This window comes from Amphiura filiformis, chromosome 7 (assembly GCF_039555335.1).
Source record: "Amphiura filiformis chromosome 7, Afil_fr2py, whole genome shotgun sequence".
NCBI lineage: Eukaryota > Metazoa > Echinodermata > Ophiuroidea > Amphilepidida > Amphiuridae > Amphiura > Amphiura filiformis.
In genome coordinates, this window is record NC_092634.1 from 52,384,912 (window position 1) to 52,457,000 (window position 72,089).

A 72,089-nucleotide genomic window follows, 5' to 3' on the forward strand; every position below is an offset into this window, starting at 1 on the left:
ATACCAACATATTGGAAACATAAAAATCAATTTAAAATGTATCTTTAAAGATGTGAAAACTTTTTCTCTTCAAACGCTATCCTAGAAAGGGACTTGTATCATTATAATTACATTTATAATTTTGATGATCAGAGAAGGCTCTCCCTTCCTCACACCCCATTTATATGCAGGGAACATAATATTCTTGAATTTTACATTTGAAGGCAGACTCTTTAAAGCACTATACATTGTAGTAACTGACTTTACCTGAATATCTAAATTTTGTTAATTGACACATAATAATATTATTACTGCTACACAATGATCCTGATTTATCTATTTTTTAACATGCCCAAAAGGGAGTGGTGGGTGGGAAACATTTGTAGTTATTGTCTTGTCCTATTTCAAACCAACAGTGAATTAAGCACCAAAGAATCACAACACGCGCCAATTCTCATTGGCTCACGGGTCAAGCACAACAACGCCAGCATAACAACGACCTCTTCCCCGGTAATCATACGAATTGGAATCGCCTATTTCTCAGCAAGAGCAAAATGAGTATAACTTGTTGCACATCGTTAAACTTTATTATGAGCTGTGTATAATTTGAGTGATTGGGCAACTGTACACGGAAAGTGATATTCGCATCAATAATGCACTCCTTAGATGCGGATCAAAGTGATCTCCTCTTTTGAACACTGGTGCGCGTAGACGCCATTGCGCCATGAGCGCCCTACGCACACGACATCGCGTCATTTTTGTCGAAACCTTCATCCAATCAGAATTTTTTTATATCAAACGAAAGCTAACACTTCCCCCTAATTTTTTTTCATTAGGTCAACAGATAACGCAATTCAGTGTTATTAAGTTATAGCAAGGCAAATGTGGTAAATCAAAATATAGGTTTTAAAAGTCAAAACCTCAAGTGTTCCTTACAACATTTTTCAAATTTATGTTATTAAATGAAAGAGCACACTTATATTGTCCATATACTAGCCTCATTTTAATGAGCAATTACCAATTCTCTTTAAATTGCAAATCTTATGCAAAAAGTTACTATTTTCGCCTGTTTTTACGGTGTCTGATCTCCGCCAAACTCCCCCTTTTATAATTCATCTCCCCAAATTTTCAGTTTTCCCCCTTTTTGCGAAATGCTTTCCCCCTTTTTCAAATATTTTCCCCTTTTAACTTCCCCCTTTTCAAATAGTTCCCCCTTTTCGACTTTCTCCCTTTTCAAATAGTTCCCCCTTTTCGACTTTCCCCCTTTTCAAATAGTTCCCCCTTTTCGAATTTCCCCCCTTTTCATATAGTTTCCCCCTTTTCGAATTTTCCCCTTTTCATATAGTTTCCCCCTTTTCGAATTTCCCCCTTTTCATGTTTCCCCTTTTCGAATTTCCCCTTTTCATATAGTTTCCCCTTTTCGAATTTCCCCCTTTTCATGTTTCCCCCTTTTCGAATTTCCCCTTTTCATATAGTTTCCCCCTTTTCGAATCAGTTTCCCCCTTTTTTAATTTCCCCCTTTTCATATAGTTTCCCCCCTTTTCGAATTTCCCCCTTTTCCCCTTTTCGAATCACCCCTTTTCAAATAGTTTCCCCCTTTTTTAATTTCCCCCTTTTCAAATAGTTTCCCCGTTTTCGAATTACCCCCTTTACAAATAATACCCCTTTTTATTTTCACCCATTTTGTAAATAGTTCCCCCTTTTTACAAATAATCCCTTTTAACTTTCCTCCGCTTTTCACAAATAGGTTCCCATTTTAAATAGTTTCTCCTTTTTAAAATAATACTCCCTTTTGTTTTAATACTCCCTTTTGTTTGGGTACTCCCCGTTTTCCGTGCGTAGGCTTTACCAGTAAGCCTGGACCCTGGAGAGTACCGTGCACTCACTAGAGCTCATTCCGCTACATCCATTATTGGAAAGGCGTTCTACATGAATTTGGATACCAACGTAGGTAGATTTATAGCCTGTTGTGCAAGCGCCCGCTAAATTCAATGGGTTAGGGATCCGTCAACTTTTATGTACGTTTATAGAGGGGCTGTACAAAGAGCAAATCCGATATGATTGATAAACCAAATGATGTTCAGAATAAACGGGTGAAATGGCATGCATAAATATTTATGCTGGTCAAATTCATAGCAATGATGTTTGAAAGTATGTGAAGAACTTGTCTATAAACAGGGATATGTCAGAGACAACAAACAACTGGCTGCCATTGTTACAGAAGCCTAGATAGGCCTAATAAGAATTGTTTGTGCTATATATTCAAAAGGTTTTTTTTTTTTTTTTCACCAAAGTTTAAAACAAGCGGTCTTAACAGTGAAATGACAATAAAAGCATACATTTATAAAACGGGCCTGGACAAAATGGGCATTGCATATTTATGACAAGTGTGGCTGTGTGATTTTATGCAACTTTATTTTTAAGCCAGTTCCGAGTAATTTTCGCTATTCAGTATCGAAGTTACGTAATGTTACTATGTCAACGGGATCACGCGCTAGAGTAATGAACCACGATCGAAATGATCACCACATAAAGTATATGGCACTCGAAGGCATACCAAAGTAGCGTGATCCGGTAACCAAGAGAATTACGTAACCACTTCGATGCTGAATTCTTTGTTTGTCAACAATCTCGTTAACAATAAAAATGTGCTTTCTAATCAAAGGCTCCATGGCATATATTCAATTGACCAGACAAATGAACCAGGGACTTCGGTCAGTGGTGCACGCCTCGAAAGCCTAGTCTTTTTTAAAAGTCGAGACAAGTCCAAAATAATAACGATTAATAAGGCAATCTAATTGATTCGAATTCCAATCTCCTGGCCTTTTCCTGGGTCTATATTTAGTTGCATGATATAATTCAGATTATGATTTTTCTTAAATGTAGATCTATATCCTATAGAATTAGAATTCATAAATTACATAATAAGTATCATTTTATTCATTTTATTTAGCTCAAGAATTTGTATCAGACAATCACGTGCTTTCAACGTGTAGGCTGGACCTATTTCAATATCGAAGTACATGTATGCACGATCGAAGCACACCACTCCACGCCATACATAAATTCTCCCAGTCACATTTCCCCAATATGAAATTTAAAAAGTAAAATTTAAATTCTGCTTCTTTTAAAATTTGGCAGAGGCGGGGTTCGAACTCACGGCGCCGCTTATAATACTCTATGAGCCTAGCGCCTTAGACCACTCGACCACTTGTCTTCATGGAATTCATTTGAAACTTATTTGAAGATATAATCGCAACTTCAATATAGGCATACCACGTGACAAGCAAAAGCAGAAAACGTACCATATTTTGGAATTTTATTTGCCTAAATACATTAATGTGTATTAATAGCGCTCAATTGTTGTTAATCCGACCATAAACATGATAAATGCGCGTCTATATGGACAATACATGATATCGATTTTGACACGTGCTCTCACGGTGTCAGTACATTTCCATGGTCAGTAAAATACTATAGAGGAACCTACCATTTTTCTTGTATACACGTTCGATGTTTTATCAATTACATAAAAATTCCATTTTAGACCCCAAATGTTTTTTTCGGGAAATAAAAGATTAGATTACCATAAAAACGAAACAGTAATCTTTTGCCGGGTCTAATGTAATATTCACATAGGATTTTCAACGTTTTTTCTATCCTTATTCTTGCTCAATTAAAAAATTTTTTGGCGTATATAAAATTGAAATAAAATTCTCTGCCTCTTAAACGGCATCAAATGCGCCATAATTGGGTATCACGAATCGTTATATATGATGTGCAGTTAATATTCATATTTTATTTTATACAGAGGATGCTTCAGTTTTGACAGGAAAAATATTTTCTTGAAAACCCTCTCACTCGGTTATTTTAAAAAGGTAACCACGCTTCCCTAGAATGTGCAATAAATTAGCATTAAAATTTTTCTTATTCTAACAGCAAGCGTTTCTAGAATGTATTTTGGCGAAATGTGGTGTGCGATCGAAGCATGAAGGCTGGCACTATAGATGGTCGGTGCCTACTGGTAAACCCTACGCATCGTCAAACGGGGAATAAAAAAAGGAGTAAAAATTTAAGAAGGAGAAACTATTTTAATGGGGGATATCTGTTTTTAAAATGGTATTATGTAAAAGGTGAAAAGAAAATTCGAAAAGGGGGAAACTATATGAAAAGGGGGAAATTCGAAAAGGGGGATACTATATGAAAAGGGGGAAATTCGAAAAGGGGGAAACTATATGAAAAGAGGGAAATTCGAAAAGGGGAAACATGAAAAGGGGGAAACTATATGAAATGGGGGAAATTCGAAAAGGGGGAAACTATATGAAAAGGGGGAAATTCGAAAAGGGGGAAACTATATGAAAAGGGGGAAATTCGAAAAGGGGGAAACTATATGAAAAGAGGGAAATTGAAAAGGGGAAACTATATGAAAAGGGGAAATTGAAAAGGGGAAACTATATGAAAAGGGGGAAATTGAAAAGGGGAAACTATATGAAAAGGGGGAAATTCGAAAAGGAAACTATATGAAAAGGGGAATTCGAAAAGGAAAACTATATGAAAAGGGGGAAATTCGAAAAGGGGAAACTATATGAAAAGGGGGAAATTCGAAAAGGGGGAAACTATATGAAAAGGGGGAAATTCGAAAAGGGGAAACTATATGAAAAGGGGGAAATTCGAAAAGGGGAAACTATATGAAAAGGGGAAATTCGAAAAGGGAAACTATATGAAAAGGGGAAATTCGAAAAGGGGAAACTATATGAAAAGGGGGAAATTCGAAAAGGGGGAACTATTTGAAAAGGGGGAAAGTCGAAAGGGGAACTATATGAAAAGGGGGAAAGGGGGAAAGTTAAAAGGGGAAAATATTTGAAAAAAGGGGGAAAGCATTTCGCAAAAAGGGGGAAAACTGAAAATTTGGGGAGATGAATTATAAAAGGGGGAGTTTGGCGGAGATCAGACACCGTATGTTTTGTCATACGGTTGTAAATTCAATGAACTATGACTTTGCTAAAGAGCGCTTACAAATTGATATGAAATTAGCATCTTGCAATAACCTGAATAATGTAACAAGACGTGACACCGATAGAAATACTCTTCAAGTTTATTCCTACTATTTCCATGTTCCTAAGGGTAAGGCCAAGTAAAAATAAAAATATGTTTCTCGTCCGGGTTTTTAAAAATTAGGAGGATGAGGGGCTTTTTATTTTCTATTTTTTATTGGAAAACGACACTAAATACCTGTATTTGGCACCATATTTTGGGTATTCGACATACAGATTGATATCTAAGAAAAAGGAGGAGGCCCTTTTTATTTTATTGTTTTGAGAGGTAGGCCCCTCTAGCATGCCTAGTGATCACAAAACTCTTCTTAAATGATGTATTATGCATTTACAAAGCCGTTAAATAAGTTTCAACTTCTGAAACATCTTTTTCAACAAGTTATAACTGAAAGTTTACAAAATAAAAAGAAATTTGAAAAATCTTCAAAAAGGAGTAGGGCGCGGACGAGAAACATGTATTTTTTTTTTACTCGGCCTAACCATTTAAAGAATATCTTAATAATTTGACAATCTTGATTCATACATTTTGAATGACTTCTTATCGTTTCTTCTTGCATATACATGGCAAATAATGAGTATAGTATACTGCGCCAAAAAGTATCCTTACACTTATAAATAATCAAAATTTCAAAACTGAACCATATTGGGGTAAATTTGTCTTTTTTTTTAAATAGATGTACTATCTAATCCGGTACATTATGACATCCCATTGAATCCAATGTGACTTCAAGAAGCAAAGTTACAAGCATTTGATTAGACGAAGGTCCAGTTTTAAAAGTGACAATCTGGCCTATTCAAAACTCCACGGACTAGACATCTGGTTTGAGAGTGGTGAATGGCTAATTTGTGCGTGCCTTTAATTTAAAACAGAAGGAACAAAAGAAAACTGGAACAAAAGAGCTGACAAATAAAATTAAAGTTATGAAAAATACAGAGAAGTAAAAACTGAAATAAAAAATGCTTCAAATAAAGCTTCATTGAAGAAACTGTGTTGTCTCTTTGTTGCGCTTGTTGGAATCTTTTCGCGCCTTGTATAGACCAGTTTGTCACTTTTAAAACTGGACCTTCGACTATTCAATTGCTTGTCAATTTACTTCTTGAGGTCACATTGGATTCAATGTGGTGTCATAATGTGCATGATTAGATGATTAGATTGCATCTATTACAAAAATTCAAATTTACCCCAATAAGGTTCAGTTTTGAAATTGTGATTATTTTTCCAAGTGTAAGAATACCTTTTTGGTGCAGTATATTTATGCCTCTTGTACTTGTTGGCATTACTATAAAACATTGAGGCAGCAAGTTACCTCACATAAGTAACACCAACAAATTATGTTCTGATCGTATAGCAAACGTACAGCACTCGCAAGTATTTTTAACACCACTATATGCTGTGAGCTTGAAATGTCCTTGTGAAGCATAAACAAAAGTATTAGAAATTAGGAACATCGGATAGTAGCTTTACATTTTTTTTTAATTGGATAAAGAATTTCCCCTGTCTTGACCCAAACGCAGTTATTGCAAACAGCAAAATTGTTCATATCGTTATGATCTTTGCAGAATAACGAAAAACTATTCCTCTATGTGTTAATTTCATTTTACAATTATCTTGAGTTGGAGGACATGGACAAAGCGGCACGACACTGCACTGTCAACTAACAATGTATGCCGCCCTCTTAACCACACGCCGAATAAATCAATTTTACCGTTAATGCTTATGATATGTTTTTTAGCTTAGCTTAAACATAAAATGCTTAGAGCACCATTAGGACCCAAGATTTTCTCTTCAGGGAGTGCCCGTTCAAAACAAACGTGTAACAAAGACGATATTTCTTTTACTTCTGAATGCAAATTTTAATTTATCAATAACATTTCATAAACAAAGTGGCAAGACACACACTATAATGTGCATAGCACAATTGTTGTTGTATAATATAAATACGACAATACATTATATTTCAAACTATGACTCGTATGTGAGACATTACAACTACGTTGATGAAAATATATTGTCAGACATCTGTCTGATTGTGGATTGCTTAATATCGAATTATTAGAAAAGTTATGGTACTGTTAATATGAGGTATTTCTTCCCGGGTATTTCTTCATAAATTGTGATGTGCCCTGAGTAATTTAATTTGATCATTTATCATTGTTTACAGTTTAAGCTACTTCATGAAAGTTGGGAATCCCCTTTGCCATGTCACAGTAAACAAAGTCAGAACTATTTATGGATTGGGAATTCCCTGGAATGTAAAGTGGATATGACATCATTTTGGAAATCTCCCCTGGAAGTGTTGTAATGTGAAAGGTTAATGTTTACAGTTAGCTTGGGAATTTCCAGATTGTATCCTATTATTGTGAAAGTGTGAATGAAGTAATGAGCTATTAATATAATGGGACATTTTGGTGTTTAGTATAATTATAAGAAAATGTAAGCATGATTTTTGGGAGATATTATTACAGTGATATTGTGCGTAATACTTAATGTACTTACAGTCCATGTGCCTTCAAAGAAAAGTACTTGCGAACCAGACATAATCTATGTACTACTACTATCCAGTAATGGAGAAGATCTAGAATACGTCAAAGTGCGTACATCTTCCAAGAAAGGAATAGAATTATTATAAACAGTGTATTTTATTAATTCATCATTGATTTTGTAATAAACCCTGAAGAAAATACACTTCGTACCTAACATTGGCTAAAGTATACTGTTTCCTGTCATGCTGAAGAAATAAATTTCACCATTAAAGAGGAAGCTACGCCAGAGAGGTTCTTCTGGGGTGAATCAAACCTGCCTGGTTATCAAATTAATCAATGACACGGTTATCTCTGAATTTGACAGGTGCTAATTGATGCAATAATATTAAAACATCAATAAGCGCCTGTCAAATTCAGATATAATCTTGTCACTGATTAATTAGATAACCAGGCAGGTTTGCTTCACCCCAGAAGAACTGCCCTGGTGAGGCTTTCTCTTTAAATAACTCATATACTGCTTTCTGACTCTCTCTGTACCTCTGATTTTACTGTCCTCTAATTGTAAGATAATTCTTGCGTAACATGGATTTATCTAAAAAACGAATCACTATACGACATTCTGTCAAATTCATAACGATTTGATTTGTTGAAAGTAGCATTCTTTTCCTTGTTCTTTATCTTCAATTATGGCTAGCATGCTAATAATATGCTTTTTACCCTGGCTTGAACATTATATGCTTGAGCCCCATCAAACACAAACAAACAAACAAGCAAACAAACACGATATTTCTTTTACTTTTAAATGCATATTTTAATTTATCAATAACATTTCATAAACAAAGTGGCAAGACACACACTATAATGTGCATAGCACAATTGTTGTTGTATAATATAAATACGACAATACATTATATTTCAAACTATGACTCGTATGTGAGACATGTACAACTACGTTGATGAAAATATATTATCAGGCATCTGTCTGATTGTGGATTGCTTAATATCGAATTACTAGAAAAGTTATGGTACTGTATTATGAGGTATGCGTAAAATCATTAAGGAAATGTGAATAAATTCGTTCTGAAGAGATGATTTTGTAATTGTGATAATTTCATCATAGATCAAATAAGTGAAACACTTTTTCCCAATACCCCGAGTCACCAAGTTTTCGCCATTTACTGCTATTCCTTTTCTCCTATCGGCACCAGATAAATTGCCCTTCGTTGTACGCGCTATTAGCCAATCAAGGATCGTAGAGAGTTTGATTGACAGTGACGTCAGACGCAAACTAGTCTTTTTATCTCTGTCTTCCAGTATAGCAACACCCATCCCTGTGTAATTGAATGACCAATCAAAATTCATTCTTATTCACCATCATTCAGAACAATTATTCAACTTTCCTTAATTAAATGCTTACATTGTCACAGAACATTAATTTAATTTCAAATCCACACTCGTCCAGCGAGAAGAATACAAAGATGTAATTGCTTCATTTGCCTATATTTCCCCACTTGTTTTAATAGAGAATAATTCAATCAAAATATAATACTATGGTATTGAATTTATATCGTATAGTCATTAAGCTTGCCAATTTGCATAAAATAGAAAGGCACACAATAAACTGTTCATCTTGCCTACATTGTTCACAGATAGTTTCATATCATATTTTTCCTGAATTTTTTCTATCGAATACATAGCACATGCCCACTCGTATGTATTTGATATTAGTACACGCAATTAGCTTTACTACATTCAAAGGCGGATCCAGGTTTTGGAAGGAAAAGGGGCCCGCTCATCAAATATATTTCACAGCATAATGCGAATCTATTGGCCATTCTTGGAGTCCCCAAGGGGGCATTCCCCACTCCCGGAGTAAAAACTTTTCCCAAAAAGGGAGGTCACAATCGCCACAAAAAAAAAATCATTTAAAATGTTTGGTTTTTTTCCTTGTTTCCTTTTTTTAAATATTGAGGCGGGCCCCAGGTCCACATTCCCTGGATCAACCCTTGACTATATGTATCCAATATCATAAATTCATCAGTATAAGTACGCAGTATTATTTACGGAATGCCTCTTTGTATAGTAATGTTATAATGCCCTAAAATTTAAGGAAGGGGTATGAACGTTTGGACAGTATTTATTGTGGGACATTAGAGCACATCAGACATATCGAATTGCATTCTGAATACGAAGAATGTCCTTCTGATATCAAATAATTTTGATTTTTGAAATTCGCAATGTAATACACATTTTATAGCAAATCATTAAAAATTGATATTTTTGATATTTAACAGTACTCGAAGTAAATGTTATAAATCTGATGATTTATACTTAAAGTGTATGTAGGTGGGATGAAAAGCCGACAATCAATTGAAAATGTTGACCTTTTTTATTGAAGATATGGATTTTTTTCCCAAAACACCAAAAAAATATCAAATTTTAATAATTTGTCATAAAATTTGTATTATATCGTGAATTTCAAAAATGAAAATTAATTGATATCAGAAGCACATTCTTCGTATTCAGAATACAATTCGATATGTGTGATGTGCTCTCATGTCCCACAAAAAATACTGTCGAAACGCTCAAAACGCTCATTCCAGATCCCTTAATCTAACTTAATCTAACGCATTTTGAATAGTACATTTAGTCGTCTTAATCATATGCAGCATTGTCATTCGAGTTACATTTAGCACATTGTTTCTATTGAATTAAAATATGAGAATAATTATTCTGTTTAGTGCTGATAAATCTTTACCAACTCTGGTAATTCTTGATTTCTATACATATATAACTTCAGATTAATACATTTATTTTCGATCTTGAATACGCATCATTTAAGCTCAAAGAATGTTTTTGTTGCTAATAATATAATCTTGAATATTTCATAATAACAATTTTATTCACATCTACTATATCAGCTATTTCTTTAAAGATGTCCCACATGCAACTTGCACGGCAAAAAAGTGAACATATGAACGAATCATAATTATATAAATAATATTTACTACTAGTCGCTACTATGGAATAAAAATTATATTTTTATCTCACCGCACCACCACTTGCCTTTCACCATGTTCACTAAAGTGAATGAATGAATTTCTTGATAAACATAAATAAGAATATTGCTGTGAAAACAAAAACAACGAATACAGACAAAATATGCACATTCGCAATAAATAAGCAACATATAATAGTATAACAAGACATGATATTGATAGGAATACTCTTCGAGTTTATTCCTAAGCACAAGTGCAAATCATTGAAAGAATATCTTTATAATTTTAAAACCTTTTGCATAAATATCTTGTCATTCCTTCTTGCATATACGTGGCAAATAGTATTTTTGCCTTTCAAGGTAGCATACATTAGCTATTATCGTATCTAAACTCACATGACTCACCCTCCATATCCTTCATTTTACAATCGTTAATTTCTAATTACATATTTCAGTATTGATTTGCAATCCTAAATACCTCAATACAATAATCCATCTAACATTATAGAAATAATTTTACAGCTCTATGACCATCGTATGGTATATTAAATTCCACGCAATAAATGCAGTCTTACATTAAATTCCACACAATAAATGCAGTCAGCATGGTCAGGCGCGTTATTATTAATTTGTAATACCAAATATACCTTATCTGAAATTGTTTAATGCTACTCGTATGAGCTGCAAACTAATTCTCTTAAAATGTGAAAATAAACCTTAAGCATAACTGCTTTAATAAATAAGACCAAAATTCTATCTCTAATTTTCAATCACTACCCCCATCTCACCATCCTAACAATACTCTAGTGCCACAAGTTGGCAATTCCAGTTCCCCTATAAAACTGCTCAATTTCAGATTCATACAACTCCCGATCTTCGAATACATGCATCACATTTGTTAACCATCTGATCAAAAATATGTGGATACCACAAATAAATAGTCTCAGATGTTGGGCCAAGTGCAATCCGTCACGTGATAGTCATTCGACGTTGAAGCGTCGCTGGTCTTTCTGGAATGTCTTTGTCATAGAACACATTGTTATTGTCATTGTTATTCATCTTCAGTTTCCTGTACTCATCCTGGAGATTCTTCAGTTCTCCCGGTTGGTTAGAAAAACTAGTCCGCCTTCGTAAAGGTGGATTCTTCAACCTAAATGTGGGCCTCTTCTCATCACTGAAGCTAAACAAGCGAGGTAGTCTTCCAACAGGACCGTCGTCTTTCTCTTCATCCGTACTTTCTCCGCTTTCTCTTTCTTCCGACAACCGTTCAAGTACTGATGGCATAAGTGGAGCTGAAGTGGAGTGCATTGCTGAGTATTTATTGTCCATGAAGGCACCGAACATGGCGACGTTTTTAGTCGGGCTTCTTCGAAGTACCTTGTCTGTGTATTTGAGAACGACATCCCAGGAGTACTTGATGTCATCATCTACGGCGTTCTGGTGGCATACAGCGAATCTGATGACGTATTTACCGTTTAGATTAGCAGGTACCATGTGGAGTTTGCCAGAATCATTGATTCTTTTGAGAAGGCTTTCTGTCAAGGAATTCTGACCCTGAAGACATAAAAGGAAAATATGAATATACAATTATGAAAAGTGTTGCTAAGAGTAGGTTCTAAAATGGAGCAAGTATTAAAAGTACCAGAGTCAGATGTCGGGAATATTAATTTTGAGATATTTATCAAATAATATATAGTATTTAACTTCCTTTGTATTTTATTGTTCTGAGCAGCACTAAAATGCCTATATCACTGGAACCTTAAGTCTGATAATGATGGGATTTTCAGCAACATAAATCTCTCAGAATGGCTCAGTAATGCAATTGAAAACTGACATCAGACTCATTTGGCTTAATCTTATCTTATTTTAATGATGATATCTTAGATTTCTATTGCATTAAAATTGCCTCAAGTGAAATTCAAAGTCTATGTATCTTTTTGTACTATTACACTATTTTGAAAAATCTTAAAAAGCTTACCTTTAGTCTGAAGCAGACCAATCCAAGAGTGACATCACCAAGAATCTCATACCGATCATCAGCTCTCACCAAAGATTCGAAAAGCTTCGCTAGTTTTACATGCTGTATTAAATAACAAAACAGATTGAGAAATATTATTTTGTCATCCTATGTTTGCTTCTCTTGTGCTGATATACCGTTAGTCCAAATGAAAACATAGCAGGTATGTATAGCAGATCATTCAAGTGGACATGTAATTTTTACAGCATTCCGTGTTTAGCAATATGCGAGAGTACTTCCTGAATACGTAGATTTTGGGTCGACCCCACTTAGATTCTCTACTGAACGTCAGTTTGACCAACATTCCTTCTCACATGGTAATAGGCGTATCGCACAACAATAGATACAGCTGTGAGGTTAATCCATCTCCATTGGTTGTTATGCAATACGCATACAGCTCGGAACTGAATCCATCTCCTTTGCTATATACAATACGCATATATCAAAAGGATGCACTTGTCGGCTGCTACATGTGTTTTATTTCACACAATAACTGGCAACAAATACCAGACTCATTTCAAGTGGAGGTCACTTCAAATCATCCCCAAGTCACATGGCTTATTAATACAGAGAACATTCCATAACCATGTCACTTGGGGATGATCTGAAGTGACCTCCACTTGAGATGAGTCTGGTATTTATTCCTAGTTATTATGTGAAATGAGGCACATGTAGCAGCCGACAAGTGCGTCGTTTTGATATGGATGTAGGGAAGGAATTTCGGTCAAACTGACTTTCGGTATACATGGTGTAGAGAAACCCAGAATTCACGTATTCTCTCTACTCCAGAGCCAGCATACCATGTCTATCATGCATATTTTTATGTGCTGCTATCCCCAGATCAAGTGCCAAAGTATAGCAAGATTCTTAGTGTGACTACTATTACGTTTTAATTCAGATTGTTTGTTTAAGAAAAATAAGTCTCTGATTAAGTTTCAAATAATTCTTTAGAAGTGAAAAGGTCTACTTACGTTTCTGATATATTTTCGTAGCCCCTCTACACCGAATGTTCTGATGACAAACCAGAGTTTCAATGATCTGAAGCGTCTGCTTAATGGAATGGTCCAGTGCTGGAAAATTAAGAAAAAATTATAAAGAAACCATTAAGGATTTGGTCAACATTCTCTAAATACATTACTGAATTCACGGCTTATTACTTCGATTTAATCATATTAGGTTATTAATGTTACCATATTAGATATTATGCTATTCAAAGACATGTACACCATTTTGTGAAACACTTAGGAAGTCATTTGCGTTTTAACAACAATTTGATCAGCCTTAATGAATAATTTTGTTGGAATTTACATTGGACTGTGTTGCAGAAACTGAAAGTAAAACAAATATGGCATTCTGGTGGTCTACATAGGAAATAATAATAAAATTTAATAAGGTTAAGAAATATATACTTACTCTGTAATCAATAGCCTCATCTGATGGTGACATGAAATAAAAAAAAACCAGATAAAATGGCAATATTAATACGCAGTTTAAGATTTTGCATCAACAAAATAAAATGTTTATAGTTTTGATATTTTTAAAACTCGATCAATGCATACACCCAATGATTATAACATGCAAATACGCATTTGAGAAACAGGTGGGATTTCTTTGGCGAAACAATTAGGAAGTACGTGTTGTGAATATGACACAATGTACTGTTGAGTGCAGAATAATCCCATTGTGTATTACCATGTGATATCATACCTATAGTAGGGGAAAATAATGTGTTCTTATTTTTAAAGTGATTTTTTATCAATTTTAAGGACATCTTACCTTCATTTTCGTGTTGTAAGTAAAGAGGGTTCACACTGAATGCATTGGTCAACACACGCTTGTCTCGTACCCTATGTAAAATAGACATAGAAATCATAAAATGGGTTAGATGTCAGTCAGTTTCAGAAATAAAATGACACAATAAAAACTGTACGTTGATTACATTTGTAATCCTTTGTAATTGTTATGGAGTGTGAAATGTTATGTGAGATAATAACTATGGATGTATGACAATGTTTGTATCTTTTTCATTGTTGTTGTATGTAATTTTCCTCTTCTCGTTTATTCTTTTGAATGAAATGTATGTTTGTAAAGTAATCAAATCCATAATTATAAGCATAACATCTTCAAATCTTGAATACTTACCACATTACTGAGCAGTCAAAATTGACCAACATCCACTTGTTGGGGTTGAAGTTGAAGGAATGTACGTGCTGTAAAGTGGGAAAATGAAATAGAATAAAATACTTAGTCGGAGTCGGGAAAAAATCATATCTTTAAATAAATTTTCTATGGTATTTCGAGAAGTTGTAAACTACTAGCTGTGCACTTTTTTGAAGAGGTTCTGCGGTGAAATATGCCAATTAACAGTATATTTATTATTATGTTGTGGACAAATTTCGTTTAAATCTGGTAGTGGTAGGAGCGAATTTCAACAGTTTTGAGGCATTATTGTAGACATCATATCACTATTACTTAAAGTGTACCAGTCTATGATTATTTTGTATCATTTAATCGAGGTATTTGGTTTCACGAGTCCGCCTTCCAAGATAGTATACTATGATAAAGTATTAAATAACGACATACCTCAAAACCTTTAAGTAGATATCTGAATTCTGGGCAGATGAGTGCATTGCCACCATACGCTCCATCTACATGAAGCCAGATGTTTTTCTCTCCACAGATTTCGCCTATTTCTTCTATGTTGTCGAATGCGCAACTTCCTGTAGTGCCTAGTGTAGCTCCTACAAAGAATGGTACTAAACCCTTCTCCTCGTCGTTCTGTTATGAAATGAACAACAAAGAACATGATTAATTGATAGGATTAACAACAATGCAGTACTCCGCGCGGCCCTGTGATTCGTTAGCATACTACTGTAAGCGCGCAGTTTGATTGACAATGACGTCAGACGCGATGAATAAGATTCAATCATCCGGTGCATAATCGGATCCCTTCCTAGAAACCATGCGAGGAAACAAGAACGACAGTTCGTAGGTGCATTGGTGGTGATATGGACACGGATGTAGACTAACCTTGCAATATTGTACATTATCAATACATGTACTGTATATTAATATTATAGTGTTTTAAATGAAGTAACAAAGAATGCCATGTATTATATCTTACCCTGATTGCTTCAGCAAGTTCAGCTCCTCTCATTGAATACTTCTCGTCTGTTTGTACTTGCCTCATCTTTACAAAAGCTATAATACCGGCTTTCTCCATTGAGGAATGTGACTACAGGAAAGGAGAAAATACACAATATTATTGAAATTTGTCGATAAAACAAAGCTTAACAATACAATTTACAAGGCAGTTGCGTGTATAGGATGGGCTGCGATTGGGTCTATGGGTGAGACGGGTGGGGTGTATTAATGTTGAGTGTTGGAATTGGTGTATGGGTTACATTAGGGTGTGCTTGCGGGGTTTGGTGTGAGGGTAAGGATGTGAAAGGGAGGATGGGTGAGCGTATGGGGTGGAGTAGGTGCGGAGTGAGGTGAGGAGGATTAGGGTGGGGTGTGTGATGGCGAGAGAGAGAGAGGAGGAAGGGAGAGAGACAGTCTTATTCTCACCTGTTTAGAACAATATGCTACAAGTTTGGATAGTAGAACACCATCTTCTTCATCCGGGTATTTTTCTTTGAGTTTCCTAAGAGCAGCAGCCCTAGCGGCAAGTAAAGATACCAAAGTGCATTCACTGGCTGAACCCTGAAATATACAAACAAAATGAAAGTATAATGAACGTAACATATTTACAAACTATTTCTCTTAGTTTGATTTGTATTTCACCTTTATCACTAGTAGAGTAGTGTGATGTAGAGTAGAGTAGAGTAGAGTAGAGTAGGGTAGGGTAAGGTAAGGTAGAGTAGAGTAGAGCAGAGCAGAGTAGAGTAGAGTAGAGTAGAGTAGAGTAGAGCAGAGCAGAGCAGAGCAGAGTAGAGTAGAGTAGAGTAGAGTAGAGTAGAGTAGAGTAGGGTAGGGTAGGGTAAGGTAAGGTAGAGTAGAGTAGAGCAGAGCAGAGTAGAGTAGAGCAGAGCAGAGCAGAGTAGAGTAGAGCAGAGCAGAGCAGAGTAGAGTAGCATAGAGTTGAGTTGAGTAGAGTAGAGTAGAGTAGAGTAGAATAGGGTTGCATAGAGTAGAGCAGAGAAGAACAGAACTGAGTACTGCACGAACCTAAACGCAATAGGCCTACCTATCGAAACGTTACATAACAAACGACTTAGTGTCACCAGATTGGTCATGTTGGTGTGGTGTACGTGTAATTTCACTATACTCATTTTAATACCTGGCAAATCACATCGATAACATAAGATATATCGTGTGATTTTACCTTTGCTTAATAACTGGGCCAATAACCCTATGAAGCACTTCCAACATATTTTAAACAGTTAACATTCTTTCATGTAACAAAAACCTGCGTGAAAGTTCGTTAGTGTTGATAAGACTGAGCCAGCTTTATTGCGCTCGGATGACAAGATTAACCTATTACAGATAGGTATAACCCTATTGTTCTAAGCTTTTTACAGTGACTTGATATTGTTTAACAGCAGGTAATAAATCAACGATATTAACTAGATAACCGATTTACCGCATCTTGTCACTTAGGAGGTTCAGTGGTTGCTTTAAGGAAGCTCGCACGCCGCGCCCCCCCTCAGTGTTTCAGGTACGTGACTCGGTTAGATACTTTATACAATCATGTTTAATGATGACTCTCTATTTCACCTTTCAATGTGAATGCAGGAATGTACATATAAATAAAGAATCTTTTCTAGTCAAGAAGGAATAAATTGATCATGTTCACATCATTTTATCAAACAACAAAAGCGTAACACGGTGGTCAAATAGCAGCCAATAATGGAGTACCTATGTACATGTACAAACTTAATTTATGGGGAAATATCTAACCAAGCTAGAATACTTCGGATTCTAGCAGGATCTATTACTCCACAGGTTAGTTTTGTGGATAAGCAGTTTCCAACAGCTCGCTTTTAACTATAGAATAGAATAGAATAGAATAGAATAGAATAGAATAGAATAGAATAGAATAGAATAGAATAGAATAGAATAGAAAAGAAAAGAATCTACTTACTGAATATCTATATTAGTTTGTTTTCTCGTATATATATTTACATACTGTGAGAAAAATACTTAGTGGAAACGAGTCAAGTTCTTGCAGGTATGGAGAAGCGCCAAAAACACATACCACCCTTCCTTCCTGCACTCCAGGCACTCTCGCGTAAGATATGCCCCGGGAATACAGGTGTACAAGGGTCAAATAAATATTTCCTGAAGAAGACAACATCCATGGTAACCCTTACATGATATGTTTGACATCTTGGCATATTGTCAAAACAATTGCGGTGATTTAGAGATAAGTTGAGATAACTTAAATGGTCTAACTTTTGATCTATCATGTGTTATACGATGGCTACTTGATACCTTTAATGATAACATCTTCGCAGGTATTTAGGGTATTCCAAATGACTGACAATACATTACACGTGAACTGTAGTACAAGTGACCTGATCGAGACGTTATATTTATGTTTAGTATTATTTACAATGTATAAACGTTATTACTGACAACATATAAAAAAGGTTTGAAACCTGGTGGTAAATACTCTTTCAACAGTTTTGGTAATGTGATTTGCTGTATCCTCTTTAAGCTAGTCGTGTCTGGTTTGATATTGTTACAAACGATTCTACCATGACCGCTGTCATTCCCATAGCATTTTATTTTATTCTGATACCCGACGGTCTTTATCACCCACAGATATTGTACTTTATGGTGTTTTGCATATACCAATCGCTAATTCAATGCTCTGCGTGCTAGTCACGCGCTTGATCAACGGAAAAAGTTCAAGTTTTGAAATATTTTCTCAAAATATCAAGAGCTATCTTAAGAATTACTGAACCAATACTAGGCTTGTTTGTACTCATTTTAATGCAATTTTCATGCTGATTCCAAATATGGTTATGAAAATCTACATTTCTGAAATTTTTGAATTTTGATTTTTTTTTTAAATATGTCGTCTGCAGTCGACACCCGCGTGAAGAGAGTTAAAGGTAGTTTGTAATTTCTGTAATTTATTTCGCTTCTGCTATTGAGATTCTATTGGTGAGCCCGAATGTGATTGCTAGCATATATGAAAATCGGAATAAGTTACACCTAGGCATAAACTATTTAGTATCTCCTATTCATAAATTCTAAGTGTGATTAACAGCTTCTATTGATTAGCCTGAACTTGATTGACAGCCCTATTGTGAAAGACGTTACTACTGCGAACATCTGGTCAAGTTAATCCGATCGATTATTCTGTAGTGTCTATGATTAAATTAGCTAATTCACCGTAGTGATGTCACAGGGTTAATAACCATACCGACCGGTCCAAACTATTTTCGAATGTTTTACCCTGCATTAGACGTTACACTGTTCCTCTACATTGCACCATAGATTATAGATTATCACTTGCTCCTGTAAGATTAGTGTCTTGCAAAACAGCGGTGTACTACAACATATGATGAGTGGAGCCTGCTTGTAGTGCAGGGCAATACATTGAAAAATAGTATGGACCGGTCAATATGGTAATTAATCCTGTTACATCTCTACTTCTATGGGGAATACAAAACATTCTGTCGAGTCTTGAATTTATTGCATACGTAAGGCCGTTCTTTTAATCGTCATTCTTTAATGATATACGATTTAAAAAGTCGATTTCTTAACTATGTCAATTATATTTATTGGCCGTGTAAGATTTGCAGATACTATGCAAAAATCGGTGATTAGTTGTTTGGTTATCAAAACTTCCTTCACCCAATGGAATTTGGGGAGCTGCACAGATAATTGGTGGATGTTACAATCTAAATGCGGATAGGTGTGCGCCGTTCGGCAGCAACCTAGTTGATGCGATCTGATTGTGATGATTCACCATTGCAGCGAAATTACAGCGCTTTGAGTCCTCTAAGATCTGGAGAAAGGCGCTTTATAAATCCAAAATTTATTTATTTATTTATTTATGCCCCTCAAATGGCATCCTAGTAGTTCTACTTACTTGTATTACCCCTCCTCCTTTGCCTCCCTCTGTAAATGGTAGTAGTTGCTTGGGTAGATGCATCATTCGTCCTAACCAATCTACCATTACTGTTTCTAACTCTGTACACGCTGGGCTGGCCGCCTGAGAAGAAAGAAACAATTTATTATATAAAGGATCATTGATGTACGTTTGGAAACAGTTTCCTCCATTCCAAATAGATGGATGACGTAATGGTACGTTACATCAGGAATATCGTATCTCATTGAATGGTAAGTGCATTATCATTTTTACAAGTTTTAGCAAATCATTTACCACTTAGATGCAATTCATCTGTTTGCATAATTTATCTCTGTCCAGACATTAATGCAAATAGGATGGCTTATTATGTAAGATACTAATCCTATACGTACAATTTACACCTACGATTGGCGTGGATGAAACTACTCAAACCACTCTTTGAATAGTTTCATACACGCCAATCGTAAGTGTAAATTATACGTATAGGATTAGTATCTTACACAATAAGCCACCAGATTTGAATTACTGTCTGGACAGGGATACATTTTGCAACACTTACGCATCTAATGGCACAACTATTTACTATTTCTGAAAATGTTGTTATTTTCTTTAATGTTGTTATTTTCTTTATAAGCTACTTCCAAATATCTTGAAAAAGCATGCGAATAACTTGATGCTCTAGCTCATGCCCTGAATTTCGTAGAATAAGAAACTTTGGGCATTAACTAAATACAAAGAAATTATCTTACCAAATCATCTTTAATATAATGATTCAACAGATTTAAAGGAAAGATATTAAGAACCAGCAGACAATTCAAACAGACGAGACAGAACTAATACTCGTCATCCACCGGCTACCTATGGTCACCGCAATTTAAATAGTTTCTAAAAATAGTGGCGACATGGATGCGTAATTAATGGTCAATGGTTAAAAGCTAACGGAGAAAATTAATCAGACATACGGGGGCGAGATGCAAAGCTGTTTCAATACCATTCTTAAACGCGTTCTATCCAAACGCATCTTAGTACGTCAAGTGCTGAACAAATTTTCAATTTTATAGATGAATTTGATATGATCACTTTTTATTATTATTTGATTTATGCATCGTTCTAAGAAATGACCAATATTGAGCAAATAAAGTATATTGATTGTTCAATTAAAGGATGTACCCACCAGGTGCCGAGACGCCTGAGGTGCCTTACTTCTTACATAGACAGCGAAGGTGTGCTATTTCGGTTTGTTTGCGCAATTCTCATTTGTGAAAGATATAGATGCTTCTATTTGAGTCAGTTGAATGTCATAAAAGGTCAAGATTCCTAGTTTTATATTCGGCCTTGAAGTAACTCTGCATTCTGAGAAATACATCTACTAAGATTGCCTATTTAACCATGCTAAGATCGGAATGGATTACTGATTTAGCAAATTCTTGCAGGATATCTTTACACACTTACCCATGAAAATCCTATACAGCCTATGGCGTCTGATAACATATCGGCAAGAATTGAAGGGTATGAATTCCCTGCTGGGAAATAGGCATGGAAACGTGGGTGTTGCCAGTGAGTCACCTGAAAATACATAGAAATACATAAAATATAATATGAATAACAAATGCAAGAATGACCATTTTTGTTCATGTACTTTGATTTCAGGAAATTACCTCTAGGGCTTAAAGCTCAATGTAAATTTGATATTGTGTGATTCATTCTTGATTAAGTTCATCAGGACTGCATGTACAAGTCCAAATGAAACGCTTACTGTATGGGACATTTCAAGAGCTAAGGTCTTCTCTTTTCATCAGCCAGATGATGCACTGGTCTGCTTGAGTTGATGGCACATTCAAATCAAGCCACCTTTATGATGTATTGATATCTGGAGATGAGTGTGTTACTTCAACCAATACCAACAGGAAGTTTATGTCAACTAGCAAGAATTCAAGCAGATCAGTGCATCATCTGGCTGATGAAAAGAGCAGACCTTAGCTCTTGAAACGTCCCATACAAGAGTGTTTCGATTGGACTTGTACAGAAGAAATGCTTGATTAATATGTGATTCATTTTCAATGAAGCGTATTGTTTCTCTCTTTTTTGTTTATGTTTCACATAATTTTAGAGCATTATGCAGATTTATTTTATTTTCTATTATTTAACTCTTCATGATACATATTCATAAATATGTGAATAACTTTAATTTTATCTTTATTTTTATTTTTATTTTTATTTTTAATGACTACATAAATCATTGTTCAAAATATAAAATAAACATGATTAAACGTGGGTGAGCAGGTTGTATGAAATATTATATCATAATTTCTTTCATCTGTCGCATAGAATTTCAATACACGTAGGAGAAAATAATCAATTCGTAGTATTCGATATCATCGAACCCAAAGAAGCTCCTTGAAAGTAAAACAGTTTATTGCCCTCCATAATTGTCTGCATTATGGCTACATATGTTTGTTATCGTAGTAGCGATGAACTGTACTTGAACATTCAATATGTTTTTGAATGTTTGCTGACGTAACCATGGTAACTCTAGTTAAAATGAGTAAATGTGCATCTATTCACTTTCTCGAATTACTTGATACTTCAGACCTTTCTATTAAATGCCATCTTTACTATAACTTATAGCTTAAAGAAGCATATACTAACTGTATTTACTCCCTCGCTTTTCTAGATACTTCAGATTTTCCATTTTAAGTTGTGTCTTATGGAATCTGATTTCTTCGACCTGTTTACGTGTTTAGGCTCTCAGTATCCATTAGCAACTCTAAACCATTACACATTAGATAACATTTTCCAGGTAGGATGGAATGCCGAACATTCCAGCTTTGATTAACAAGGACATTCAGTTGCTATTTGCATAAGGGGTATACCGGAGGTTTGCTTACACGTCATCCTTTCTTAAACATCCCATATCGTGTAAATTATACGGATTTTAACTGCTTAATCAAAGATATCAAACAGATCAGACGAGTCAATAGAGAGAGTATGTGTACAAGTGCTTAATATCAAATACACGTCGTGTGCCGATTTCAGCACAGCCTTTGTATGTGATGCAATAGCACGTACTCGGCTATCATAAAATTAACATAATTAAAATACCAACGATAGCTTGATTAAACCACTAAAGTTTGCTTATCTTTGAATGGTCTTCGATATATCAATGTTATGGCATGCATTCCTTAGCAACCTCTTAAACAACATGATCAATCTTGTGTGTAAATGAGAATGGTTCACCTTTTAAAGTGTGTCTCATATTTATTCATATATGTCGTAAAAAGCTTTTCATTACTGATGTACGTATTCATATTAATAATTAGTGCAAACAATATTTGAATACCAAAGACCAAGATAATTATCTTTTGAGAAAATTCACATATGGTGAAAGTGGATGTAGCTATGCAAACATATCTTGGAATTCTTGAGATGGATTTAATTGATAAGTGTCGGCATTTCAATAGTACGATGACATTGCTAATTAGACTTATTCTCATACACAATGCTATGGTAATCCCACTTCCGCTGGAACGTTACAATTTTTGTTGACCCCTTTGAAAATTATTTTTAATATTAATAACTATTGATTCATTCTTGAATGTTGTCGGTGTTGTCCAACAACTTCGTTACCCATTGTCAATTGTTAAATTATTATAGTTTTAAAAGTCTTTTTTTAGAAATATTATTATATATTCTTAAATGGCATTTTCAAAAAACATTGTAGTGCAACAATTATAGACAAAAGACTTCAATTAACAAAACGACAAAAATTTTAAAGATCAAGGGTAAAAAACTACTTTGTCCCCAATTTAAAATTTATATTATTTTGCACATGTTGACTGCTTGGTCTTCACGTAACGCATCACTTTCATTGTCATGCACTCACCCCCATTGCTACCGAAAGTTTGGTGATGCTCATGAGTGCTTCTGTGAGTTTTGAGCTTAATTATCATTAGTACCAAATTAATTCCTTATCCTTGTATGTTACAAATAGTCAACAACAGGCATTCACCATATGAAATAAAATCAATTTAACCACTCACAAATTTGCTAAAGTTCCTGTAGTACTTTTATATTAAATTAGGTATAATTAACATAACAGAAACAGGTGTTAATTACAATTGAAATTTCATATTGCAATTTATATTTGTTTAAAAATACATATTGTATCTGGACATTCCTTTAATTTTTATTTTATCTATCAACGCGATTTTTGTAAGAGGGTTGGCATATGATAAGACATCTTGATGTGACATTAGGAGTGACATTAAAACTTTGAATTTATGACACAGCATCCTTGTCATGAATGTGGTACTTGACTTTAATAACATTACACTCTCGCAATTCCAGATATTAAAAATTGGATTAAATAATATACTAATCTATTAGATTGAGTATTATTCAATATATCTTAGACAGTAGTACCAATAGTAACAACATAATAATATAAACTATCCGGTTTTATAACACAAGATTAAGGAGACGCGATTTTTTGTTGGTCAAAAAAAAAAAAAAAAAAATCGATTTTCATTGTCTAAATCAATATATTATTAAAAATAACACTTTGCAAAAAGTTTATTCTACAAATCATATACTTTGAATACTTGCTTGATTCGTTGTTGTTAATGCACGTTTTACAAAAGTGTTGTTGTTTCAGTCCTCTTTTAAATACAACATAACTCAAGTACCACAGGACCCACAAAAGTAAATCTGTGATATTTGAATTTTTCTACACACTCACAATTATGAAATGATCAATGCAAGTTTTGCCAAAGCTCACTACCAGTTGCAAGATTCTGTAAACTACCAAATCGCGACAGTTTAGAATAGTTGCTAACATTAAAGGCAAATGAAGAAAACTCATAATTATTTTAAATATAACCCCAAGAAAAATATTGGGCCGAAGATATGTTTCCTTTAGTTGGTGTGAACACAAACAGTGGAAGCATCCCCGAGTAGCATCGTCACCCCATGGTCATAATTGTGGTGTACCACTCTATGCGATTTTGAGACTGCCAATCACACTGAAACCATTTTCAGCCTTAATCTGCTATTTTCAATGTTACTCTGTGTATTTATTGTCTGCTTGTAATGAGCAATGGTCCATTTCCATAAAAAATAGTAATGGTCTAATATATTTCAGTGTGGTTAGCACTATTTCAGTGGGATAATAAATGACCACAATATTATCAGAAGTGTTTTAGTCCACTTTTTAGTGTGATTGGTTAATGACCTGAATAACAATTTTCTAACTATTCTCTATTCTACATAACTATTTTCAGTGCTATTCCGGTGGTATCATCTATTGTATAATATTTCAGTACTACTCTAGAATTTAAGTGTGATTTTCAGTCTCAATATGCACAGTAACTGTTCTATATGGGCCATTGTCTTTGCTCTTATATCAATATAACCAATGGAGTAATTTCACTCAAAACGTTTGTTCTAGAATAAACCTCCATGCAGGGTAAAAAACACCATATGAATGGAATTAGATATTAGCTTACCCCTGGCATAATTTTCGTTTCTACGTCCTCCATAATGCTCTCCCATTTTTCTCCGCTCTCTGGAGCCTCCTCTGGAAGAAGTTTGCGAAGATATCCTGGTTCTACATCAGGTAAGACTCGTCTTTCTTTGATGTTCTGTGCAAAAAGCAAGTATGTATGACGTAATGGTAAATGAATGATAGTTTACAACATTTGTTCGACCTCAGCAGGTACTTGCAACAATTGATAAAGCATTTAATTACTTTTTGTCACTAAATGATTCTGTTAGCTCTGTGCGAGTAGTTCGTCAGCTCATAGTGCCCTCATTAGTAACTTGTTAAATGTACATTGCTTGAAAAGTAACAAACGAACACACACATTTAAAGGTGAACAATTATGGTCACTGTTTACGCTGTACATAGATCTGCCTTTATTAAATACTAACCTTGTATATGAACGAAAACACAAACTTCGACTAAACCAGTCGTATGTTGTGATTTTTTTTCCCGCTAGTTAGCTTTAGCTCTAAAGCAATATACAGCATACCCGCATGCACACCACCTGTTTATACAGGTGAATACCTATCAGCGAATTATATATAGAAAGCGCTGTGATCCACCCTCTCCCCTGCCTCGTGTACGTCTGATTTGGTAAAGTATTTTAAAGTATTTTTTCTGTAAATTTGGTAAATAACCTGAACTTACCTGTAGGTACTCGGTTATGTAATCCGTCATCTCTCTTGACCTCTGTTTAAAATCAGTACTGTCCATGATTTGATGTGGTAATAATCTTTGGTTTCCTAGGTGACTTAATGTACTTGTTGGTTCTTCTTGCACCTCGATGTCTTTGGTTGTATCACTAGCTGTAATATCTTCTTCCTGCTCTTGAGTCTCAGCTGGCAGTAATGTACTGCTTGATAGATCTTCTGAGAGAGACAAAACATAAAATAAATGTTGCATGAAATTAAAAATGTTCAAGCCAAAAAATAAAAATAATAAATGAAAATATAATAAGAAAATCAAAATAAACATTTTTCAAACACTGGAGTCAGCTACAAATGTGTACTTATTTAATCAAAATTCAACACCAAATTCAATCGCATGAAGTGCACATGAAGTTATCTTTTATCTTACTTTTTTTTTCCAGTCCTTTAAGAATAGCAGCAACCCGTAGGCAGATATTTCGCATAAATATTCAAATCACATGTATTGTATTTCTTCCGTTGGCCCCTTATTGTCCAAAATCGAGTATTCTTATTGCGTTCACATACATAAAGTAATTGTCCATCTTCCTAGCCTGGTAGTGAGTTAATATAGCTGGACGATATGTAAATTACCTATTAATGTAAACATGACGTCATCACACCCGTGCCAATCGCAACGTTTCAAACCGAAGTCTCATCACTACAAGGTGATACACAGGATATACCAATATTTAACTCTGTACAGATATGTGATTCAAATACCGGTAGTCCGGAATATGCTATATAGGACAATAACTTCATATTAGAACGTTTTGTTTTACCTAACCTTGAAACTGCGCAATGTTTGCTATTCCGTTTATCAAGATCATTAGAGATGTAAATGTACATTGTACATCTCTGATCTCAAGATGTTATCCAGGGACTTTTAAGTTACATCATTTGGGTTTCTTTAAATGTTATACCAAGAAAATAAGAACACTATGATGCAACGGCTAGACTCTTACAAAACACTAATGTTTTGATACACATCCTAAAAATTAGTAATTGAAAATTCACTAGATCTACGGTATGAGAAAGATGTTCTTTTCTTGTTGTTATCCCAATATAAAGTCAATATAAACACATAAGATTCGTGTAAGTTACAATATGCCATTATATGTTATTCTCGTTTTAATAATAAGCCACACTAACCCCGGAAAGTGAAAGAATTCTAATAACTGCGCCGCAAACGTTTTTTTTTTTTTTTTTTTTTGGGTTTTTTTGACATTATTCGCCAAAGTTTAGACGAGATTGCCAGAAACTTTTAAATGTCGGGTTTATATAAAGGGCATAAGGCTATAAAACACTTTCATAACATTCAAAAACAATTTTTCGAAAAACTTCCTGCAAAATGTTCTTACATAGTCATGATAGTGCTAACAACATATTTGACACAAAATGTTTCCAACAAATATTTTACAATAACATTTTGACAACATTTTAAAAATGTTGTTATGTTGTGTCATGGATGAAAAATAGATTAACCTTGCTATTTGTAAGATTGAAATGATGTATTGGTGTTTTGTTTTGGAAAATTTGGAGCGCTTTTTGAAAAGTTCAGCTAAAAGTTCATTCGTTTTCTGACAACAGAAGTAACCATCATGATGATGCTCAGCCGCTTCTTTCCCGTCATGGTCAGTAGGTTCAATGGTCAAGTTTGATTTTCTCGTGGGCGTATTAGCACGTAAGTAAAACTAAAAAGCAAATATTAACAGCTGGGTTCATACGCTTGCGAAAAATGTAAGAAGCATCTATGAAATTCTTTACGGTGTTATCCTGTTCAATTAAAAGTGTCTATGGTATAATGAATAATAAACAATTGACCACATTGGATGGTGTTGATGGTTGGTTGATTTTTTTTATTTTAACCTTTGTGGGCTTTCTTGTATGAAAACGATGTGCAACATTTACTTATCTATGTTTATACATAGTGAACCTTAATAGATTTTAGTTCACTAATCTAAGGTTTGAATCACGTATACCAAATTGACGTCGCGTGGAGCACATTATTTAGAGCAGGACAAAACCAATTGAAACAGAAAAGTAGGTAAAAGGTCACAAAAGGCAAACGACGTTTCGAGTAGATAAACAGTCCTTCCCCGTGGTCAAACAAGAAAATTCTATAATAGGAAATAATACAAGCTAATAGTAGCAATTGAAATTTAAGACTGACAAGTAGACATGGTAGACATGGTAGAGTGCCAAAGGAAGTTATACTAATACTTCCACGAAAAGATACCTAATATAACTTGCTACACAAGTGGCAAAAAAGGTAAAGTGAACATTATATAAGCTGTTCTGGCTGGTTCTGGTTGGTACTAATAGCTTCCTGAGTGTGAATAGCTACCGTCGCTATATACTGTATTATTTTCATCTCCTTACTTTCAGACTGCGTGAATGATGCAGTTTGTTCAAAACCTTTTTCACATGAATATTTTTAACCATGACCATAGTTTGTTAAGTTTATAATTAGCGAAACAAATGTATATCGCATATTGATAAACATCTACTAAAAACTAATTACCCCCTTTAATGAATAACCACTATCCCAAAACGGTTGATCATATGTCAAATTTGGGATATGCATTCGAAGCAGAATTTCTTTCGTGTAAATTCACATAGCGCGCGCCTATCTGCTTTACACAACGCGCAGTGTGCATAACACAACGCCTAACTAGCATACGTGCTGCGTCCAACTGCGTGCACGCCATTATAAACATCTACCAAACAGTGACTACCCTTCTTTAATGAATGACCATTATTCCAGAACGGCTAATCGAATTTATTTCTGCGCATTAAGACACCTCATTTGTTGCGATTGCCCCAATATTGATGTCACAGCGTACATGAAAATGAAAGTAACCCAAGATTTGAAAGTTGCCACAAAATCCTATTGCCTTGTATTGAAAAAAAAAGGATAATCCAATGAGAGCTGAACAGATTTCCTTCAATGGATACTGAATACAAGGCAACAGGATTTTACTGCAACGTTCATATCTTGAGTTACATTCATATTTAAACATGTTGAATGTACGCTGCGACATCAATATTGGGACCGTTGCAAAAAAATTAAGGTGTCATAATGCGCAGAAATAAATTCTGCTTCGAAAGCATATCACCAATTTGGTATACAATCAGCCGTTCTGGAATAATGGTCATTCATTAAAGAAGGGTAATTACTTTTTGGTAGATGTTTACAATGGCGTGCACGCAGTTGGACGCAGTACTTACGCTAGTTAGGCGTTGTGTTATGCAGATTGCGAGTTGTGTAATGCAGATTGGCGCGTGCTTTGTGAATTTATGCGTGTGTATGTTGTAAATTTATTGACGCGCGAACAAAAATTGAAGGGATTCATATGCACCAAAAATTCACCGATATCCCAAAAGATGTCAACGGCATTGTGATTTCTGGCTCTGTATATATATCAATTTAACTGACCGCGAAATTCTTGGACGTTTACGATTACATCATATAGCAATACTGGACGTGCAAGATAATATCTTGGACGTTTAAGACTGAATATTTGACATCAAAGGTTATAAACCATTTACTCTTAGGCTTGTTTTGAGCCCCTTGACCATTCATACTTCCACACGCAAACAATGAATATTATCCGTAATTCAACAGATGAGAGATGGTGGTTTTATTACGCCATTATATTACATTATATTAATTTAGATGTTGGATTTAAAATAGGTGCTAACGTGCACATTCTTATAATAATCTTGGTATTTATAAAATTGTAAAATCATAAAAACCTGATAATTTGATATGATTGATATTCCAAAAAAAAAAATCCAAAAAAAGGTAACGACTTATCAACAGAATTTAATGTATTGTAAATGAATTTTAAAATTCGAGATCGAGCACGTAAATTTTTGACGAGTACCTAAGGCCCAAATGGTCCTTGAAATATTATTGTTGGCTAATTTCAAACGCTGACGTACGTTTCTACCCATGTATTTTGTTTGCAATTACTAGCACGTTCTACAAGCAAACGATGCATGTTCTCCGTAATTCAATATTTCAGATATTGTGATTTTCTATTTATAGGGGTACTACACCCCTGTGGTAAATTTAGATTATTTTTGCATTTTCTCAAAAATAATAACACACTGGTAACAAAAGTTATGTATATTATTGGGGCAAGGAATCCAATTACTACACTGAAAGTTCAGTGATTCAAGACAAGCGATTCAGTATATATGTTAGGAAAATGAGGTACATCCTTGCGGTACCTTATTTCTTATCATAAATAACGAACCGATTGTCTTGAATCACTGAAATTCCAGTGTAGTAATTGGATTCCTTGCCCCTATAATATACATAACTTTTGTTACCACTGTGTTATTAGTTTTTGAGAAAAATGCAAAAAATAGACACACATTTATCGAGGGGTGTAGTACCCCTTAAATGTATGTACTATATAGTATACTTGTCGAGAGTAAAATTACCTATAACTCAAGAACTATTTTTTTCAGGTTATATTTCAGAAATATTTATTAAAACACTCAAATGGCAGCCAAAAAGGCTGAATTACTTGGTGAATTACAATCAAATTAATAAAGATAGCCAAAAAGATCAAATATAAATATACTAAAATATCATTAATGAATTCTTGCACGATACATGATATCAAAAGTACAATAAAAAAAATACAAAGGTAAAATTGAATATGGTTGTAGCTCATACTCAACCGTACTCAACTCAACACCATATCTCAACACACCCCTGCACACCCCACATGCCCCCTCCCATACCCTTACACCCACCCCCATCCACTGATGCACTCCCACAATATCATTGCACCAAACTCAACCTATTAAAATATCAATGTGACAACATAAAAAAAGATGACAATACGACAGGAGAGAAGTCACATAATGGCCTTCCATTGATTCTGGTACATGGGGATTAAGGACATGAATCGATTTTGTTTATTATCACCTGAGTCGCCCCTTTTGTAATGTCGAATGCAAATATTTCGATGGTCTATATTTTTTCACAGCTAATATAGCCATAGCTTATTGGATTTTTCTAAAGCACGTTTTTCAATGTAGACTGACATGCCCCAGTTCTCTCCTCGTGAATATTGCACTGCGAAATTTAAACATTTCGTTTGTATACTTAGATCAGGTAACTTCCAAACCAAGTGAATTTCTTCTTCATACCATTTAAGAAACTGAAATGAAAACCGAATCTCCTTGATACAAATTTCAAGTTTTTAACAAAAGGTAGAAACAAAGATATCAATAATCGTTTGAGTCAAATGGGGCATTGAATATACACTCTTAAGGGTAGACGCGGTATTGTTGGTCGAAACAGCCAAAAGATCGATTTTCCATATCTAAATCAATATATTATTGAAAAATAACACTTTGATGTTTTGCAAAAGTTCATTCTACAAATCATACACTTCGAAAACTTGCTTGATTTATTGTTGTTAATGAGTTATGTACGTTTTACAAAAGTGTTATTGTTCCAGCCCTCTTTACAACATAACTCAAGAATCACAAGACCTATAAAATTATATCCGTGATATTTGAATTCTTCTACACACTCGCTATGAAATGAGCAATGCAATTTTTGTCAAAGCTCATTACCATTCGCAAGATAATGTGAACTACCAAATCGCAACAGTTTAAAATATAATCTTATGGATATTGATTGGCAACATTTTACAAGATGTCAGAGCTCAAATCGGACACTATAGAACAATCAATGCGCTGATTTCCCACATACACAGACGTGACAGGTGATGAGTGTAAGTGCATGCACTCAGACCGCTATTCACCATCCTCTATTGTTATGCATAGTAGTGCTAAAAGTCGACCGATACATGTTGAAATTAGCATAATTCAGAGATACACCTTTTTGCTTTGAAATTAATTTTCTCGGTCTCGGCTTGCAAAATCATCCATTCCTGGGTACATTCGCGAGTTGATTTTGACAAAATTGGTAGTCGGAATTGAAAAATGGTGCAATCAAAATCGAAATTCTGACAAAACCATGACATATAGCCCTATATGATGTGCTTTAGAAAGTTCGGAAATATCTTTCATTGGCGAATTATGTTACTTTGAAAAGCAAAAACGTTGACCCAAAAATAATAGTTCAAGTGACTTCTACTATAATATCTGAAACACGCGAATAATTCGAAACCCGTTTACCATAAACCCATCCTCTTAAGGGTACAGACTATAGGAATAAAGACCAATCGAACATATTCTTGTTTATGCCATAATATTATAGTCTTTCAACCCTTTCATAACTTCAGCTGTGTAACTTACGAAAATTCCCGCTAAAAAGTGGTTCTTTTAATTTTTGAAAATCTGGATTTTTCGTACTGATCATACTATAATGATCACCAGACAATAATGTTCTAATCACACTATAGACTGTGTTGACATGAGACGTCAATTGCCAGGCAATTTCGGTCATATGCCCACGGATATGTTATGTTCAGTACGGTGTACCATGAGGAACATGCTAACTTAAAATAATTTTTGCAAACTTTGATAATTTTGCAAACTCAAATGATTTTTTACAAACTCAAATAATTATTACAAACTATTTTTTTTGCAAACTTTAATATAATGTATTGTGCATGTAGAGGCCCATTTATTGTCGGATTTCTGTATTTAGATCACGCAGGGGACGCACCATTAGATTCTCAGGGGTGCATGGGAGTTTGGGTCAGGCAGAATTATTTTTTTTTTTTTTTTTGGCGGCAAATTTTGTATTTTTTTATCGCCTCCAAAGGGAGGATTTATTTTCCATCTCACTAGTGGGCGAAGTTGTTTTTTCGTCTCACTAGTGGGCGAAGTTTTTTTCAAAAACTCCCATGCCCCCTGAAATCAAATGGTGCGCCTCTTAACAACAATTGAGCGCTATTAATACACATTAATGTTTTTAAGCAAATAAAATTCCAAAATATGGTACGTTTTGAGGTTGCGATTATATGTACAAAAAAATTCAAGATGGATACCAACAAGTCGTGTGGCCGAGCGGTCTAAGACCCTTCTTTTAAAAAAAAAAAATCATATTATCGCATCGCGCATGGACTCAATCTCGATAGCCTGAGTCTCGCTGGGAGTCTTGCTCTCTCGTGAAAGTCGAAAGTTTGCAAAAAATATTTCAAGTTTGTAAAAAATTATTTGAGTTTGTAAAAAACTATTTGAGTTGTAGAAAATCATTTCAGTTTGTAAAAAAATATTTGAGTTTGTGAAAAATTATTTTAAGTTTGCATGTCCCTCATGGTACACCGTAGTTCAGGGACCGTGCTTTTAAAAACCCGCCAGATCGCAATCAGGCCATTGACCTGTGTAGTGGTCATACGTTGCTCGCTCAACCATAACAGCATGACTGTCCCTAATAGCTACTCATTAATAATGCGTTGCATCAGGTCATGGACTCTATTCAATAATTTTAATCCTTTCTTTGAGGTCAGAAAGATGAAAGGGAGACCTTGAAAAACAGATGCGTGGTTCTAGATAATATTTTATCATCCAAGCTGGTTATCTAGGATATTTCTAGGAGGCGACACTTATTAATTCATAACGCTCACATCTTTCTTCATCCAATGGACTTTGGAGAACTGCTGAGATAATAAGTGGATGTTACAATCTAATCGGCTACAATCGGCATAGTTGATGATATCTGATTCTGATAATTCACTAGTAGCAGCAAATTTACAGCGCTTTGTATCCTCTGGTGCGCTATATAAATCTTATATGGATTAAAGGGCATTTCGTGATCCACAGCCTCATCCCCCACTTTTCTCAAAAAAAGTTGAGATTTTTATATCACTGGAAACCTCTGGCTACATAATGTTTATGTACAAAATATTTCTTGCAGATTAATTCGTTTAGCAAAGATATCGTGAATTTGAATTTCGTTCTGGTGCACCAGAACGAAATTACAACGTATTGTCTATGGAGCAGTGTAATACACATAATCATGCATAACTCGCAAACGCAATATCGGAATCAACTGAAATTTTGGGAATATGCTTTTTTCGTGGATATGTACTGAAAAATGTCATAAAAAGAGGATACTAGGATCACGAAATACTCCTTTAATGTTATTTATTTATTTTATAAATATTTCTTTTAAACACAATCTAATGTGATGCTCACTACATGTAGAAGGCCTGGTCTGCAAACGTTCATTTCATAAATCTAGTAAAGATAAAGCTTCATGTTTAGTGTAATCAAATGAAATACCAAAGCTGGATATTATACAATCGTGATGCATTCCTTCTTGTTATGGACGACAAGTATTAACTTTGATATTATTATGGCAATATCCATTCCCTTCTCAATTGATTATGCTTTCTTTTCGAAAAATAAACCATGAGGCCTAGAGGCCATGATATAAACCTATATTCGGTATGCGGAAACCTTCCACGGTTAGGGCGGCGCTTGCACTCGCATATTCACTAAACTGCCGCCTCCTTCATTTGCCAACCTTTATCGAGGGGCGAGTTTGAGGTTTTATAGTCATACATGTAGGCCTACCATTTTTCACCCTTATGGCAGTCAACGTCAGCGCGTTGAAGCAGCTGTTTCGCTCGCGCATCTATGTGGCGTCGTGAGCGTGTGCATGTACACCAGCGCGCTGCAGCGCTTTGACCGAACGCTAGTAATTATTTGGCTGTGCCCAATTAAATGCTCACTGTACTGACATCACTACCACATCAGGATGAAAAATCGCATATCGCAAACCAGCCAAATTTGTCATAGGTTTGAATGCTAGTAGGAAAACCGTGAATATAGGGTCTCAAACTCTGAAACATCTGAGCAGAAACGTGTCCTTTTTACTGGTTTAAAGTGAGTCTGTAGCTGTCGCCATCTTTGGAATATAATACAACATTCTCTGGCCAAACATCGGGTTAAATGTAAGTAAATAGTTAAAATCGTCTAAATTCAATAATATCAAACAGCCACGGACATTAAGTCAAGGCTACATGAGAAGTTTGGTGTAGGTCACGCATTTCCTTGGTATATAAAACAGCCAAAAGGATGTCCAAAATTCCCTCTTTTTATCACAACGCGATTTATTACGAAACAGCATTTTCATAGGGCCTACGCTGGTTCTGTCAATTCTAGTTTAAAATCTGTTCGTCACATGCAGTCTGATTTGGTATCTATGTTATCATCAAAGTCTTGGGAACTAATGTGGACAGTTGTTTTGTTGATACTGTTTAAAATATCAGTATTTACGCGAGCGACATTTTGAGTGTGTAAAATGCATTGAAAATTGTCGGCTAAAGAGTGCATAAATTAAAATCGCGAACAGTAATAGCAACAATAACTATCTACATTCCAAGCGGAAACGCTTTTCATAAGCATACCCCACTTTTTTCAGCAATCGCCGAAACCTAAATATGCAATTCCAGGCGATTTGTAAAAAATAGCGTCAGCATATTTTACTATGAATTTGGGACACCGAAACAAATGCTTGCATTGGTGCCAGACCTATTATAATGATACGATAATTAGGCCCCCAATAATGGCTTTCATTTTAACCGTTATTTATTAAACTGAGATTTTTACTTTTTGAGAAATTAATGAATTTATCGAAAAACTTTTCGGAGAACGCTACTTTAATGAACCCATGCCTTAAAATACAGAAAGCCAAAGAATTAAGGTACCAATTACGTTTACCACTGTATATCTAAACAAAGATAAATATGTCAAAATTAAAACCAGCAGCCAATACCTGTACCCTTTATTTTAGCTCTGATTTAAGACTCCACTTGTTGAAATTAGTTTAAAATTAAAGAACCGGAGCTCTAAAACCCAAGGAAGTAACAAAATTTGAAGTTGCAATTTCATGTTCTTATCAATGTCCTAATGTCCTAATCAATGGAAAGCACGGCGCTTGTTCTCTTGTTCGAGAATGCTTTGTGTACAAATCAATAGGGCATGTAATGGAGCAAAACTGCAACCTTTGAATTGGCAGCTTCCTTGGGATTTGGATCATTGTGGTTTTATTTCTTGACAGTTTTTAACGACTGTGGTATTAAATCCGAGCTAAAAGATGCAGCTATTGGCTTCTGGTGCTTATTATGACATTTATGCCTTTGTGTAGGATATACAGGGGTAAAATAACAAATACCTTGATTGTTTTGCAGAATGTATGTGGAGTGCGTGTACAAGTTGATGTACACTAATTATATGTCAGTTGTGCCCTTTTGGCGCGGTTCTGGCCTTAGTTTGAACGGAAGCAATGAAGAAATGATCATTAACAATCGGACACCTTTAAGGGTAGACGATGTATTGTTGGTCGAAGCAACCTAAAAATCGATTTTCATCATCTAGATCAATATATTATTGAAAATTAACACCTTGATGTTTTGCAAAAGTTCATTCTACAAATCGTATACTCTGCAAACTTGCTTAATTAATTTTTGTTAATTAGTTATGTACGTTTTACAAATTCGTTGTTGTTTGTAACTCAAGAACCGCAGCACCTATAAAAGTATATCTGTGATATTTTAATTCTTCTACACGCTCGCTATGAATTGAGCAATGCAATTTTGTTTAAAGCTCACTACCATTCGTAAGATGCTGTGAACTACCAAATCACAACAGTTTAAAATAATTAATAACCTTAAGGCTATACACAATCTTGAACTGTTGTGATTTGGTAGTTCACAGCATCTTGCGAATGGTAGTGAGCTTTGGCAAAAATTGCATTGCTCAATTCTTAGCGAGTGTGTAGAAGAATTCAAATATCACAGATATACTTTTGTAGGTCCTGTGGTTCTTGAGTTATGTTGTAAAGAGGGCTGAAACAACAACACTTTTGTAAAACGTACATAACTAATTAACAACAATAAATTAAGCAAGTTTGCAAACGGTATATGATTTGCAGAATGAACTTTTGCAAAACATCAAGGTGTTAATGTTCAATAATATATTGATTTAGACAATGAAAATCGATTTTTTTTTTTTTTTTGGCTGCTTCGACCAACAAAACCGCATCTACCCATAACCGGCTGGTAATCCGGTAAGCATACAGTGTCATGGTTAGCAATAACGCTACAATATGCGTGATATAAGCATAACAAATGACCTTGTAAAATTGGAATCATATCCTACAGATTTCATTTAGCAAGTAATGAAAATCAACATTTTTGTGGAAATTGTCGGCGGTTTGTTGTTGTTGTTGTTGTTGTTTTCGGTGTTATTTTTTCTGGCTTACGGAGCTTTCGGACATTTCAGGCGCTTCTGAAGTGTAGTGTGAGTCCCCGGTGTGAGTCATTCGATTTTAATATAGTGGTTTGGGAATATTGCCACAGAGTTCCCTTCTAAAGTATCTGTCCCTTTTAAAAGTACCTGTGTTATGTCCTATCAGGGATATATCCCTGGTCCAAAATTATGTAATAAGCTGGTGCTTACACTGCGATAACACTGAGCTATCTAACGACAGCAAGAGAGAAATAGCGGAAAGATAACAGAGAACGCAAAAACAGTATAGAACAAATAAGCGAGAATGAAAGCATGTCACAAACGACTTTTTTATGACGAAACATCAAAATCAATGCAATGGTAAACCGCGAAAAGACGATACACTGCACCAGAGACCTATACCAAAATATGCGCATTTGAATTTGATGATGATACTCAGAAAAAGGGCCCTAACTTGCCCAAACACTACTGTACATAACGAATTTTAATGAAAATCGATCCTTATTTTCTCTGTTACCCATTTATGCTACTATCCAATCAAAACTGATATGCAAATGAGCAACTTAAATTATGCACATTTGATGACGACACATCATCCTTGCCCCCAACCTACATATCAAGTTGCATGAAAATCGCTCATTGGTTTGTAGTTATTCAAAACGTTTGAAAAATGAAACTAATTTTTAACGTTTGCTAAAAACAGGGGGAGGGCATGATGATGTCATGAGTTGTTAATCGCAGCTATAATGTAGGAAATAATTCTAAAATAGACAACTAGCTACACTGTAGCAGACATCGAAACCGTCGATGATGCTTAGTTGATTTATACGCAAATAATCGGATGCAAATTAGTGTTTTAAATTTCTTGAATATATTCTATTTTACCTAAAGCCCAAAGAACGAGCCCTGGATTTCAGAGGTCAGTTTTCTCTAGTGGGTTGACAGTTTATTTATAGTAGGCCTAAAGGTAGTATCAGTGTCTACCGACAGAAGCGGTATTAGTTCATCTACATGTCACCGAGACACACAAAAAAGCCAGGTGTAGCAAAGAGCTGCAAAGTAGCACGTATAAAACTAGGTCTAGTCAGTCTTAACACGGATCAACGCATACTATCCATACACTTATTTGTGGTTGAACAGGAACTGTACAAAATTTTTGTTGAAGTGTCAGTGACATCGTCAAAACGGAAAGGAATCAATCATCAATTGTTCAGTTGTTACGGTTAAAAGAGTTGGTGTCAATAGGCAAATGAAAGTTTGAAATATAGGCAGAATAAGAAATGAGGCTTCCATTATTTTCACCCAGGTCATTCTCATGATGACCAAGTATTTCCATTTTAAAATTAGGCATCTACCAGCCAAGACTCACTGCGACTCTTTTGCACAACTTCAAATACGCGGCATTAAAACAAAAATCAACAAAACAAGCAAACGCTGCCTTTTGGCGCTTTGCTGCGACTTTTGATTCTCCGATGCGATAGAAGCGGATTAGTATTATTTGGTGTTTATGGTTAAATACCACTAATTAGAGCTGGGCAGTGCGTGAAAAAAAAGAGGGACTATTTTCTTGTGTGGCATCTGAAAAGGGTGCTTAAAAATCAATTATTGCCAATCTGTTTAGTCCAAAATGTGCAAATTTCATATTAGCATGCAGAAATGACATGTTTTCTATCATAGGTCCCAAAAACGAGGGCGCACTGTAAATTTGGGGTCTTTACCTGGTCTTTTACACTTCAATGGTTTAAAACAAAAAAGTCTCAAATCATGAAATTTTGGTCATTTTGGGTGTCAACCTCCTACACTTAAATGATTTTAATCTTTTCGCAGTGAGAGTTCCAGTGTAGAGTGTAAGAAATATGAGAAAATCGTGCTTGAAATGACATTCCATTGAAAACTATGTTATAGAGAATTGGTGGTATTGAACCTTATTCTTGTTCTACGTTTTGTCCAAACATGCGACAAATCTGTCGAAACGGAAAACACGCATATAGCTATATGGCCCAAGACTATTTGTTTGAACAATGACCTACGATGAAAGCAGTCATCAGCCGTCATCCAACGACAAGTCATCAGCCGTCATCCAACGACAAATTGAAGACCTCAGTCCAAAAGCTGCACATGTCAAGTGTGGACGTTTTGAAATATTTACATTAAAAATAATTATTCTTAGCGCAAAAATAAAATCAGGTTTGAAAAAGAAAACAATTTCTTATTCCCATTATATGATCGTACATTATGGCTTTAACATTGGGGAAAGTTCAAAGTCAAAAGCATTTATTTGTGCTGAAATAGACTCCAATGGAGATTAGTCATCAATATATCAAGACACATCCAATGTAGCATGAAAATAAAAATAGCAGGGCGACGTGAAGATTGTCATGTATGTATTATATAAAAATAACTTGTGGGCTTCTAGGTCACAGGCTAACTTGTCCTACATATTGGATGGTTTTTGCTGTCCCGAGTTAAAAGATAATAACATAAGCTACATATCGGAATCTTGCAATCCTGATTTGCATTATTAATTAATGTTCTAATGCTCACGGTGCTGATAACCATGCAGTGTGTTATTTTGCTCCGTGAAGAGACATATTATTATGTTTTGATGAATCCAAGTGTGTGAAAATATTGGATCCAATACATAATAATGATAAAATTGCTTTACGCCCAATATTTATTGGTCTCGCTATGAGTTTTAAAATATAGGACGAGATGATATTGAATACTCATAAGGCTAAAAACATTATGCCGTAAAAATTCGTTAATAAACATGTGCATATTGACGAGTTGCTCGGACAAAAACGATTTTTTTAAGGGTATTTTGTTAAATTTTTCATTTTTCTTTTAATTTACGAATAGCTGTATAACACGTGTTTGTAAATGTAGAAAGAAAAAGAGAAACATATTTAAATTCGGAGAAAAAGATCAAGGCAACGACAGCTACTCCTATCATCAAATCAAGTGACACAATTTTACTGTCAGCCTGAGGTCAACAGAAAGGAAACTATTAATCCAATCTCAATGTCACTGAGGCTTGGCTGAATAAAATGACACTCGCGTATTATAATAATAAAGAATATAATAATTGTTTAAATATTTTTTTTAAATACACAAAGTTTTTTCTCTCAAAAGAATGCACGCGCTGTCCTAGGTGTTTTAAAGTCGCGGTGTTTACATGTCTTCACGCTTCAATGGTTTAAAACAATAAAAGTGTCAGATCATCATAATACCTGGTCATTTTACACTTTATTGATAATAATCTTTTCGCTGTGAGAGTTCCATATAAGAAATATGAGAAAATCGTACCTGAAATGACATGATTATTTCATTGAAAACTATTCTTGTTCAAACGGAAAAAAACGCATATTACTATATGGCCCAAGACTGTTTGTTTGAACAATGACCTGCGATGAAAGCAGTCATCAGCCGTCATCCCACGACAAATTGAAGACCTCATTCCAAAAGCTTTGGAAAACCTCAGTCCAAAAGTTTTTTCTCGCAAAAAGAATGCAGGGGCTGACCCAGGTGTTTTAAAGGAAAGGGAGCTTATTCATTCGGGTAAGTGCGTTAGTATTGGTCATTCTGGGGATAGAAATCAATGCCACTGAGGCTTGACTGAATAAATTGACACTCATCGGATTTAAAATGTTAATGCTTTTTTTGAAAAATGAATAATGATAAGCCTATAATAATTGTTTATATTAAAAAAAATACACAAAGTCTTTTCTCGCAAACAGAATGCACAGGCTCACAGCTGTGGCACGGGCTGATCCAGGTGTTGGAGAGGATACTCATTCGGGCAAGTGCGTTTCTATTGGCCATTCTGGGGATAGAAACCCCTCGAAGTAGAAACAATGTTGTTTTCTTCGAAACCACTTAAAAAATTGTCCCGGTTTTTGTTTCTAACGAATGTCCGCCATTGGCCCGATGAATTCACTTGTTACATAATAGCCATTCCCCGCACTGTGTTACGGATGTAAGAATGTGTGCGGAGTTTCCGTACGATGAACTTTGCAATGGAAAGTTCTCGTGCGCGCTGCATGGGTGTCCCGACCGCCAATTCACCCAGAAACGTCAAATTATAGGTAATTCTACACGTGTATATGATACATCCTAAAGATAAATATCTCAATCATTACAGTTCACTCAGTCTCATCTCTTTTCAACTTTAACTTGACTTCACTTAAACTATATACACAGGAAAAGCGTTCTAAATTCACGTCCCTAGATAAATAAAAGGCCCTTATTAAGTATGTGGGTGTTTTAGAAAATATTTATGATTAATATTACCATGATCACGAATTCACGATAATTGATATCATTTGCCACTATGTATTACCGTGATGGATATTGTATTATCCTATGAAAATCTCTTTTATTTATTTATAACAATTTCAGAGACATGTCTATATGAAAAAACAAAATCTTAGAGGCAGCTTAACACCAGGGGCTTAACATTTAACGCCTACTTTAATAGTCCGATCACAAATCCTTAAGTTTATTTTAAAGCGTCTATTATATAGCATGGCTTCAAAATCTGGCCGTCGACGCTCTGGCAGAACTAGCGCGGTTTAACCGCGTTCTTTCAGTTGTTCCAAACAATAGAGCCCCGCAGGTCCAATCGTCGGTTTTGCCAAACAATATATCCCCGCAGGTCTAATCGCCGGTTTTACCAATTTTGAAGGGTTTGGAAGCCATCCCTGTGGTGTTAAAGAGGTGGCGTTTAATGTAAAAATCCGTGTGTTCCATTTCCATATGCCTATACAGGGTGTATCATAATAAAGTATGAGTTGGAAAAATGCCACTAATTAATGTAGATTGAAAAGTATGAGGTATTTGGTCAAAATACTTTAGTTGATAGCTGAATCAATATCTTTTCCACCCCGAACTGTACAATCACTGGCGTGTGACCATTAATAACTTGACCAATTGCTATTTTTGTGAGCCGTAAAAATTGCAGTTGCGCGGAGTCAATTAAAATAACCTGAAAATCACAGTTTCGTCACTTTTTTACAGTAATTGACAGAACGCCTTGAATAATTGTTTGTAAATAATCGTGTGATTGCTTTGAAGCACCAAGTGGAATGGCCCCTAAGATCTCATGATCTTACACCTCTGGATTTCTTCTTGTGGGGCTATCGGACAAGTTTTTCTACAGAACTTGACGAACTCAAGAGACACGTAATTGCACAAGTTGACATCGAGGCAGGACAGACCTCTCACATGTCTCATAAGACATGGTGTGCCATCTGTATACAGAATTACAGATAAATAGTGGTCATGCCCTGGTAGCCATGTCATGCATGTGGAAGACTATTACTGTAAAGAAAGTGGTCAAACATGTGATTTTCATGTTGTTTTTTATTTTAACTAACTTCGCGCAACTGCATTTTTACTTGGCTCGCAAAAATAGTCATTGTTAATGATCACACGCTACTAACTTTGCAATGTGGGGGGCCAATGGCAGAATGTGGATTAACTGTCAATTATAACATTTTGACTAAATATACTTTTTAATCTATATATAGTGGTATTTTTCAAACTGAATACTTTATTTTGATACACCCTGTATCACGGCAAAAGCTCCGGTTTATACATCAGCCTATCGCCCGAAAGTAACAATGAGACATCTGTGACGGCACCAGAATTTTTTCTGGGAGCAATGAGGGGAGGAGGGGCAAAGTGAACCGGGGCAGTGGCTCAAATAGAACGGTTTTGACCAAAAAGTAATTGTACATGGTTTTTTTTATAAAGTAAGATACTTGATACAAAAAAATAGGTCCACGCCATTGTATTAAAGGAGTATTTCATGATCCTAGAATCCCCTGAGCTTGTCATACTGCAGTTACTGTCCGTTTTCCTATACACAATACACAGTGCTCTCACCATTGACGCGCGACCTTTACAAATAGTGTATGTTAGAAGTATATGCATTTGCCTAGTTAACATCACTGTGTGAAAAATAACCGGCCAATATTTAAAGTATTCTCCAAACTTCTAGCAAATATATTTCTCTAACATGACCTAAAATTACAGCTAGGTTAGATGTTCAGAAATAGTCGCACTTTCGTAAAATATGAGTGAGGGCAAGGCATAGCTAGCTCATAGCTAGCCAACTCCCCGTGTTAATTGAATGGAGATTTGACCGAAAATATTGGTAACGGACCGCTCAGTTCTGAAGGATGCCACAAAAAAACGGTACAAGCTACATTTAAAGTATTCTATGAAATTCTAGAAAATATAGTTTTGTAACATGTCCTAAATTTTTAGTTAATTTAGGTGTTTGGAAATAGTCGCACTTTTGTGTTTTAGGAAGGATATGTAAACGACAGATAACACCAAAAAATATGAAGAAATTATTTCCAAACCGTGTTAAGTCAACAATCATTATGTTGCTCATTTTCAAAATTGCTGATTAACAATAAGCAGACCTTTGTCTCATTTTGTGAACAATGGTCCACATACCATTGTTTCCTTGCGTTTCCTTTATAATCGGTTACCCAACTGAAGCTATAATACCAGCTCATTGCGATACCGCACATGTAAAACAGACACATGTGCACAACCAGAGAAGATCTGATTTAATCAGTTGAGCTGTTTTCAATGAGTGTTATCTTGGTTTTTAAAATAGCTTTTAATGGGGTTTAAGTCCTGCAAAGGTCGTGGTGAATTCTACTGTAGACATGACTGCATCATGTTTCTTTTTTACATTGAAACCAATCCTCTTACATCCCATGCGGTACGATTTTTCACCTCTCCCACTGCAATTTACTTTACATTTCCTAATCTTTCTTTGATTACTATGCTAATGTTACAATTGTTTTAAAGAAGAAAAAATTATCCAAACCTTTAGCCAATTCCTTTTGTAAAGGAATTTTTATTCTGACATTTTTCAGTAGGTATCCACAAGCTTATTCACAAAACTTCAGTTGATTCCGATTATGCGATTGCATGTTATGCATGAATGATTATGTGTATTACACTGCTCCATAGACCACTGTTGTAATTTTGTTCTGGTACACCAGAACGTAATTCAAATTTGACGATATTTTTGCTAAACGATTTATCTGCAAGAAATTATTTGCACATAAACATTATAGCGGCCAGTGGTATAAAAATGTCAACTTTTTAAAGAATTATAGTGGGGGGAGGCTGAGTATCACGAACTGCTCTTTTAATTTGAAAGTGAAACATCCAAATTTGTACAGTTGAGTTATCGAACTCAAATCTCGAGTCGAGTCGAGTCTTTGGGTCTGAATGTTGAGTCGAGTCATTTCAAAGTTGAGACCCGAGTCAAGTCATTCATTCGAGTCGAGTCATCAAAAGTCGACAAGTCGTCTGCAAACATAACATAAGATCATGTAGTTCCCAATACAGAATGAATGCCGATATAAAACTTTTACAGCATATTTTGCATAGTAATTAACATGTAAAAAGGAATTATATGCAATCTTAACTTGATGTAATGATGCAGAAAAAAGCTCAAACTCACCGCTTTCATGACGTTTTCTGCAAGATCGGCATAGCTGGCTCCCCATATTGTACAGCTGCTGTCCAACCATTGCTATTGCGGTTTGGTAACCTCTCCAGCAACTGAAGAGGTCAGCTCTATCACTTACATCCGAATCACCTAAAATCACCGTCTTGATCAATTCACTGAAGAAATGAGTCATTTTGTTTTCCCTCTGAAATTGACTTGTTACTCCCTTTGACAGACGCTTACCAGGCCAGCCAGGTATATCCTCATATACCTCGGATAGCCTGTATGACATCAGATCGCTTGTTTCCTTCAAATCTCGTGTGTGTTTCGAAGACACTATGACATCATCTGTCTTCTTTTTGATGTAGAGAACCTTGAACTTGAGCACTGATCCCCTCACAATTTGGCAAAAAAGAAAAGTAGCCTACAGGCTTATGATGACGTGTATGAAAACTGTATAGGCTACTTGTTCTACTAAACCGTAACTATTTTGCTGCGTTGTGTACTTATGCACATGTTTACTTGCTCTTTTTACTTATTTTTTAAAGATGCAAAACAGATTAACAGGTTATAGGTTTAAAGTTATCATTGGTTATTGCTTGACTTGTATCTAAAGACTGCACAAAAAGTAATGCATCCGTTGTAAATACGCCTATAGCTTCAGAATATTATTGATTAGTTGTATTCACAATGTTTTGACATAGAACGAAGGATGCATGGTGTTCTATGTCAAAACATATTTTTTTATTGTTACAGTCTGAAATTTAACCAAGTGTTTGTGAGATGTGAAAACAAGTTCTTACCCTAAAAATTCACGGTGTCAATAATACATAAAAGCCTCGTAAAATTTCAGATTTTCATCTTAAAGGGGCATTTCGTGATCCACAGCCTCATCCCCCACTTTTCTCAAAAAAGTTGAGATTTTTATATCACTGGAATACTCTGGCTACATAATGTTTATGTACAAAATATTTCTTGCAGATTAATTCGTTTAGCAAAGATATCGCGAAATTTGAATTTCGTTCTGGTGCACCAGAACGAAATTACAACGTATTGTCTATGGAGCAGTGTAATACACATAATCATGCATAACTCGCAAACGCAAAATCGGAATCAACTGAAATTTTGGGAATATGCTTTTTCGTGAATATGTACTGAAAAATGTCATGAAAAGAGGATGCTAGGATCACGAAATACTCCTTTAATTAAGAACCGCAATAAAGCCTTAGTATTTTTCATTAATATCGTTCAAATTGAACTTTGGAATTTGAAAAGTATCACGTTGGGTATAAAGCTGTGCTAACACTTTTCTTTGTTGATGACTTTAACCACATTTTTTATTTTTTCAAATATCTTAAAAGTACAATAATCTGGTAATTGAACAGATCACACAAATCTACTGACCGCAAGTATATTAATAGCGACCAAATGGGTTTGGCACGGTCATTCCCATGGTCCAACAAAACAAAACCAATAATACTTTATGTATAAAACTAATCAAACAATCCAAATTATTATTCAAGACAGTGACAAAGTTTCCCTGCACAACGAGTACATTATAGTCCTGCACTGGATTCAAGCGGAATTGTCAACTTTGAATATACCCTCCTAAATTTAACCGCATACACCTGTACATCACTTATCTGATAAATAACTTTTATTATTGGGAGAGGGCGTATGATTGCTCTGTTTGTATTAGAATTTATCCGATGGTTAAAATCTTCGAAATATCCAAAAACGTCATAGATTGATAAATATAGTAAAAAGCATTTCTGCAAACTTCCGTTTTACAACGGAAATCAATCGATGCTAAACGGATCACATGCATCACATGATATTAATATTTACTCTAATTGTTAGTGTTTGGTTATCAGACAATGTGTGGTCAGGTGATCAGTCAGATGGTCACTCTACAAGGACATGAATGTTTTTATTTATGTTTTGGTTTCACTGTTTGATCCTTTCAATATTAATGCCATTTTCTTTTAAATAATTTAATTTATGAGAGAGGGGAGGGAGAGAGAGAGAAATAAGCATAAGACATAGCGCTGAATCTTAAGAAAGATATTCAACTGATGTATTGTGCACGTAGAACGCCACTCGATGGCTATTGTTAAACAAGACCCACTCAGTCACTTAATTAGGCGCTTGAAACGACCGAATTCGGTGTTGAAATTAGCAAAATTTTAGTTACACCTTTTCACTTCATAATTAATTTTCTCGGTCAAATGAAAAGCAGTAATTTAAGAAGAAAGCTCTAATGCCTGGTACTATATATATTTTCAAACCCTGGTGTTAAACTTAGGTGTGAAATTTAGGCGTCTAGTGCAAGATTTTCGATTTTCACAGGCTTCAAGTCGCCACGTGAGCTTTTTTTTGGTAACGTTTTTTGCTTTTCATGAAATTGTGTCTTTTAGTGTAAGATTTGTTATTTTTGTAGGCCTCAACTTCGCCCGTGAGCTTTTGTTTTTTAATTGTTTTTTTAGCGTTTCAAGCTATAGTTCGCTAAAGAAAGATTTTCCCACCTCTATAAGGCACATCGTGTGGGTTTGAAAAAAATATACAGTACCAAACATTATAGTTTTTCCTGACATTTGCTGAAAAAATTATTGCCGTTCATTTGGCCGAAAAATGAATTTTACAGTGAAAAAGTGTAACTCAAAATTGTGCTAATTTCAACACCAAATTCGATCGTTCGTATTGACTGAGTGATCCTCGTATAACAATAGCTAACAACATGATAGCCATCGATGGCCGATTCACTAGCGTTCTGAGTGTATAATGCTCAACTTTTTAATTAATCAAGATAGTGATGATTTTCCCCGCACAAAGATTACATTGGTCCTGCAATGCACTGGATTCAAGCGGAATTCAGTCTATACTTTGAATATACACCTGAAACTTGGACCCCGTATCGTTTATTTGATACATCGCTTTTATTATTAGGAGAAGGCGTATGATTGCTTTGTTTGTATTAGGATTTATCCGATGGCTAAAATCTAAAATAGAAACATCTTTATTTCCAAAAACGTCATAGGTTGATGAATGTAGGCATAGGGAAAAATCATTTCTACAAACTTCCGTTTTATACTTCGGCAATCGATCGATGTTAGACGGCTCACATGATATTAATATTTACTGTTAGTGTTTGACTATCAGACAGTGTTGTCAGGTGGTCAGTCAGATGGTCACTCTACAAGGACATGAATGTTTTTATTTAATGTTTTAGTTTCAGTTTTTTTATCCTTTCAATATTGATACCATCTTTAAATAGTTTAATTTATGAGAGAGAGAGAGAGAGAGAGAGAGAGAGGGTGAGAGAAAAATAAGTATAAGCCATAGAGCTGCATAAGATATTCAACTCTATAATTGTATATCATACTTCAAATCAAATGTTGTTGTTTTTTCTAAACCCGCAGTCGCAGATTGAGCAAGCAGTATCTTTTAGTTCATATTTAAGACCTCATTCGTTGAAATCGTTCAAGAAGTAAAGACACTACATCCAAATGCCCAAGGAAGATGCAAATTCACAAGTCGCAGTCTGCTCCATTGCATGCCCTACTAATTTGTACACAAATCGTTCTCGAGCAAGAGAACTAGCGCCGTGCTTTCATTGATTAGAACACGAAAGTGTAACTTTTGTTTTGTCACTTCCTTAGCTTTTACATTCTATTAAAAGATTTTCATTTTAACGTTAATATTTTCAACAAATTGTTTAAGTTACTTAAGAATATTTGCAATATAGGAAGTATTTAATTTAGAGTATTAGAATTGAAATTCATCTGGTTTGTTTTCTGCGAAAGAATGATCGTTATCGCCTGCGGAAACAGCAAATAATTGCCATTGAAGCAGATCCACTCCTACTCTCAATGATAAACTGGTGTTACGCAAATTCTTAAGGTTCATATACGCCAAATATATATAGCGACGTAGAATACTCGTCAACAAGTTTTCGTTATTTAGACGTGATCAATTTGAACAAAACGGGATCAAATCGATGTTGCCTCCACAGTATGGGATTGTACTGACGAAAACAAACACATGATAGACAGAATCAATTTCTGATTTGTAACGTGCATTTCATACTTTCGTGAGGGCGTAACAACTCAGGATTTTTACACCATAATGACGTCATAAGCGACAACCCCCATTACTTTGTGATGTAGTTAAAAAAAGAAACTGTACCCTAGGCTATTACATTGAGACAAGAGTTAAGATTTCTATAACATCCAGATACAACATCATGTGCAAAGCAAATGGGTCATGATTGTAATGTAGCATATTATGGGCCTAGACCTAAATAAAATTAAACATCAAAATTTGAACATAGATATAGATAATTGTATAATAATATAATAAAGAAGAGATGAAAAGCAACAAAAGAACCGTAGAAAATATGAACATAACAAGAACAACAAAAATGACAACAATAATTATTAAAAAAACGGATAAATCAAAATGCGCAACCTGCCTGTGGTATATGTTTTAGGACAAAAGAAAATTGGGGCACAAAAGAAAAGGAAATTTATATTAATTTTCACAATGCCTCTCTAGGTTTGCTTTCTGTTTGCACTCATCTTTGAGTGCAGAACTTTGAAAATCATTGTTTTAAATAAAATTATATCATTAAAATCTCTCTATTGGAAGCAATACTGGAGCAAAATTTGGAAGGACGAACACTTACCACTTTCATGACTTGGGCAATTTCGACACCGCCGGCATAAGAGGCTTCCCATCGCAGCATACCGTCTGTTTCGCAACATTATGACCGCGTATTCACCTTAAATATCTCTGCAAGCTGTTTCCCACAATTCAACCAACAGAATAGCTGCTCTATCTTAAAATGCATTAAGGCAGCAACAAATTAGTCCTCCAATCGATCAACTTAAAACAAATGAGTCACCGTTTATCATTATTGTCTTCTCTCGATACTTTCTTCGTAATTATCCATCCTCCGTGACCATGGAGACGAATTCATCACACCAATTGCCAACGGCACCTGGCAAAGACCAGACTGTCTTCACAGATTTAAGAACTTTCTAGGTTCAAACCACGTGTATTCTTAGTACTAATATGGTCAGTTAATGCCTAGAAACAAGCGTTTCTCATTTTTCCCCTTTATCGTATTTTAAGGTGGGTGTCATATCAGTCCGTATCTATGGCCACAGTGACGGTGGCCAGACGTATAGTCACATGTTGATAACCTTTGTTAAAACGCTGATGCACTGGGTGATATTCCACCCAACCAACAGTGTCGTAGCGTCACAGGGGCACGGGGGACACGCGGGGCCCCCTCCCCCAATCGATTGCAAAATTTAGAAAATCCCATAGTAAAATTGCCGAAAACGGATTGTGCCCCCCCATTTAGACCCGGTGTTCCCCAATCATGGTCGCCCCCCCCCCCCTCCCCTCAACATGATGACCCTCGAAACGCCGCTGCCAACCAACATCCAAATTTCTGTAAAATAATCATGACAGTGCTTTAGCTGGAAGACGGTTGTTTGCAAGCACCCATACATCTCGGTAAACACAAACATTTTTAAAACGTTTTTACAACTTGAGTTTTGGTTTTGGTAAAAACGTTCTAATAACATTAAAATGTCGGCATTTAAATGTTATGAAAAAGTTTTTGTATCAAAGCACATTGTAACAACTTTATTAAAATGTTGTCAAAATGTTATTGTAAACATTTTTGCCAAATATTTTGTCAACACTTAAATAACATTATTTTAAGAATATTTTACAGTACGTTTTCAAAACTTTTCTGAATGTTATGCCCTTTAAATAACCCGACATTTAAACGTTTTAATAGAGCAACATGATTTTGGGTCTGCAAGCACCCATTTATTTCAGTAAACACAAACATTTTCAAAACGTTTTTACATAAATAAATCTTGACTTTCGGTTTTGATAAAAAAAACCGTTATAATAACATTAAAATGTCGGGTTTTAAATGTCATGAAAACGTTTTGAATCAAGGTACACTGCAACAAATTTATTAAAATGTTGTCAAAATGTTATTGTAAAATTAGTTTTGCAAACATTTTTGCCAAATATTTTGTCAACACTCCGGCAATCACAACATTATGCCTTATTTTAGAAAAATTTATCAAGTACTAATCTCATGGGTTTATTTAAAACAAACTCATGTTGACCATAAAAACAAATAAAAAACAGCCGGCTCTCAACACGCGATATTCAAAATTCCCGCACCGAAATTGTCTAGTGCAATGACGTCATGGTTATTTGTGCTCAATTGTTGTCAACCTTCATTGTATTGCTGGGATGTCATTGCACTGGACAAATTCGAATACCGCGTGTTGAGAGGCGGCTGTATTAATTCGTTTTTATGGTAGTAAGAGTTTGTTTCAAATGTTGTGATTGAATAACATTATTTTAGCATATTTGACAGTACGTTTTCAAAACCATTTTTGAATGTTATAACCTTGAACAAACGACATTTCAACGTTTCCTTGCAACTTTATCTAACATTTTGCGAAGCCTCCAAAATGTTTTGTGTTTGCTGGGATGCTGCCTTTGCATTTTCATAAGTCTTGTAACTTGTAGTTGGTCATACCAAAAGGTTCACACTGAGAACCGCAGAATCTGTTGCAATGAGCGTGCTGTGCTTGTGTCAAATAATAATGATCCTATTTCTAAAAATATCTAAAATGTGGATCATTATGACTTAAGCAGTCTAGTAGAATTTTACTAGATATGAAGTAAAATAAGATGTGATTTCGGAGAGAGCCAACCGAGCCACATTATCCAATTAGAGCCATTGTCCACATTATCCAATTAGACCAGCTTTAACGTATACTGTTCACTCTATATGCCCGGTCTATTTGTCATTCAAATCACAAATATAAGACCCGGCTGTCAGTACTCAATGTGGTATTCATACTGAACATTCTAAAAGACAACATAGATCCTAGTCACAGATTACAATGATTGTATTCACATGAATGATGGCGAAACAATTGATGGAACGAACGTGTTAATTTGCACGATGTCCTGAAACAGAACGCGCCTGGGAAAATATATAAAAAGATGACGCATAATTTTAACCACCACAAAGTAATATATATTATGTATTTCAGATAAGTCGTCTAAATCATGAACAAACGAAAAGTCACCTGTAGTTTATATCTTATTTTAAATCAATAAATGTTTTTCCCCTTTTCATAGAAACACGGATCGGTCCTCCCTGATTGAGATGAAAAGTAGAGACAATGTAGACCTACAGTTACCGTGGTTACTATAAATATAATATAGGGCGTAGGCCTTGAGGCTCAGACCCGTACGCAGTACCATCACGAGTCATATAGCATTATTGTAATGTCGACCAATTCTACATTAATGTGGGTGTTTTGGTGAACTCGTTCAATGCTCTGTTGTCGTCAGTGGCTATAATGAAAGACAGAGATAAAAAAGACTAAATCGCGTCTGACGTCAGGGCAAAGTCGCGCCGTGATTGGTTGCCGACCTGTGCAGACGTTACGGCATTTTCTGTCTAGTTGTCATGTTGTCAGAAGTTCAGACGCGAACTAGTTTTTTTTTTATCTCTGTCATTATACACCAGGGTTTTTTTCATAGGGGTAGAAGGGCAATATAATGGGAGGCGGGGCACACCGTCATCATCCCTATATCTTCGTGTTAAAAATTGCCCTGATAGTACGATGAATCCTCACGTTTTTCAACAACTACGCATGGTGATTTTATTCGAGATAGGCCGTGCAACTCAGGCTAAGCATACAATTTGAGATTTTGAGCGCCTGCCACACTGTTTCTATTCTATGTTTTACGATTTTCGCATGATCAATATATGGCTGGCCGTAACCGCCACAACGTGGAGCTGCTACGCGTAGCTTACTTTTCGCTTCGCGGAGCTAAATTGACCAATCATGTTAGATCTTTTCATTACGCGGAGCCAGTGGATGCATCCTCGTTCCAGAGAGAAAACTCTTGCCAAAATTAATGTTTACTATGGGGATTTTAAATGAATCGATTGTAAATAAACCACGACCAGTTGTACAGGATCAATACCATTGTTTGATTAGTGTATAGTCAATGTTACCTTGCATGCATGTGTCATGTGTGTGGCGTGTTTGTTTGTTTGTTTGTCTACTGTGTCAGGCCAGGATCACTGACACCCACGGTACTGATACTCTCATACTATCACGGTGATCATATTGTTGAATGTTGTTGACTTTAAAATAATCATGATGCAGTCATGTCTACAGTAGAACTCACCACGACCTTTGAAGGACTTAAACCCTATTAAAAGCTATTAAACCAAGATAACACTCAATGAAAACGGCTCAACTATGTTACATCAGATCTTCTCTGGTTAAATACACACTGCACTTGTGTCTGTTTTACCTGTGCAATGAGCAATGAGCTGGTATTATAGTTTCAGTTGGGTGAACGATTATAAAGCGAACGCAAGGTAACAATACTGTGGGCTTTTGTTTACGAAATGAGACAATAGTCTGCTTAGTGTTAACCAGCGTTCTTGAAAATGAGAAGCTTAATGACTTAACACGGTTTAGAAATAATTTCTTCATATACAAAAGTACCAATATTTCCAAACACCTAAATTAGCTAAAAATTTAGGACATGGTACAAAACTATATTTTCTAGAATTTCAGAGAATACTTTAAATATTGGCCTGTTATTTTTTACACAGTAGTCAACTAGGCAATGGCCTATACTTCTAACATACACTAGTGTATAGGTCACGCGTCAATGGTGAGCGCACTGAGTATTGTGTATAGGAAAACGGACAGTAACTACAGTATGTATGGCCTACTACTAGTATATAAAGTAAATCCGAACTGGTTTGCAGTTTGCTGAAGGTCGAATTCCGCAGGGACACCGCGCAAGTTATACAAATTAGCTCCCGGCGATACACTGCAGATCGCAGAACTGTGTGCATAGTTTACCACCACTCTGCCTAGCTATATAGTTATGTACAATACTGTATGAGTTTCTTATGAATGCATGTCCATCTTAATAATAAGTCAGTTCGTACTTTTCATAAACTACTTTTTAAATCATAACTTTCGTGACCGAGGATATCTTGCAACTACGTGACGCTCGTCTGGCAAATTCTTAATGAATAAATTCGCTTCACGTAATGAGTAAGTCGTACTTAATTAGTCAGTTTTACCTCCGAGTAATGAAAAACTCTAACATGATCATGATCGGTCAATTTGGCTCCACGGAGCAAAAAGTCAGCTACGCGTAGCAGCTCCACGTTGTGGCGGTTGCGGCCTACCATATCAGTATCCCATATGATATTTCTATTGCAAGAAAATTTTATTTGTTGTCAGGTTTTATCTTAAATACACTAACTGGAAATTAAATACACTAATTAGTGAGGACCGGTACACACCGACACCGCCTGGCTAATAATTAGTTGGTGCAGAAGGGACACTAAAATGAATACACGGGATCGATACACGTGAATTGCTATGCACGATTTTGATATCAGACGAAAATCTTCTGATACCGGGTTAGAAAATGATGAATATCTCCCGTCATGATTTTTTTCTCAAGAAACCAGATTTGGTCTCATAAACTTGGAAATACGTGTTGAACAGATATGATAGTCGCTAGAATGCGCTTTGAAAATTGGCCGTGCGCTTTGAACTCAAAATTTGACCATTTTATATTGCATTGGTCCTGTTATGGACTACAGCGTGCAGCGTGTAGTACAGCTGCACTCACTGTAGGCAGTATAAAAGTCGATGACCATTGACCTCAATGGGGTATACAAGCTTAATCACGCACAACCAAGATCGATTACCCGGCTATTGTGAGTAGCCTTAGTTATGTCCCTCGACTAATTATTAGTTTAAAAGAGCTTTAAAGGTTTGAACCAAATGGCTAATCGTGGCTGTGGATTTAACCTACCATGGCGATTCCTGCCATGAAGATATAGGGTCGAAGACACTGTGCGGTATTTTGCTGTGGATATGTTTAACTGCAATTTGCGGGTAAAAAATTTGAAATCCTGAGTAAAAATTTTGATCATATTCAACTCTTTGAGAAAAAATTTATATAAAAGAATGCATGTAAAATCCAGCTGCAATACAATGTACATTATTGACACACTATCACTCTCTTTATCTACGGCAATAATAGAATATCGATTTCAATCGAATTGAATACGATGCTCAGTTTTGAGTTTGTAGTTGACTACTAAGCGACCTAAGCGATCGATTGCTAGCCAATCAGATAGAACTCCTTTTCTTGCGTTCGGTGAAATACCAGTCGCCCGTCGCTCACCAACGGAGTATTAAATTTATATTTATCGAATAGGAAGTCGACACTGTGCGGGGGTTGCACAAATCTGTCTAAAATTGGAATTATGACGCCTAAAAAGTTTTTCTTATTTTGACAAGCGCGGAGGCAAAGCACAAGATGGGGAATGCTACCCTTCTCCTCTTGGCGATGCTACTGGCTGTCATTATTTTGTCGCTGCTGCTATTGTGCTGCAGTGGTTGTCTCGATATTCATTTTATTTGGGGTTCTCCCTCCAAAATCATGAAGATGTATCAAACTGTATGTCCCTCATCCATTGCGCAATTATAAGAAAAGGACATTCCACTTTTCAAACACCACCAGTGATACACCATCATCGCAAGAAGGACATGTATTTATACAAATCACAAAGACTGTCAAGAAGTCTATCCACATTCAATAACCGCGCTTGCGGATCTATTCCGATACATTGTACACTCAATTATATATGTTCAATACGGAAATTGGTCCGAAACTTTACAATCATGGAATAAAGTCCAGTTTTAAAAACATGAAACCTGCAGCCAGCATGGAGTGGACAGCAAACCTCACCTCACTACACCTAGGCTGTTCCATTCTCTGTCATATGAAGCCCTCTTCAAGAATCGTCCATTTGTGTCTGTCTTGTGCCTCCCTTGTCCAAGTAGCGCCTTTACAGTGTTAAGTCGTCTCGCCATCTTCGTCTTTGTCTTCCTGGCCTCTTCGTCGCTTTCCAGTTCTTGGTTTCCACTCTGTGATTCTTTTTGTCCAAATTGTCCTTGTTTCTAGCCACGTGTCCCATCTCCATGTCGCTTCACCAATCTTTTTCATGATGTATTTGCTTAATATGTCACTGCTCCTGACTCTATCTCTACTATCTCTATCCCTTAGAGTTACATTATGTTCAGCATGCGTCTTTCATGGCTCTCAGTGTCAAGATGCGTTTTTGTTCAAGATTGATCTTTAATTGTAGACCAGATTTACGTAAGTCATGGTGGGTAACACACATTGTTTTGTACATATGCCCCTTCATTGTCATTGGTAGCTTTGTATGACAAAGGATGTATTTGTACAGTTGTATGTACCTAAACAGTACCAGACAGCCTTGATTCTAAGACTTCCTCTCTTGTGTTGTCCTCCATCTGGACTGTCTTGCACATATACGTGTTTTTCTCTATCGGTTCATTATTGATTGCAATGGACTCTTTAGCACAAATTGGTCATGTATATTTTTCACTTTAATTTCCCTTTGTGTACTTTCATTCAATTTTCCTGCTCGTATATCAATATCTGGGTAGACGAGGTATTGTTGGTCGAAGCAGCCAATTATCTAAATATATTATTGAAAAATAACACTTTGATGTTTTCAAATCATACACTTTGAAAACTTGCTTAATTTATTGTTGTTTATGAGTTATGTACGTTTTACAAAAGTGTTGTTGTTTCAGCCCTCTTTATAGTATAACCCAAGAACCACAGAACCTATATGGAAAAGTTTAGGCCAGATAGTCTCATAAAATGAATTTCTCATAATGCACACACTATATCTATGTAGCTCTATGTGTTGTGCATGCACCGTTCCAGATCAAATAAATCCTGTTAATGTATTGTAACTGTTATTGATTATTCCCTACACTGTCCTGGGCACCTTTTTTGGGTGAGCATTGTTTCTCTTTCATAACTAATTACACTATTTTTCAGAATCAAAACAGCTGATAATATAACACAGAGAATACAACTTGAAAGAACCTTATAGCTTCTTTCGCTTGGAAGTTATAATCATTCCAAACTTGTATGGGCTTCAATGACTAACATATTTGTGTGCAAAAATGCCAAATTTTGTTACTTTCTACTCAGAACATCCATTGGTTTGTCTTTCATAACGACCAGATTTAGTATTGCACACTAATCAAACTTAAACATGATGAAGAGAACATAACAAGGAATAGAATATAGAGTGAACGGAAAAAATAATGCCTTCCACTTTTTCATGACGATGTTATTAAGTCAAATTAGATCAAAAACCATCAAATTTTACTGTGCAACGCAAGCATTCAACTAGACATGATAGCAAAAGAGACTACTTTTCCATACAGCCTGTCTCAAAAAAAGTTGTGCAAGTGAAAAGCGCCCTCTATGGCAATGAGAGAATACCGTTGTGACATAATGCTTACATCAACGTCACGGGCGCAGTCTTAGCTCTCAAATGCCGTTTGTTCTGTTCAATTTACTTGTTTCAATTTCGAGATATGTTTAATTAACAACGAAAGGGTAAAATCACAATTGTGCCACTTTTACTAGGGAAGAGAGCTGTACATGTAAATCAATGATAGCTGATGTTGATGCGTCTATTGCACTCCTCCTTTCGGGGCGCATGCATTGGACGCATCAACATCAGCACGCGTGCATTATTTTGTCTAATATCTCTTCCAACAAGCGTTCATTAACCTATAACATGTATAAGTGCGTAATATTTGTTTGTCTTTTAACATGTCTTAAGTGACTAAGAGAACAGCATTTACCATGATAAAATCATGATAAAATCATTGACATGCACATGTATTTAATTTTTACAGCAGAATGTGAAATATTTATTTATCTTTTAATCTCTTTTAAGTGGAAAAAGAGAATCATCATTCCTGCATCATGATAAAACAGTAAAAACAGTCAAAAAATTTTGTATTGTGTTATTGATGCATTCTTTTGATTTCACGAAGGAACTCTTGATAAACTTGATGCTATCACTGTTACATGTAAAGCCCTCTTCCCTAGTAAAAGTGGCACAATTGTGATTTTACCCTTTCGTCTTTAACTAAACATATCTCGAGATTAAAGCAAGCAAATTGAACAGAACAAACAGTATTTCAGAGCTAAGACTATGCCCTTGACGTTGATGTAAGCATTATGTCACAACGGTATTTTCGAATTGCCAGAGAGGGCGCTTTTCACTTGCACAATTTTGTTTTGAGACAGGCTGTATATGATATTTGAATTCTTTTACACACTCGCTATGAAATGATCAATGCAATTTTTGCCTAACCCAGCAAACACAAAACGTTTTCGACATCATTCGCAAAAGGTTATAAAAGGTTGTCAGAAAATGTTTAAATGTCGGGTTATATAAAGGGTATATTAAGAGTATAAAACGTTTTCATAACCTTCAAAAACATTTTTTGATAATCTACTGCTCAGCAAACAAAAATGTTTTACAGAAAACGTTTAAATGTCGGGTTATATAAAGGGTATAAAAACGTTTTAATAGCATTCCAAAAACATTCTTGAAAACTTAATACAAAACATTCTAAACAGAATGTTATTTTGGGAGTTGAAAAATATTTTGCGAAAAATGTTTGCCCAAAATATTTTCAATAACGTTTTAAAAACGTTTTCATGACCTTTATATAACCTGACATTTAAATGTTATTAAAAGGTTTTGAAAAAACATTTTAAGAACATTTCTGTGTTTGCTGGGTTCAAACATTTTGACATAATGTTATTTAAGTATTGACACAATATTTGGCAAAAATGTTTGCAAAAATAGTTTACAATAACATTTTTTGAAAACATTTAAAAATATTGTTGCAGTGTGTTTTCAGACAAAACGTTGTAAAACGTTATCATGACCTTTATATAACCCGACATTTTAATGTTATTAAAACGTTTTTACCTAAACCAAAAGCCAAAATATAACTTATTTAAAACGTTTTAAAAACGTTTTTGTGTTTGCTGGGAAGCTCACTACCATTCGGAAGATGCTATGAACTACCAAATTGCAACAGTTGAAAATAGTTGCTAACCTTAAGCATGTTAAGCTGAACTTCTAAGCTGAACTTTTCTGACGGTGATGCACTGAGGGATACATCTGCGAACCTCTGGCCACTTAACCATGTTAAGCATTCTCCGTCAATGTTAATACATCTTTCTTTATTGTATATAGTTGTTTAACAACTTGTTCATGGCAGCTGTGAAAACTGTTGGTGAGATTGTATCTCCTTGCCGTACTCCCTTCTTTATGCGGATATGCTTGGAGACATCCTTATCTACATGTATGTGTCTTTTAAGATCTTAACATACCATTTGTTAACTCTAATTCTTCTCGAGACTGCAAATATGTTCCACCGAATCAATCTCATCAATCTACTTCTCTGCGGCGCCTCTTCTTTCGTACTGCATTCACAGTTTCCTGGTATTCTACTTTCTGACTCGTAGTTTTGTCTATTATGACATCTCTGTGTATCTTCCTTTTCATATCTAGCTCCTCAATCTCAATGTCTTCCTTTTTCTTTCGTGTGGTGCTATATGTTATTAGCAGCATCCGTCATAGATGCTGGATTTAAGTGTGGATCTCGAGTCTATTATCCATATCTTCCATGTTAAATGCTGCATGTAAATTGCTACTTTAGCGTGAGTTGAAATTCTTCCCTCCTTTCATGCATTTCTTTCAGCCACAGTGTATTAAGTTTGCTCTTATTCTGATTCTTGATGAATTTGAGTCTTGCCAGTTACTTGTCCAATAGGCTCTAATCATCCTGTGATCATTGCCGAATGCCGATGTCCACATTCGTGATCACTTTACAATTCTGCAGTATGCCTGTTGTAGGTTGTTCTACTTTCTTACATCTCCTTATTCACATCCTCATACATTTCTTTTGCTTCATCCTCATATTCACTGGTAGGTGCATACGCTTACAATGTGGTTGTTTCCTGTTTGTTACTTGGACATTAAGTGCAACAACTCTATTTGAGTAGCATTTTATTTCTTTGGTGTAGTCTTTGGATTTCGGATGGATCATTAATCCAATACCTTTCCCATTCCTGTGTACGGTTTTCCATGATTTTAATTTGTAAAGCCGTGCTTCTCTCAGTTCTTTAATGCCCTTTCCTTTACAATTTGTCTCTGCCAGTCCTAAAATGTCCCACTTGTAATATTTCGGTTCATATACAAGTGATTCCAGAGATTCTTCTGCACTCTAAATTTGCAACGGATAACGTAGTTGTGAACAAATGGTTGAACAGTTTGTTGCACTGTCTTGATGTTACTGACATGACTGATATACGAGCAAGCAAATTGCACTGAAAGTACACAAAGGGAAAACTAAAGCGAAATACTTAGTAATTATATACATGACCAATTTGCGCTAAAGAGTCCATTACAATCGATAATGAACCGATAGAGAAAAACACGTATCTGTGCAAGACAGTCCAGATGGAGGACAACACAAGAGAGGAAGTCTCACTTATATAGAATCAAGGATGTCTGGTATTGTTTAGGTACATACAAATACATCCTTTGTAATACAAAGCTACCAATGTCAATGACGAGGCGTATGTACACCCGAAAATGTATCCCCTCCCCCGACCAAGAAAGCTGGCTACGCCCCTGGGGCTCGAACCCGATACCTCAGTAAAGTGAAGACAGAATCGCTACGCTAACCCACAGTGTCCTACATTTCTTTCTCACATTGGATGGATGGTGTTTATTATTCTTGAATCGTGAGTTGTGACATAACAAAAACACACAATTTCATTTATCGGTGCCAATTCACATTATATGCACAAAATAATTAAACTAATTTACATTCTGATAACAACACATTCGTTCACAATAAAAAACGTGTTTTTCCAAATATTATTAATATTCCGGCAGTTTTGAAAAAGACCTATGAAGTTATTGAAAGTATCGACCTGCAATGTAAAGAAAATATTTGGCAAAAACAGTTGACAGTGCTAACTTGCGGAAGGGTATAAATTAGTGGTAACAAAAAATATTCCAACATGAAAATTCACATTATTAAAGAGACAAGAAGAAATTGCAATTCCAGCCTACGCACATAAAACGTTATAAAAAATGCAGTGCATTTGACCAGATTCGAACCTTCGTAAGACTAACCAATTCAAGTGAGCCACAGAGTATGAGGCACGTTGAAGCACCGTGAGAGGAAGATTGAGATCTATATATCGTCAGACTGATACGCTAATTGCCTACGTCATTTTTTGTAATTTTGAGAGCAAAGTACAAAATATGGTTCAAACATGCAAACATTTATTCACCAATCTTTGCACAAGAACAAATGATAATGATACAAATGAAACAGAATAATGAGAAATAATTAAGGTGATTACGTAACTGATGCATGCTTGAACCACATATTGTTCTTTGTTCTCAAAATTACAAAAAATGACTTAGGCAATTAGCGTAACAGACTGACGATATGTATTAGGCTATAGGTTCGAATAGTGTTCATCGTTTATCTAATAGAAGACATTAGAACAGTTCTGACAGCTCTGGGGGAAAAATAAAAAAAATGTGTTCAAAGAGATCTACTACTAGGACATATTCTGTTTTGAAGGCAAATTGAATGTTGTCAATAATTTATGAGCTTTGATGCATAAATAAAACGAAGCGGGAACTGTGGGCTTCCCTACAGCATATAATAAAGACATCAAAAGAATTTTAGGTACCAATAATTTGTACCCCTGTATGTCCTAAATAAAGACAGATAATGTCATTAAGAACCAGCAACCAATAGCTGTACTGCATTTTTAGCTTCGAGACCTCGCTCATCGGAATTGGTCAAGAATAAAGACACGGTCAGATCCAAAATCCTAAGAAGATGCCATTAGGAAATGAATTTGGAGAAAACCTTCTGTTAATAAAATACTATGCTGAGCCACCAGCCTGGGTGGCTCACGCTCCAGTAATTTCAGATGATTGGGCTCAGTAATACATCAAAGAATGTCTTCCAATTCATGAAAACAAATAGATAATCAGCTTATCGGATTAAAAGCTTAGAGGGAAGGTCTTGCTGCTCAACGAGTGTTTGTAATTATCAGAAGGTTTTCTCCAAATTCATTCTCTAATGTGCAAATTTAAAAGTTGCGGATTGCTTCCATTGATTAGAACATTGGAATAAAACTTTTGCTCTCGTTCCTTGCTTGAGTTTTAGATCAACGTTTCCGTAATTCTCAACCGATTTCCCGGGCCGATTTCAACGAATGAGGTCATGAATCAGAGCTATAAATGGAACAGGTATTATTGGCTGCTGGTTAGTCAAAGACCCTGCAATTCAGCATCGAGCGGAACATTTTGAATGACCCTCATACCAGGGCTCGTCTTATTCAATGTGCTATAGATGTTGAAATGTTATGTTTAATTAGGACAATAAAATATCATTGGATATGACAATGGTGTCTAGACCTAGATGGTTTAGATAAGAAAGAGACCGTATTCAAACATTACCTGGAAACAAGTTCACACTTTTATGAAGTCGATAAAGTAACCTTATCGTGCGCATGAAAGAAATATTGGAAACTTTCTTTTTCAATGATAGCATTTTTTTTTTTTTTCAAATCTCAGTGGACAATTATTGAAGAAAAAAGTAAATTGCAACCATTTTTGTCAAGGTAAATGAAAATTTTCCTTCATTAGATTCTGATGTTGACAGTTTAAAACTAATTTTAAGGGCTCGGGTAGCTATGTTTGCACAGCAAGCTACAGCAATTGTGGGACCTGAGAGCTTATCGGACATACCAAATTGAATTCTGAATTTTCGGCATTTTTGAGAAAAAAATGTGTACCTTAAATACGAAAGGTCATAAACGTTAAGTACATCATTGGATTTATTAAGTTTACTTCGAGGACTGTTAAATATCCAACATTTAAAAAATATCAAATTTTAATAATTTGCCATAAATTTTGTATTATATCGCATTAAGTATTCAGAATGCAACTCGATATGTCTGATGTGCTCTCATAACCCAGAAAAATACTATGCATACGTTGCTATCCGAGCCCTTTCGGTCTTTTGATGTACTTGAACATGAACACTATATATACCATCTATACCATCGTGAACTACATACAACCTTTTTTGTGCATTTCCTTTAAAATCACAAAATCGACGACAGCGAAAGCTAGCGAAATCGGCAGATCGCTTTGAGATCATTTGTGACACTATCTTAAATAAATCCGAAAACGCTCTTACTGGTGATCCAAAGTATCACAAAACTAGATCCACATACTCCAAAATTAAATACCTGCCAAAACAAAAGACAAAATAAAAAACAAAGAATAAAGAATCACCCCACGAATGAATAAACAGAATGTGAGTTTTTGCACATTCGTTATTGTAGAGTTGGTAGGGTTTTTTTTTAAAGAAAAGAGCAGTAGCTCGAATTCTGAATAATATAATACCTGCTCAAATTTTTGAATAGCATTAAAAGCCTGGAGTGGGCACCCGACTTTGGAAGTGACGGTGATGTGCGGACAGCAGTTCGAAACTAGGGTCTTTTGGTTAGAGCATATACACCATAAAAGGGTCTTTCGGTGAGAAGCCCCCGGGGGTCTTTTTGGCGAGGTTGGGGAAAATTTTACCAAAAAAGTGGAGTCTTTCCATGAGAGTGGGGAAATTTTGGGTCAAAATATATAAGTTGACACAACATTTTTCAAAAATTCATCAAGTTTAAAATATTTTGGAAAATGTAATGAAAATGTGAATTGTTTTGATCATTATTCGGTGAGAAATTTGTCTCAAATTCTTGAAAAAGGGGAGGGGCTTTTGGTGACAGAAAAGCACAGAGGGGGTTATTGGGTGAGAGGGAGTTGAAAAAATGGTTGTCATTGTGGCCGCACATCCCGTCACCTATTTTAGTGAGTGCCCCCCTCCGCTGGCCAATGTTATCATTTGGGGTGAAATCGGGAATTGCGAAATGCATGTTAATTATTTCATTAACGTTGCATCAGGCTTTTTGATGCAGTGACCTTTTACACACTTCCAGCAAGAGAAATGTGTTTAAAGACATGCAAACATAAAAACGACATTGTCATCAATTTTGACATCTGATTTTGCTAAAAGGTTTAATAGTGGTGAGAGCTTATACGCCATAAAAGGTGTCTTTCGGTGAGAAGGCTCCCAAAGGGTCATTTGGCGAGGTTGGGGAATATCTTACCAAAAAAAGGGAGCCTTTCCATGAGACTGGGAAAATTTTGGGTCAAAATATATAAGTTGATACAAAATGCATGTTAATTATTTCATTAACGTTGCATCAGGCTTTTTGATGCAGTGACCTTTTACACACTTAAAGCAAAAGAAATGTGTTTAAAGACATGCAAACATAAAAACGACATCGTCATCATTCAATTTTGACATCTGATTTTGCTAAAAGGTTTAATAGTGATTAAGGGTGGATCTATAATTCACCATTCAGATTTGAGGTTTGTTTGTCAAGTTTATTTGGTTAGCCAACACACAGATGAATGGACCTCTCCTTTGGTCATAGCAACCTGGTCAAACTGTAATGTAACCACATCATAATAAAAGAACATCCCGGGAGGTTGATTCTTAACGTGTTAGTGGTGGAAATGTGCAGGGTACGTGATGTACGGCTGCGAATTTGCAGAGAACATGGAGAAGGGTTGCGTTTCCAGGAAATGTAATAATATATTCTAATCAATAAACTTCATGAAAATTCAAGTTCATTATTTCGGCTCAAAATGGACAGAAACCCTTTCATACACTCTTAGAAACACATATCCAAACAGAAAAGCCGTTAGAAAAATATGCACTATGCATGTTTTTCTTACGGCTTTTCTGATGGCTTTAACTGTTTAAGAGTGTCAGGAAGCTAGGGGTTATGTCCATTTTAAGGGTACACTCGGTATTGTTGGTCAAAGCAGCCAAAAATCGATTTTCATTGTCTAAATCTATATATTATTGAAAAATAACACTTTGATGTTTTGCAAAAGTTCGTTCTACAAATCATAATACTTTGAAAACTTGCTTGATTTATTGTTGTTAATGAGTTATGTATAGGCCTGCGTTTTACAAAAGTGTTGTTTCAGCCCTGTTTACAAAATAAAACAAGAACCATAGGACCTAAAAAAGTATAGCTATGGTATTTGAATTCTTCTACACACTCGCTATGAAATGATCAATGCATTTTATATACCAAAGCTCACTACCATTTGCAAGATGATGTGAACTACCAATTCGCAACAGTTAAAAATAGTTGCTAACCGTGAATTGCATGATTGATTCATTTTTCTCGAAGGTGTGAGCATTGATATTGGTCAAATTTTCCAACATGATTTTTAGTATTTTATTTGTTATAAAAATAATACAAACTGCATAAATTCTTTGTCGTATATGTGAAATACCGGTAGGTTAGTATGCGTGTCACTTGTTGCATTTCTTAACCTGAATAAAGAAAATAATGTTAAAGTTATAAAAAGCCTATAATTATTTTTCACATAAAATCACCATTCTGCATCCGACATCAATGGGCGAGGTGTCATTTGACAGCATGAAATACAGTTTATTTAGAAATCTAAAATTTGATGTCGTTTAATTTTTCAAGAAATTTGGACCCATCGATATACCAAAAGTCACAATTTTCGGGCGAATTGTACCAAAATTGTCTTATTTTTTGCAAATTTTCCCCAAATTTGGGCTATTTTGGGGGAAAAAAGTTAAGAAAATTTTGAAAAAAGGACCCATCTATATACCAAAATTGGCCTAGAAAGGGGGTCATTGCCATACCAAAAGGCCGAAAATGCTACTCGTGTTTCCGCCCCCCCCCCCTGGAATCAGCTGATGCGATGTGATGGGACATTTTGTCAAATCGTGGATCTGCTCTGTCTCTCTCAGGTGATGATATGATGTTTACCCAAGACGCACGGACTGTCAAATTGCCGATGACCCTACGGTATCTATCTTACTTACGGCCATCAAGATGGCCAACCATGCAACAGACACGTGTAAAATCGGTCTGTTTGTCTAAGAAAGGTGATTTTGAGGTGAAGCAACTATCTCTAATATTGCGTTAATTCTACGAAGAAATGTTATGTAATTAAAGCTGTGCAACTTTAAAACAATACTTAATATATAACTAATTAAGAAAAAATATTTTGCAATAAAGCAACTGCTCAAATAAAGCAATCTATCAGTTTATTATTTCTCGTCTGGTGGTGACTATCCTCGTTCGTTCGATTGCAATGGCGTGACATGTCCCTTTTGTAATTCCTCGGTGTCTTATAATGTATTTGATTATAATGAGGTAAAAAAAAGGAAGGTTTTATTTCAAACTCTAATGGTGACCCGCAGGTGAAATTGCTAGAATTGTACATTAAACACACCTAAACAGACACAATGCAATTTGCAGGCAGCAGCTTAATCAGCGCCAATATTGCAACATTGAAACAAACAACTATACAAACATCCAATCCAACCCAACCACATCCCCCAGTAGGCAATGAGGATAAAGTGCTTTGCCCAAGGACACAACACGTTGGCACGAGCGGGGCTCGAACTCACAACCTATGGATTATGAGTTGGGCGCCTTATCCACTCGGTCACACGTGTTCACGAGCTGAGAGATGAACGAGATGAAGATAAGATGCTTAATTAATTATAAGGTGCTTAATTAATTATAAGATGCAAGTCCTATTACCCTAATTTTCAAAACAGGGACTTGCAGGAGCATTAGCGTTATACGAGTACTTGTACGTGTAGCGAACATCATTGCCCCGGATGGGTTTCAAATTTTCTCATCTTATCTTCATCTCGTTCATCTCTCAAAACATTTTCATAGCTTCTTTTCTGTTTCCCTTTTCCGCCGTTTTTCTTTATGCTATTCTTCCTCTTGTCCTCAGGACAATCTATCGGAAACCTGCACAAACATTAAAATAGGGCCTACCCACATTTCTCCGAATGGCACCTTATCTTTCCAGGTCATCCTTTGGTCACTATTGAGACATTTGGTCAATTGTATGCCAAACCTCTGTTTCAGAAAGCCATGACACTGCATATGAAAGTCCTTCACTCTAAAGTGCTAAAATGGTTCTTCGCTTGTCCCGTATATGGAACCCTTTATGGTTCTCAAAGGAACCACTAAGGGTTCTTAATGCACTCTGCGGAACCTTTGTAGGTTCTTTGTGCACGCTATAGAACCTAAAGTGTTCCCCAAAGGGTTCCTGGATTTCCAGGAAACTTTTTGAGGGTTCAAGAGCTAGGGTTCTAATTGGCACCCTTTTTTTCTAAGACTAAAAGTGTTATACTTTTAAGAAGCCAGAATTGTACACGTATACCGAAGGTTCAGGCTTGACATATAAACCAAATACGATTGTGGTATACGATTTATAATAATTTAGAAGTATGCATCGATTATATTACACATTAAATAGATAAATGATTGTCAAATGTCCTTATCGAGACAATCCTGTGATAAAATTGCGGCGAGATGAAGACGGAGGCTGAGACGCACTATGGACCACAATGGCCTCATCCCAATGACATAGTTCAGTAACCTCAATAAAACAATAATAGGGCAAAATTTGACCTTAAGTTGCAGAGTATGAGTTTATGTACCCACATTTTCAAAGGTCATCCAATAAATGTACAAATGTATTGGGGTTAAAGAACTGTGCCTTGATAGATGAGCATGTTGTGGATCCTAGTGACGGTAAGATAATGTCGAGACTGTAGAGAAGATTTAACAAATATTGCGAAACATTCCTGCAGGTGTCAAATCAGAAGTGGGGCACTTTCGACTCAAGATCAGATTGTGGTTGTGCCCTTGGGATTATGTCCTCAAGATTAACATAAACCTGGACCACGCTTTTACTTCGAGACCCGATTGTCTCTCAACATGCTCCACAACCGCAATCAAAACTTCGAGGTTTAACCTGATGCATACAATTTCCCCGATTTTCGTACCACCGTCCGAAATTGGATCAACAGATGCCCATATTATATGTAAATATTGCACATTAAAAGGGCATTTCGTGATTCACAGCCTCATCCCCCCACTTTTCTTAACAAAAAAAGTTGAGATTTTTGTACCCCTGGAAGCCTCTGGCTACATAATGTTTATGTACCAAAAGTTTCTTGCAGATTAATTCGTTTAGCAAAATTAATATCATACCAGAACGAAATTACAACAGTGGCTGGCCTATGGAGCAGTGTAATACATATAATCATGCGTAACTCGCAAACGCAAAATCGGAATCAACTGAAATTTTGGGAATAAGCTTTTTTCGTGGAGTTCTACTGATCATAAAAAGAGGATGCTAGGATCACGAAATCCTCTTTTAACAAGCGCGCATTTTTATTCTTAATTTTCCATTAAGTCACTTTTAGGATTTGACACCGGGAATTGACCCCCTCCTCCTCATTATGATCATCGGCAACAACAACAGCATAATCATTATCATAGTCCGACATCTAGTCATCATCATATTTTTCATCATCACCCATCACAGCAATGACAATCAATATAGAGGAACATCAACAAAAACAATGACAACAACATCATGATTATTATTAGTGTTATTATTATTATTGTCATTATTATTATTATTATTATTATTATTATTATTATTATTATTATTATTATCATTATTGTTATTATTATTATTATTATTATTATTATTATTATTATGAACAACAATAGGCCCATTACCATGACAACAACGTCCACAACAAATGCTTCGTTATTCCGAAGGATCGTTATTCCGAAAGGTCATTGCTCCGAAGGTTCAATTACCATTACTATGAAGGTTCATTACTCCGAATTTACAACAAGGTTCGTTAAGGGTTAATACGTACTCCGCATTTAGAACGAGGTTCGTTACTCCGAAGGGTCGAGTCATTACTCCGAATTTCAGAGTAATGACTCTTCGGAGTAACGAATCTTCGGAGTAGGGTACCTGCAGGTAATATGGGACCATTAAGGACGTTTAGCTTATTTGCATAAAAACTAAAGAAGATATGCCCACAAGAGATTGTTATGATGAACAACCTGTCCTTTAAGATTAATAAAACAGGCAATGTTACCTTGTTTTTATGTTTGTTTGGACGCTATGACGTCAAAATGACGTCATCGTCAAGTGTCCCATATTACCTGCATGTGCAGGTAATATGGGACACTGTGTTATCTCTATGGTGAAAATCAAAAGTTCAGAAAATCACTCTTTTGTTCTAAAAACATTTTTGTTACATGATTTTGAATGTTAAATGCAAATTTCTACAAGAAAATTCAATTTTCTAAATAGTTTTGCTTTTCGCATTGACAATGCACACAATTTCCTATGTGTCCCATATTACCTGCACCCATTGAGTTGAAAATCAGAGAAAATAATCATTTATAAAAGGAAAGTGCCACTTGTCAGTGGAATTTTACCTGCTGATAAGCTTAACCCATCACCTAAAGATCATAAAAAATGACAAATGCCCCCTCAGTACCAGAGTTTTTGGATACACAATCATAAAATGTGACGTCATTGATTTTATATCAGGCCAAAAAAACGACATAATTTTTGGGCAATTTCACTCTTTTTGGCATTGATTTCCAAGAGTTTGATACACAGACTCCAAAACTGCATTTCTAGAAGCACAATTGATGTCTCTAAACACTTAACATATCAACTTAAAGTGTTTACCTTCTCTAAGCTACTTTTTGTTAAAATGAAAACAGGTGTCCCATATTACCTGCTGTCCCATATTACCTGCACCTACCCTATTACCCTTCGGAATAACGAAGTTCTAGTCATGCTTGTTGTAAATTTAGAATAATGAATCTTCGTAGTAATGAACCTTCGGAATTACGTCCCTTCGAAAAAAAAACGGTTCTTCGGAATAACGATCTGTTTCCATAGATGGTGGGTCTTTGAGAGCTGACGGCGTACCGGTCTTTCGGAGCTGCGAACGGTCAAGATAAAGGGTTTTCCTTGGCTTTCTCACGATCAATTTAGGGGTCTTATCGAGCTTAAAGTTTCAAAATCAAGGGTCTTTCAGCGTTTTGAATTGGTAAAATTCACGGTTCTTTCTGAGCTGTGCGATCCAAAAACAGGGGTCTTTCCGGGAGAGCATACCCATAACCCGTGGTCATTTGTGTTGAGTTCCCCAGCCCAGGCTTATATGAGCATGAATTTCTCTCATATCCATCATTATACAGTTATATAAGAGAGTCCTTTCGCAGATGTGATTTCTGTGATTATGCTGATGTATCTAAGTCAACATGTATATTGTAACTATGTAATCATACAACAAAGTTTTGTGTGCTGCGGATTTATTTTTGTCAAAATCATTTCTAAAATTAGAATCATTGAGTATCCGTTTAATTTGAATATCTAAACAGCTAAATCTTTTCTGCATGCACCACTGTTTAATTGTGATTGCCAAACCAATTAGTAACGTACTTAATTGTTGACGTTTAGATAATGCTATTTAGAATGTTTAGGATATTTCATCATTTATTGAAGTTCACATTTCCGCTTATGTCTCTTTTATTATGTTTATCTCTTTAAATCTAATAATTAAAACTTGTATTTTCACTTGATACTTTTATTCTATATTTGTAAAATAAAATTTTGTTTAAACCAAGTTTGAAAAAACGAATACACAGAGCAATCATAATAGATACGAACTGATTTGTAAAAGTTTAAACAACAGTTTAGAAAAAGAGGTTGTTCAACCCCTTAAAAAGCTCTTATTCTCAGCTATTCTCTGTGCAAGAAAATTAAAAAAATTGAAAGGGGGAAGAAAATTGGTGAGGTTAAAAGGAGAGAAACAAACTAGGAGCCCGGACTAGGAGAGGAAACGAAGAAGGAGGAAAACATTCAAGGGGTAGGGATGATGATGATGATAATGATGATGATGATGATGATGATGATGATGATGATGATGATGATGATGATGATGATGATGAGATGATGATGATAATGATGATGATGATGATGATGATGATGATAATGATGATGATGAGGATGATGATGATGATGATGATGATGATGATGATGATGATGATTATATGATTTATGATGATATGATGATGGTGGACGGTGGTGATGAGGATGTTGACAGCGGCGACGACGATGATGATAACGATGCTGAAGGAGGAGAGGACGGTGGAAAAACCCAGTGAAAAAAAAAAGAAAACGATTGCAACACATCCGTCACATCAAACGTCTTCATTTGTTGCGCAATACAATTTTCAGGAACAGAATAGCTCAGAATGAACCACATGTCTATGTCTGTAGGCTTGTTATGTCTGCCAACTCAACCGAAAACCAAGATTGAACATATTGAATACCCGTGAGATACCGGTCAAATTTGGCGGGATATACCGGCATCCTGACATCCAGGGGCTATTGTCTTAACAATTGAACTTAACAATATAGTAGGTCGAAAACATTTACATTTCCTCTGGTGGTATCTTAGACGAGTCAATTTAAGTAAAATAACGAGTGCACCTATAGACAAAATTGGAATACCAATGCTTTTGCTTGCTAGTGACTCTAAACACCCTCCTGAACACAACATATCTAAAAAGGACAAAAAGGACACATGGGGAAAATGGTAATTTGCATAAATCCAAAATGGCCGCTAATGCAGGGCTCAAATGGATTTAATAAAACATCTAATTATATTACTCTCATTATTAGGATTCATAGAAAGTATAGTTTGACCTATCTCCGATGTACAGTTCTTGAGATATAGGCACAGTGGTGTTCCAATCTCAAACACCAAATTGACTCGTCTATCTTAGCAGACGGGTCACGATAAAGACATTTAAACCAACTCTGAATAGTTCCGCTGAAAATGCATTTCCTAAAATGATTTCAAGCTCAATACTGGAATAATCAAATGCAATATTTGCATAGAACAATATTGCTCGTTAGTGGATCAAGTTCATATAATATCTTAAGTTTCCTTGGTGTACGTGCTAAATCCCACGACCATGGGAGAATTGATAGCACCAGGGCACTGATGCCTTTGATAAATATTATTCTTAATGGCAGGCCATGCAATGCCAACTCATTTTCATTGATCATGCATGTTGACTTGGTTGACGCGCGTTTCATCAGGCTGTTTACAGTCAACGTACTGCAGGGTTTACTGTTCTATTGTATCCTATTAGAGCGCTGACATATTGGAAAATATTGCCAATCAATATTCAGGAGAGTGTACATTCAACGTCCAGTTTTCGAAATTGGGTGACTTGTGTTTGGCAGGTGTGAAATACATATGACTAGGTGTTTTAATTACGTAACGCATAAAGGTTTTGGCATCATTGAATGGCTGCCTAGTGCTGTTTAGTTTCTATTATAATGTTTTTTAAAAAAGAACAATCATTTGATCACTTATTGACAGTAGCCTGCCTGGTAAAGCGTTAATACGCTGTCAGGTTAGTTACCGATTTAATGGCGGAACCCTTTTGTCCTGAAGAAAAGGTACCTCTCAATGAATAGCTTAGTCGGCAAATCAAATCGGCACAAAGGAACAATTCGTTACGTAATCTATTGCTCCTCCACGAATATA

At 35.6% G+C, this 72,089-nt stretch overlaps 1 protein-coding gene across 1 annotated transcript; it reads right to left on the reverse strand.

Annotated features, from left to right (window-relative positions):
- Positions 1 to 8,314: 8,314 nt before the first annotated feature.
- LOC140157321 (aromatic-L-amino-acid decarboxylase-like) lies at positions 8,315 to 44,754 on the reverse strand. Its single transcript, XM_072180462.1, has 14 exons — positions 44,497 to 44,754; positions 25,768 to 25,988; positions 25,085 to 25,219; positions 21,033 to 21,146; positions 19,581 to 19,703; positions 16,103 to 16,237; positions 15,657 to 15,767; positions 15,116 to 15,310; positions 14,675 to 14,742; positions 14,309 to 14,379; positions 13,946 to 13,965; positions 13,504 to 13,602; positions 12,494 to 12,595; positions 8,315 to 12,069 (listed from the first exon to the last, which is right to left on the reverse strand). Exons 1-14 carry the CDS (start codon positions 44,675 to 44,677, stop codon positions 11,485 to 11,487), a joined length of 2,160 nt encoding a protein of 719 aa, XP_072036563.1. The 5' UTR covers positions 44,678 to 44,754; the 3' UTR covers positions 8,315 to 11,484.
- Between the last annotated feature and the right edge of the window lie 27,335 nt (positions 44,755 to 72,089).

Coding starts and splice junctions, on each gene's coding strand:
- LOC140157321 (XM_072180462.1), bottom strand. CDS start 44,677: ATGACTCATTTCTTCAGTGAATTGATCAAGACGGTGATTTTAGGTGAT. Junction 14,380..14,674: donor TTTGACTGCTCAGTAATGTG/GTAAGTATTCAA, acceptor TATTTTACATAG/GGTACGAGACAAGCGTGTGT. Junction 12,070..12,493: donor TGGTCTGCTTCAGACTAAAG/GTAAGCTTTTTA, acceptor TTATGTCTTCAG/GGTCAGAATTCCTTGACAGA.